The following is a 72089-nucleotide window of genomic DNA, read 5'->3' on the forward strand; positions in this document are numbered from 1 at the left end:
TTTTTAAAAATGTGTAGCACTTATTTCCTTTAAATGTCTTTCTAAATATTGAAAAACAGCAGGCATAATGTCTTCCTCCAAACTTTAGGGGATTCCTTCAATTTTTTGTAATTAAGATGATAATGTCTAGTGATATGGGGTAGAAACTTTTCATTAGGTTAAGAAGTATCCTTCTGGTTTTAATATATTTACAGATTTTTCTTTTTAAAAATCATAAATTCATTGACATTCTGTTCAGCATCTATTGGGATGATTGTATATTTTTCCACTTTAAGTTACTGAGATTTAGATTTCTTAATATTAAGCAATTCTTGCATTTAGGGAGTAAATCCCATTTGGTGTGTTATTCCCTTGATAAACCACTGGGTTAGATATTTTAGTATTTAGCTTAGAATATTTGTATCTATATTCATAAGTGAGATTGGTCTGTGGAACTTTTTTGAGTCAACTTTGTTAGATTTTGTTACTAGCATTATCTCAGCTTTACAAAATAAACTGAAATGCTATCAGTCTTTACCTCTAGAGGTCCAGAGCATGAGTGTTATTTACTTTTTGAAAGTCACTGAAGAACTCGCTTGTAGAATAGTCTGGGTTCAGCCCTTTTGTACGGGCTAGTCTCTTTGTTCCATTTTCATTTTCTTCCAAGGTTATAAGCATATTCAATTTTCTACTTGTTTCAATTTTCTGTATCCCAGAAAACTGGCCATTTCAACCATATTTTTAAAAGGTACCTGTATTGGATGTTGTATTTTCTTCAAAATTAAAAAAATTCTCATCAGTTATCTGTATTTTCTTCTTTTCTTCTAACATTTTCTCATGCTAAGGTAGTCTTGCTCAAGTTAATGTTTTTTTCAAAAAACAAAAACAGAGGGGCTTCCCTGGTGGCACAGTGGTTAAGAATATGCCTGCCAATGCAGGGGACACGGGTTCGAGCTCTGGTCCTGGAAGATCCCACATGCTGCGGAGCAACTAAGCCCGTGTGCCACAACTACTGAGCCCACGAGCCACAACTACTGAAGCCTGCGTGCCTAGAGCCCATGCTCCACAACAAGAGAAGCCACTGCAATGAGAAGCCCGCGCACCGCAACGAAGAGTAGCCCCCACTCGCCGCAACTAGAGAAAGCCTGCGCGCAGCAACGAAGACCCAACGCAGCCAAAAATAAATAAATGAATAAATAAATTTATATTTAAAAAAAACCAAAAACAGAACTTTTATTAATTATTTATAATTTGTTTTTGTCTATTCAGTATGTTTTCTGCTTTTAAATATATATTAAATTTTTATATACACAGGTGCCTAGTTCTGGATATATACTCCTTTCCATTGAACTGTCCACCTTTGTGCCAGTATAAAAGGATCTAATTATTATAACTTTACAATATGTTTTAATATATGGCAGGTCTAGTATAAAAACTTTTATTCTTTTGGATGAACTCTGGTATCACCCTGACAACTTCCTCACAGTCCTCACCCCCGTTCCCTGGGGATGCTGATTCAATATGCCATTTGAGGAAACTGCTCATCCTCTGAGCTGGGGGTTCCGCTGGGCCCACAGTGTCTTGATAATAAACCTAGTATAACTTTCATGACGTAATTCTAAGAATTTACATTAGGAGTTTTGATAATAAAATGCAAAATTAATTTTCATGGCTTTACAACTGTACCAGACAAAACTTTGCTTATATTTTTATGTCAAATGACTTATGAAGAGCTAACATCAAATAGGTCTGGACACTTTGGCGAATCTATAATCTAGAGAATAATCAATGGTTTTTTGTGAGGGGAGGCTGGGTCCAAGATTATTTACAACTGCATTCTTTAGGCATAGGAAAACTTAAACTCTGAGAGACTGAAATAGAACCAAGACACCAGTATAACCTTCTATAGGCCCAGTGCTTCTGTTTCTTTCGTTCTTTCTAGACACTTATAAGAGCACTAATCTAGAAGTGAGCATATATGAGTCGGGTTTTGACTCTGGCTTAGCAAAGTTGGGCAAAACGTTTAACTTCTGAGACTCAGGTCTTCATTCCTACAACATGGGAATGATAACAACTGTTCTGGGCAAGTCATTGGTTTTTAACATAAAATGTATGTGTAGGTATCATGTAAACTGTCCCATGCCATACAAATGTGAATTAACATATTTTCTGTCTCTTGTCTCTTTTACCTTCTTTAATCATCAAGGCATTCTGCCCTATCGTCTCCATTAAACTTTTCAGCCAACTCTGATTTTTCTTGACCTATCATGAGTCCCAAACAGCTACGCATTTGCCTATATTAGTTATCGTTGCTCATTTACTTTTTGGTGACTCCACTAGCCTTTTTGCGAGATCCTTGCCCCTCTTCTCAAGTAGTTCAGCTCTTAAGAATGGGGAAAACTCCCACCACGTTAATTTCTTATGGCCACCGAGGTCTACTCAAGACATGAAATAGTGATTAAGAAATAAAGATGAACATTGATAAAGATATGATATTAGTTTTATATCTGTTAAACTTTCATTTGACTTTTAAAATAAAATGGTTTATGAAAGCTTTGAATTACTAAGCTGTAGGATGCTCCCGAGATCAGAAGTAGTAACATAGAAGTCTGGGCACTAGATACCGTATTAAATCAAAATCCCAATGGAATTTGAGGGTTGGGGAGGTTAGACAGGGAGAACTTACAAAAATTTGACAGTGACTATCAGGTTCATTTGGAAAAACAATTAGGTGACAATGGATATTTTTAAAAAAGAAAAACAAATCAGAGGCCTTGCCTGGCCAAAATTTAAAGCTCATTATTAAGCTTTGTAATCACTTTCATCCTTTGTGCCTTAGGTATTCGGTTTCCTCATGCATAAGGTAATTTCATAAAAGTTTTAGGAAAGAAAAAAACAATTACACGCACATACACACAGACTGTGCTTGTTTATTACTGTTATGAGAATGATACATGGCCGTAGGAGAAATTTGCAAAAGTGCAGGAAAATCACTAAGGAAAACTAATCGTTTGTAATACAAGCAAATTAATATTTTGCTGCCTATCCTTTCAACTTTTCATGTATAGTTTCTATATATATATATTTTAATAAATTTATTTATTTATTATTTTTTTTGGCTGCATTGGGTCTTCATTGCTGTGCGCGGGATTTTTCTAGTTGCGGCGAGCGGGGGTTGCTTTTCTCTGCGGTGCGCAGGCTTCTCATTGCGGTGGCTTCTCTTGTTACTGAGCACTGGCTCTAGGCGTGTGGGCTTCAGTAGTTGTGGTGCCCGGCCTCAGCAGTTGTGGCTGGCGGGCTCTAGAGCGCAGGCTCAGTAGTTGTGGCGCACGGGCTTAGTTGCTCTACGGCATGTGGGATCTTCCCGGACCAGGGCACGAACCCGTGTCCCCGGCATTGGCAGGCAGATTCTTAACCACTGCGCCACCAGGGAAGCCCCTATATATTTTTTCTTTATAAATTTTTATATAAAATTTTAAACATTAACCTTATATCTATGTAATACATGTGACTTGCTTTTTTCACTTACTCGATCATGAACATTTTCTCATGATTACAGGGACTCTACTGGATGTGGGTTTTTTTTTTTTCTTTTCTTTATTTTGGCTTAAAAGATGAACATTTATTTTTGTTCTTAAAAAGAAAAAGCAAATTTTCAGTTTATGCCAGTAGGTGTCATCCGTTCACACAAAGCGCAACGCAGGAAACCTAATGTAATGACTTAACCTCTGTAATTTCTATCAAGTTCCAGTGTTGTGTTCTAGCTTATCTGAGTCCCTTGGGTGAAGAGCATTTAGGTTCTTAATAGAAATTGGAGAAGATGCTACCTTTGCCCTTAAGGTGCTTGCAAAGAAAGAAAGAAGAAAAAAGAAAAAAGAACAGTTTTGAAATAAAATGAATTTCATAAGCTTATACTTATCATTTTATATCCTAAAAATACATCAATTACTTGGAAGAGGTTGTTACAATCTTACTCTGAGTTAGCCATCCAAATAAGGTCAATTATGCTATTGTCTTTTTTTTCTGAAAGAGGGTCACCAATCCAGATTTTGTGTATAAAAATTCAAGATAAGTCAAAATATAATGATATATTTTAAAAATATCAAAAAACTGTGAAAAAGTTATGACATTTAAAAATTATAATGACTATACTTTTTGGTATCATGTAACAGTTCTTAAGAAATTTTATATCCATTACCTTTTGGTCCTCGCAAGAATCCTCCAAGGTTCTAAATGAGTAAACTTTTGTTCAGAGAGGTTAGGCATCTTGCTCACGGCCACACGGCTGGTAAATGATGAATCCAGGTCTAGAACAAGGATCTTCTAACTTTGTATGCATATGTATATAGTGCCAAATGAGCGTTATCCTTTAAAGCAGAGGTTAGACCAAACTGGATCTTCAGATATGTTCTGTTTGCCTCCCAGAGTACTCGTTCAGACTGTATTTTAAAGTTTTTGAATAAGTTGCAAAATTTAAAAATTGGGACCTTTCCCACAAAGACTAGACTTTCATATATATTTGGAAAAAAGCAGAAGATATGGTTACATTGGAGTTGTATTCCCTTGTAGCAATGTACAGCTGGATCTGAATGGCTGCTTCTCCTGTGTGCTCTCCAACTTGCCCCACTTTCCACCACTCCCTATTGCCTTATACCAGGTCCACTTCATTCGTTTCTTTCATCTGCCTGGCCCCCTGTTTGCATATGAGTTTGCAAGTCTTTTGTGTTTCAGTCTTCCGGGAAAGGTTATGTACTCCTTTCAACAATTGTATTATAGTTCAAAATATTTTTTGGATAGCTTTCAGAATCAGGTTAAGAGTCACACAAGAACACACTGTGAGAACGCCATGTGAGGACAGGGACAGAGACAGGAGTGATGCAGCTGCAAGCCAAGAAACACCAAGGATGGCAGGCAACCACCAGAAGCTAGGAAGAGGCAAAGAAGTGTTCTACTCAGAGTCTCAGAAGGAACGTGGCCTTGCTGACACCATGATTTTGGACTTCTAGCCTCTGGAACTGTGAGCCAATAAATTTCTATTGTGTCAAGCCACTCAAAAAAAAAAAGAAAAAAAAGTCACACAAGAAAAATGGTGCTTGTATGTTAGCCCATTTAATTTCTTAATTAATGGTGGCATTATCTGCTTGATGACTTAGGTGGAGTATATAGAATGAAGAAAGCAGGAGATGAAGCTCAAATTCTGGGGAGTGTCAATATCAACATTTAGGAGGAGAGAGGAATTAGAAGAACTGGCTAAGAAGAAAGGGGTCTGAGAGATGGAGGTTAAAAAGGAGAGAGCAATGATCTGACCAATCACTCTGATGCAGACCACAGAGGTGCTTTGATGAAATGTTTGAAATTAGGAGGATAAAGGTTCCCTTCTGAGAGTTAGACCTTATTCAACACAGAATAGATCACAGTAGAGGCAGCAAAATAACCTAAAGGAGCAGAATGGCTCTTAGTTCTGATAATTCCATCAGGACTGAGTGGTACTGTTTTCAAGATAAAGTAAGTGTAACATCAACACAAAGTAAGCATAGCATCAAACGATTCAGAGGAGTCAAGGAAGGGAAGGATGGAGAGTGTTGGTTGGAGTTGGCAATGTGGAGGTCATGGTGAGCTTAGGGAAAGCAGTTCCAATGAAATGATAGCAACAGAAACCAACATACAGTGGGTTGAGGAACATCTAGGAAGCAGTGAAGGGTAGAGACTGAGTGTGGTCTTCTCTTTACTAAGACAGGAGAGGGAAGTTGATGGCAGGGTTGCAGGGTCTGAAGAAATGTGTTTGTATGTGTTAATGATCGACGAGCTTCTGGCATCTTTCTAAATGGAAGGGAAAGAGTTATTGAAAGGCAGGAGTAAAAGGTGGGACTGAGGGAACCAGAACCCTGGAGATTCTGGAGGGAATGGGATCCAGAGAGGTGCTTTGTGATGTTTGGAGCAATGGCACCATCATTAGAATGGAGGCCTTGCTGCCAAAGTGACCAAGTTGAGGTATTTTTGTTAAAAATATCAGTTATATCACTTTATAGTCACATCTTACCCTATGATTTTTTTCACCATTAATGGAAACGTGCAATTAGTTTTCTGGGCTTTAAGGATGGATTAATAACTTTTAAATGAGAAAATATTATTTGGCTGTTAAAATGGAATGTTCTTTTGTTTGATGATTAGGGATGGACAAATGATCAGATAAGAGATAAATCAGTATGATTAGTGATTATATTATTGAATTAATTTCAATGTGAAATACAAACAAATTTGACTATCTTCTGCCCTCAGATTACCATTCAAAGAGCAAAGTGTTAATTGGTGATGGTTCCTGAGGTAACATGGTTCCTTCAAAAGTCAAGGATTCTTCCAACACTCACTCATTCAACCGATACTTATGGAGCATCTACTCTGCTCCAGGCACTGTGTGGGGCAGTGAAGACACGGCTGCAGACAAGGCATCTTCAGTCCTTTTCCTAATGCTCCTCACATTCCAGTAGGGATGCAAACAGGCCATCGCAGTAGCATGATGAGCTTTAGGATGGGGGATACAGAGGGACTTTATGCGGATGAGGAAAAGGCACCCAATGGACTCTAGCTATGGAGTAAATGGATCAGGAAAGGCTTCTTCGATGAATTGATGGGCATGTAAGCAAAGACCCGAAGACGGGTAGAATTTCTGCAGAAGAAGGGAGGCTGGGGTGGTGAGGAGGGGAAGTGAGGACAAGAGGGGGGCTCCTGGTGGTTGGAGGAATAGTTAGCTGGGGAACTTGGAGAACGCCTCTTCATTCAATACGGCTGAAGCACTGGGTGCAGGAGAAGAAGGGACACACGAGGCAGGAGACGGGGCTCACGGGAACCCTCTTGTAAAGGGTCTTGTAAAGAGTCTGGGTGCCTTATCTATCTGGCAGGAGGCCGGGGGAGGGGGCGAAGCAGGGGAGCAGATGTATTGGATTTACATTTTACAAAGATGACTTACTCTGGTTGTGGTGTGGAGACAGATTGAAACCGGGCAAGAGTGGGACAGAGACAGCAGGAGTAAGATGCTGGAGACAAGAGAGGAAGAAAAACGACCCGGCAGAGAGCGAGGAAGTAGAATAATAGGGCTCCTTGGTGAACTGGTGGAGCCCAGAGGGCTGACACGCAGGTTCCTGGCTGACTGGATGATGGTGTCACCCAACAACTGGGGACATAGGAGGAGAAATCATTTTGTTTAGGAAGAACCCTTCTCTTCCAATGCTTTTCTGTTTCAGATGGGCAAGCCAAGTTCAGGTGAAGCAGAGATACTCTGGGGGTCCTTTTAGCCTCATTGTTTAGACTCAGTGGCCTTGGTGTGTGGGCTCTCCTACACCTGCGATTATTGGTTTCAACAAGTTTCAAGCAAAGCAGAAGAAAGATATTCACCTGTGGAACTTCAAACATGCAAGCACTTAGCCTCCCCAACTCCCGGTGCCTGCAAAGCAAGTAATAATAAACACAGCACCTTTAATGTAGCAGAATTTCCATTCCCACCCTCGCCCTAGGCATCTGCACACACAAATCAAAACCCTCTTAAGTCACGGAATGAAAAACTGAAAAAAGTAAAAGCAAACAAAAAGGGCTTCCTGTGGGGTGAATGGAAATTTCTGCCTAGTTTGTTTTCCAGGCACATGAAGAGTAGTTCTGAATAATCAAAACCACAAGTAATTGTATTCTGAACCGAGATTTTTGAGACAAGGAAGAAAGGGAAGGATCCCTTAGAGGGGTCTTTGACATAAGGCTCCGTCTACATAGACACAGGGCCTGCTCTACTTCAACATCAATTTCAACCAAATGTCTTACAAACAGAGAGGTCGGTCAGTTGGGAAAAAGCAAACAGATTCCTATCAAACAAAAACACGCATATCCAATTGAACTAAAGTGAACTCAACCATATTTTGTGTAACTTTTCTCCCCTGAGATAGAAACATTGCACCTAAATTTTATTAGTAAATCTCTTTTGCATTCAGATATTTGGGAACTTCATCTAGGACCTAAGTGCCCTTCTTCCACCAAAAGCTGAGGCCAAAAAATCATGTCACCAGTAATTTCTGGCCAGATAAATGAAGACTAGCCTGTGAGTATATTGTGGTAATTAAGAGCATGGAATTCACAGAGTTTCATTGTCTGCGTTTGACCTGGCTCCATCAGTTACCGGCTGTGTGATCCTGGGCTACTTATTTAATCTCTCTAAATCTTAGTTTCCTCATCTGGGAAATGGGAATAATGACGAGATTTACTTCAGAGAGTAGTTGTGAGATCTGAATGAGACAATTCATGTGAAGCACAGTACCTGGCACATAGTACATACTCAATAAATATTCATTATTAGATTCCCTCCCCCACTTTCCTCTGCGTAACTGCAGCTCAGCTCTAGAATTTGTAGCAGCTTTTATCAAATGAAGTAAAATCTCTCTATTCTCAGTTCCAGAGCTAGGCCACAACTAGGTTAGAAAAAGTCAATTATTCTCCACTGCCTGTTTGCTGGGAAAGGACTGCAGTAAAATGTCAGTGAGACTCTTGATGCTGTCAGGGCAGAGTAGAAGGGAAAGGAAAGAAATACGGGTAGCAGGTTCCCAGGGGACCTCGTGACCCAGTCTGTACCGCTCAGGTTCTACACTTCAAATGGTTTCTTTCACATCCACTATGGAGGCCCAGGAGCCCTAAAAAAGTTACCGGGGAAGCCTCAGCAGCTTGGAAATCACTGCAGGATCAGCCTCCTACCTTACCTTTGGAACCCCTTGACTCTCCAGTATCTTTAATTGCTTTTTTATAGACCATCCTGGATTCTGTTTCAGAGCCTGGACATTTTGGACTGACACCCTGGTTGCCCTGCCCAGCTGATTCCAGCTTCTCACCTAGATGTCAGCTCTGCAGGCTGAGAATCTATCCTGCCCTGTTACTCCCCAGAAACCTAACCTGGATCCAGCATTCTGGAAGCCAGTTCAGACCTCTGAGTGGTAGGCTCAGCAGGCCTTGGCATGACTGGTTTCACCTGCTTGGTTAAGAGTGAGGATTCTGGAGCCACACACTCCAAATCCAAACACTGCCACTTACTAACTAAGTGACTCGGGCCAGGTAATTTACCACTCTGTGCCTCAGTTTTCCTCATCTGTACAATGGGGAGACTAGCAGTCCCCATTCATAGGATGGTTAAGAGGAGTAAACGAATTAATACATGTATAAGACATTATATAAACATATACAAATAATCCACCTACATAAATGTGAAACAATATAAATATAATATTAGCTATATTCACATATTTTATACATATTAAATATATTATATATTATTTTACACTTAACTTTATGTATGCTTTGCATTAACATGTATTATTTCATGTAAAACATTTATATACATACAAACATAATTATTTTTATTATTATTACTGTTGTTTTTGTCTACTCTATCACCCTGCGTGGATAGAGAGACCATGGGTAGGCTCTTCAGCTTTCTTGCTTTCATCTGAGGCTATAGGTGTAGAATCCCTGATTTCTACAGACTCTGCTGTACTATGTAAGGCAAGGTTTAAGTTAGATTAAAACCAACTCTAACACTTGGAAAATTACCATCTACAATGAATGCCATGTAAATATTCTTTCTTAGATTCCTATGTTGCTCTTCTTTCAGTATCATCATTTCAAGTTCTGTTGTAATTTCATTTATTTCTTGTCCTATTTCAAAGGCTTTCTCTCTCTGGAGCAAATAGCATAAGATAGAAATGTGTCCAAATACATGCTATTTATCATGTGGTTAATTTTAGACCATGTTATCCCCAAAACTATTGATTCAGAGGAATAGGGTGGTTCTGAAAAGAATAGGCATTGTCTCTTTCACTTCTTTTCATGGAACTGAAATGAGGGTAAAGTTTTCCTCTGTCTTCAAAGTCATTAATAATCCATGGATTAAGCTTAACCCCCATGAGCAATAATGCCATATAGCCACTGACATCAATTAAGAGACACCTCCCTGCCTTGATGGTAAGTGTGACACTACATCAACCCCCAAAAAACCCACTTCCTTTCCAGCAAACAGAAAACAGCAGAGGACATGAATTCACTGGCAGCTTTAAACACTGAAGGAGAAAATTGTGTTTGTTTCTGGCAAACATGAAGTCAGATCTCTGGTATTTCTTTCTATTCTTCTTCCAAGTTGAAGTTCTAACAGGTAAGTGACCTACTGAATATTTATTATTAAGTTATATTCAAGTGAACATTAAGAAAAATCAATTGGAAAAGGTTTTTTTTGTTTGTTTTCAGAAAGTAAGAACGATTACAGAAGAGCCCAAGTCCATGGCTAAGGGTGTTTATGTCACTGTTTTAAGATGAAGAAAAATGTCTCATCGGATCATTAAAACTTTAAATTACCTGCTTGAAGTTACTTTTTAGTGGATAAAGTAGAAGAGTGGCTTACTGTTCTCAGAGAAAGATGAAAGGCAAAATGACTTGTGTCAAGAGAATGAAAATTAAGTAGTCCTGGCATTTGGGCTGGGGATTCTTTCTGGAGGAGAAAATAAGATGGAAGGGCTTTGAAAAGAAGGATTTTGATTTTAATCTTATCTGGGTGGTCTTTTGTCAGAACCTCCCTGGCTGCCACAGAGTTTTTTCGACACTAATGTCAAGGTCCTTCTAAAAGGCTAAGGAGTAGTGGATGATGTAAAAATACTCCCTAGCCTCTGTAGACATTAAAAAAATCGTTCTGAAGTCCTCAATTCTTTCTCTTACATGATATATATCACACTCTACTTGAATACTTTAAATAATGTTACCTACAATGAAATTAATATGTATTTCTGCTGCTTCCTACTTGGTACATTTTCTATTATTTTTATTTCATCTTTAAGTCTGAGCCTCATGTTCTTGAGGCTGAGAAAAAGCAAAGTGAAATTATATTACATTGGGAAGTTCTACTAACACTAGAAGTGCAGACAGAACTTTTAGTAGGTATAACTTTATTTAGAAATAAGTTTTGCTGTGGTACCAAAAACAGACTTTATTTTTCTCTCCAAAGAATTAAAAAACAAAAGTGTATTGGTCAAATATTTGATCTTGTGGTGGCTCAAGGTGGCTCCAATGCTCTTAAATAAAGAGGAAAGAGGAATGAGGAATTAGAGTCTACTTAAGGTCCCAAGGGCAGTTTGGGGCCACTTGCTTGTTTAACTATGGCTTTTATACAACCCAATGAAATCCTTTAGCTGCATGAGCAACAAAGGAATAGCTTTGGAATTGATATTCATTCATTCATTCACTCATCCATTCATTCAGCACCAAGCACTTGCCATGCAGGAGGTACTGTGCCAGCTGCTGTGTGTACAATGATGAGCAAAATCAGGTCAGCTCCTGCTCTCATGAAGCTAACTGAATGGCTGGGAGAGAGACACTAATCAAATAATCCCATGAATGAATGACAATTACAGGCAGAACTCAGTTCTATCAGAGGATGTAACAAAGAAACCTGCATAGACTGGTGGGTGTGGAGGTGCGGTTGGGGGGTGGGTTCATCCAAGTCTTTCTTGTGGAAGTGGCACTTGAGCTGAGCCTTGGAGGACAAATAGGAATAAATGGGGAGAATGGTGGGATGGTGGGTGAGAACATTCCATATCATGAAAAGAGTAAGTGCAAAGGACCTGTGGCAGGAAGGAATGAAGTAAGTCAGGAAGCTGGAAGAAAGTGGATGTGCCTGAGTACAGAGAGGAAAGGGGTTGGGGATGGTGCAAGATAAGGCAGGAAAGGAAAGCAGAGACCAGACCATTCAGACCATATGCACCACATGTGTGAAGGATTGTGGATTTTCTTCCAAGAACATTGGTTCAAGTCATTGAAGGGTTTGTACTGCTAAAAAGCATCCAATATGCCAAACCCATTTAGGCACTTATGGTGGTGATATTATGGTCAGGAGATTTGAATTAGCAATGGTGTTACCACTGTGGAAGGATCGATCCAGCCTAGGTGGAATTATTTCTAGTTGGCAAATTAAGCTGATGAATAAATTGTACTTCTGGAATGATATTTATCTTGGATTCTGATGGAATAAAACCAACGTTCCCCTTCATCAACAGAAAACCATGCCATGTGCAAGCTGTTATCCTATTTGACAGGTGGCAAAATTGGGGCACAAATGGCTAGATGGAGATAGTAAACTGCCGAACAATCTTCATATTCAAAATATCACCACAGTGCATGTATCCAGCAACTACCATTTTAAAGGCTCTAAATGCAAAGTAAAGAACCAGACTGAAGTCAACTAAGCTCTTGCAGATCCTTTCCTTTGGCATATTTTTAATCCTCCCAACTATGTAGGCTTTCTCATCCCACGAAGAGGTAGGCATTCTTACTTTCAGTTAATCTTTGAAGAATCTCAGACCAGGAAAAGCTAAGTGTTTGGTTACCTAGTAATTAGTGGCAGAACCAAGATTAGAATTCAAATATGTCTGATTCCAATATCCACATTCTTTCCACACCATGTTGAAGTAGTGGAGATATAACATGAATCTCAAAGGAGAGAAATTCTCATCAGTTTTGTTATTTGGTTGGTGAGTTAAGAGGAAAGAAATCTTGGTGATTCTCAGTCTTCTATTGATCTCAGTGTAAAACTTAACAAAGTCATTTTCTTTTAATGATTCTGGAACAATAGGAGGCTCTTAATTGTAAAAGGATCTGAGAAAACTGGGACCCTCTGTCTGCATTTAGAAGACACTCTTTCTAGACATTATGGGCAATGGAGACCACGCGGGTGACCTGATGAATTCTGGTTTTGGAAAGACCACTTTAAAAGCAGTGGAGTGGGAATGACCAAGGTTGGGTGATGTTTAATAAACGTGCATGTCTAATGATATGTTCAGGGTGGAAGCTGGAAGGGTAACCCTCAGGCTCATTTTGAGCCTTGATTTTGTCACCCAGGCACTGAAGCAGTGATTCCTGAACTCCATCACCTCCAAAAAACCAGCCCCTTGGCGCTTCCAGCACCTGCTCCTCCCCGGAGCTCAGGGAGAGTCCTGCGGAGCTGAGTTGACATTTAACCCCCTCCCAGCACCTCCTTCCAGTGTTCTTGCTGAATTAAAAATATCCACATTGTCCATCTTTTCTTTCAATAGATGAATTCAGGGCATTCTCACTCAGCACAAGAAGCCTATATTGATTTCACTCCTTCAATATTATGTTTATTTCTATTTTCCTTGGTTGTGGTATTCTCTTTTATTTTTGTTGGTATGAGGAAGTTTCTTTTAACTCCCCTCTTTCCCTCTGTAATTTGGAAGGTTGACTACACGTCCTAGTTGACTAATTCATTATCATGTTCAGAGCAGCTTAATTGAATATCTATTTATTATTGTAGTAAAGTAAATAATGACAGTAGCCTTGCTTGACGTGTTTACCCCACCTCCCATCCCCCGCAGTGACGTGAGAACTTTGGAATGTTCTCTTTTCACTCTCTTGCTTTCCCCTTAGTGAACCCCTGCCCCACACATGGGTTTTGTTGAAATAACTGAAAACTTGTAGTTGCAGATCATTGCTGTTTCCTCTGACAGTATTTCTCTTCTGGTTCAAGAATTCTTTACACTCACTTCACGTTTTTCCAGTGGCAGCATCATTCTTGCCATCTGCTCCTGTCTTGTCATCTTTGTTCTGATCCAATGATCAGAAGACTTCCATTATTTTCTTCAGATACCTCAAACTCTGAATTCCAGCATGGGTAAAGATGTCTTCCTTTACTCTGATGGGTGACTAATCTCTTTTCTGGGAGTAGGATTCTTGGACTGCACTCTTTTAATAGTCTCTGGATATTCATTCACTGTATGCTGGCTTCTAGGGTTGCAGGTGAGTAGTTCCATGTTAGTCTGCCTCCCATTACTTTGCAAGTAGATTAAAAAGTATCTCTAGAATCTTGTTATTCATTTCAATAATGGAATTCAGGAATTCCACTAGGATATGCCTAATTCTGTGAGTGTTTTCATTAACATTGCTTGGGACGGAGTGAGCCTTTTCAATCTGCAGACTTCAGGTTTTTGGGGTTTTTTTAAATTTCGGGGATATTTTCTCCCAGTAGTTGTTTAGTCATATCTTTTTCTTTGTCTTTTTTCCTTCTTTTTAGACATGCCTATTATTTTCATGTAAGATCTCGAGATCCTTGTTTTTTCATCATTAGTGAGCAAAATGAATTTCATAACTTGCCATGGCTGTTAACAACTCCCTTAGATGAAATGGAATATTATAGTTTTTAAATTGCTAGCAGCATATTTCCATTTCTTGGTAGAAACAAAATGTAGGTGTGTAAGGAGGACCTCAATTCTCATCTGACCTTTGCTCACTGTGTATCCATAGACTTGTTTGACGTAAAAAAAAATTGGCCTCAGTATTCACAGTTGTAAACTGAGCAAAACCCACAGCTTATGCTGTCTCCCTATCCTAAGAATATAAATTTTATACATAAAAAGATGTACTGGGCTTTGCAAATTCAAAGCCCAGTATATATATACACATATATATACATATATATACACATACATATATACATATGTATGTGTATATATACACACACACACACACATATATATACCAATCATTTGTAGCCTTCAATACCCAAAGAAAAGACCACGTTTACTCCATAAATGGCATCTCTGTGTTACTGCTCTTCTAATAAATTGAGTCTATTAAATGACACGTTTTGGTCATTCTAAGTAAAATAAGAATGTGGTGTTCAATACCTTTTGAGGAAAATTCAGAATTATACTTTGGAAAGTGGAACTTAAATATGTAGAAAACATGTAACACAAATGAAAGCTGTTGGTCAACAAGCAATTTTTTCCATTAGTTTGGCCTGTATGGTCGATTGAAACAGACTGAAATTTGCGAGTTTAAAGAGAGAGTCAGAAATTGAGATATGAATCTCCTCTGACTCTTGTATAACATACCGATGGCTGCATCTACTTTGCATGAGGAAAAGCTAAGAAGAAGCAGTTTGTCTTTAAAGGAAGGTGATGGACTCAAGAATTTTGGGCTCAAGAATTTTGAGTCAGTCAACCACTAGTTCTGATAGAGTCTTTTGTTTTTCTGAGTGTGTTGCCATAGACATGGCACTTCCAACAAGCAACAAAGAATCACTTAAATGGAACTTTTTTGAATATGAGAAATCAAACTTTTATAGCCAACATTTATACTCTCCTAGGGCTTAGCACGAAAAAAAATTCATTCATGAAAAAAACAAGAAACAAAACCTCTACTGCCCTCACAATTCAAGTTCTGCTCGTTTTGTACTATCTAAGACTGAAGCAAAATCTCCTAGTAGTTCCTGTTTGCTCTTATTTAACTATCATAGAGTTTCTTGTAGATGTGAATACATCTTTTTACATTTCTACAGGCAGATAAGTTACAGAATACTCATCAAGAATTTAGATCCCATCAGAGCAAGGACCCAGACTTTGTTGCAGGTTTAAGTACACAGGGCAGTTCAACACACAATGATCCATGAATGAGGCTGTCTAGGGAAACAGGTATGTTAAACAATGTAATTTCACATCAAATAAATAATTTTATATATGTTTTTTGGTGCCTAATAACCTTTTCAGTCGTAGAATACATATGTGACACCAATGTAAATACTACTTGAAGTATTTGGGACAATTATACACCCAATACATCTTGAAGGAAAAGAAATACTTGAAAATAACTTCCAAATCTAGCTTAATGTTAAAAGCTTCTTTTTCTTTTTCTTCTCTTTTCTTAGCAAGTCTCTTTAGCTTCTGTGCTTCAGCTTCTATAAAATTAAGGGGTTGGACTAGATTATTGGACTAAGCGGCTCCTTAGAAATGTGGACTCTGATATCAAATTGTCTAGGTTCAAATCATGGCTCCACCACATTTTGCCTCTATGACCTGGGGCCAGTTACTCAAGCCTCAGTTTCCTCATCTGTAAAATAGGAATAAAAATAGAAAATCTGACGTCAAATGTTGTTATGAACATCAAATGATATATTGCATGTAATGAATTTGAAACCTTAATACATGGGAAACATGCAATGCTTGTAAGTTGCAATTATTATTATTATTTGGAAGTTTTTGAAAGCTTAGATGTTTATATAACTCCAGAACTATTGGGCTTCAGACAATTGGTTGGGCATCATTCAGTGTGAGACTTTGCCTTTGGACTTGGAAACAAGCATTCTCCATTATCCAGTAGATTGGATCCCCTGCTCTGTTTTTCTTGCTCACCTCCTCACCTCATTGCAGGACATTTACCAGCCATGCTCAGCTTCCATATTCTTCTATTCATTCATTCATTTATTATTATTGAGCATCTAATGTATTCCAGGTCCTAGGATTATTTAAGTGACCATGATACAGTCTTTATCCTTGTGAAGTTTATGTTTAAAAGAGGAAGACAGACAAAAATAATTACGATCTAAGCTTATACACATTATAAATATATTGGTATAAACAAGGCTTTATTGAAATCATTGAGATAGGAGTCTTTGTCTGGGGGTCTCAGGGACAAAGCGGTTCTTTAAAGTGGTTCTTAAAGAATGAATGAGGATTTCTAAGCAGATAAAGGGGTAATGGGATATTCTAGTCTATGGGGATAGAAGTAACAATGTGAAAGTAATGGCCAAAAAGTATGGTGTAACTTGAAGCTATATGGTCCCTGAGATTGTGAAAGGATTTTGTGTCATTCCAAGAAAATTGATTTATTTTTTTACCTCATAAGCAACAAGGTAGTGGATATTTTCAAACTGGGGAGTGAAATGTTTTTTAGAAACACAATTTTGCAAGCAGCATGGAGAATGGATTTGGAGGGAGAGACTGCTGTTGAGAAGGCCAGTCAAGAAGATGCTTCCACAGATGAAGGAAGATGTGAAAAAGTCCTAGTTTGGCAATGGGAATGGGGAAAAACCATCCATGAGCTAGAGCCAACTGGACTTGGTGACCAATTGGATCAGGACAGTCGGAGAGAGGGAGTAAAGAGGAAGACTCTGAGGTCCTGATGCCTTAAAGGACAGGACTTGGGTTTGGTGAGTGGATGCTGAGTTCAGTTTGGAAATGTTACTCTTGATATGTCAGGGGACACATCCAGATAGAGACGTTGAAAGGAAACTGGAAATAAGGGACTAAGCCAAGGGGAGGAGTGGGCTGGAGATGAAGGTGTGGGTTACTGGAGTAGAGAGTAGAGTTTATTCTAATTACTTTGTAAATACCGCTACAGAGTTTTATAACACCTTTGGGATTTTTCCATTTTCACAAAGAAAATCAGTTTTTACGAGGAGAAAATCAATCTTTCATTAAAAAAATTATGCATTTTAGAGCATCAAAGGTTGTTTTATCCCCTCTACAGAGTTCCTTGGAGAATAAAAAATTCACACATTGTGTGTGTGTGTGTGTCAGCGTGCGTGTGCACGTGCAGGTGTGCTCATAGTCTTTTGCCTTTTTAACTTTCTCCTTACTTTTTTTCTTCATGTTTTTCTGACTTCCTTTTTTGCAAATGTTAAGAGTTGGGATTGGGCTTATTTTGCCTACCCTTGCTACCGATTTCAATCACTACTTTAGATTATGGATGCCTTTGAATAATAACGTAAATATAGAAATTATGCATATATAAAAATGTGCTAATCCGGATTCCAAAAGTTTTAGCTAGTAGATGCATAAGAAATGACAGTGGTTTTATGACAGGTAAAAAAAAAGTGGTAGAAAGCATATGTTTTAAATGACAGAATTTCTTAGGAAAAGATCAAATGTAACAAAACCCTAATATAAACATGGCAATTTTTAGAACTTCATTTCTTACGTCACATTCATGTGCTGTGCTAAGCTAAAGCTTATCATTGTTGGATTACAGAAAATATTTTTAATAAGCACTATCAATAATTGCAAACTCAGGAACTCTTATCTTTCAATCACTCAGACCTTTGTGGAGGTTTGTGGTTAGAAGTCTGAGTTAAGGAGAATAAAGTGAAATTGCTGATTGGTCTCAAATCCCCTGCACTGTGTGGGTTTTCTAAGTGTTTTTGCTAAAAGATTTTCAACCAGGCATAATACAACTGCTTATAAAGAGTCCTGGCAGGATGGGTTCTATCAAGACAATCTTGCACTGAAGAAATGAAATAGTTTAGATGTAAAAGAATCAATTTGTAAATAAACTTCTGAATCATAATGCGATTCTCAGCTGAATGACCCTTTTCTTCAGAGATTTTTTTCTTAATAGCCCCCCAAAAAGAAGATGCAAATGCTTTTATCTTTTAAAAATTTTGAAGATCTAAAGAAATCATCTGATATAAACATTCTGATTTTACTCTTGAAACCTTAGTCTGCTGATATCAACAGTAATGTTATAAAAATCATAGCAGCAGTTAACAGGTTTGAACCTCTATTGGAAAGATTGCACCCTTTAGACATGGTAGTCAATGTGATTAAGACATAGCACCTATTTTCTAGAGTGCTTATAATCTAGGAGCACCAACAAGAAGTAAACAGATATGGTAGCAAAACGAAAATGAAGTCTGAATATTCAGATTTTTAGACTCATCACCAGGATTCAAGAGAACATATTCCTGTTTGTGTTTTTAGCAATGCATTAAATGCTAAATTTTATAGCATGGTGTTTCTATTGCAAATCACTAACATGCTCCGGTTATGAAACATCTGGATGTATTACAACAATCATTGGTTCAGAGGCACCTGTCCTGGACATCCATTGGGCAAATTTAATGATTCTGCACTTTAGAGGATACAAATAATAACCAGGTTGAAACCTGTCTTCCCTTCTATAGACAAAAGAGCCAAGAGAATAGTCAACCATCTAAACAAGTCTTTATGAACCTGGTAGATATTTATAATAGTTAAAGAACGTGCTTCTTTAAAGCTCAGCCAGATAATATTCATTAGAACCTGACATCCCAGTTGAGGAGGTGTCTTTTGTACTTGATTGTATATTTGCACGTACTTGTCTGCAGAAGAAAGGCAACATGCCGTAGCTAACCCTGGGATCGTGTCCCAGCTATGACCTATGTAATCCTGGGAAAGATACTCAGTTTTCTGGCCCCAGTTTAGCTTGATAAATTTAAGTGTACAATTTAAAATGAAAGGCTTAACTGAATCATTTCTAAGAGCCCTTTTGATTCTTATATTCTATAGTCTACGCTTTATCTCCCCAGATTTATAACATCACTGAGATCTACATATCTATTCATCCATCCATCCATCCAATACATATTTATTGTGACTTACTACTTACCAGGTGCTGCTGTAGATACTTGGGATGCATCTGTGAATAAAATCAACAAGGTCCCTCATTTTAAAGCTTATGTTATAGTGGGGTAGCCAGACAGTAAACAAGAAAACAAAGCAGACAGCAACCTCAGGTAATATGCTAGAAAATGACTTGTGGTGTGTTTTGGATTGAGCGGTCAATGGTTGCTGGAGAAGTAAGAAGCAGCCACATGAAAATCAGAGATAACATTCCAGGCAAAGAAACAACAAATTCAAAGCCCTGGGGACCAACTTCTTGTGTTTGAGGAATAGAAAGAAGAACAGTGTGACTGCAGTGTGGTGAGTGACTGGTATAAAATGGTGTTAGCGAGACAGGGTAGATCATGCAAGTCATGGAAAGTAGCGTAAGGAGTTAGATTTTCTTTTAAATGAGATGGGAAGGCCCTGGATGCTTTATAAGCAGGGCAAGTATACTATCTGATTATGTATGTAAGAAGATTATTCTGGCTTCCCTGAGGAGAGTGGATGGTGAATGGGTGCGAGTGAGAGCAGAAAGTTAGGAAGCTCTTGTCATCCCAGAGAGAGAGAATGCTGGTTTGGACCAATTGCAGCTTAGATAGAGAAATGGGTAGATTCTACCGGACATAGAACAGAGGTGCAGGAAATTAGACTTTCTTCCTGTAGAAGGATTTCAACAGTGATCCTCTAAGACTCAGTCTATAGTGACCACTTTGTAGCTTCATGTGGTTGCCTGCTTCCATTATACTTCCTTTGGTTGTTGCTAGTGGCATTTCAACCTCAGATTGTACCTCAAATCTTTCATCTGCCCAAGAAGTTGTGTGACCTCGGACAAATAATCTAATCTGTCTGGGTCATCAGTTGTCTGTATGTGGAAAAATTGGACTTGCTGTATGATTTGTATGTTTGCTAGGCTTGACTGTGTATGACACTGTGCAGAAGTTGAATCATGTTACAGAAAACACAAGTGTGAAGGTAGGGGTGTTTACAGGATGTCTGAAAAATGTACAGACTGTATATGAGAGCTTATGGGGATTGGAAATGGAGATGGTTATGGTAGGGAGAGTGAGGAACATATCAAAGATAGTGTGAGAGAATATTTTGGAGGATAATTTTATATTAAAAAGTGGTATGTGTGGGCTTCCCTGGTGGCGCAGTGGTTGTGTATCTGTCTGCCAATGCAGGGGACACGGGTTCGAGCCCTGGTCTGGGAAGATCCCACATGCCGCGGAGCAACTAGGCCCGTGAGCCACAACTACTGAGCCTGCGCGTCTGGAGCCTGTGCTCCACAACAAGAGAGGCCGCGGTAGTGAGAGGCCCGCGCACCGCGATGAAGAGTGGCCCCCGCTTGCCGCAACTAGAGAAAGCCCTCGCACAGAAACGAAGACCCAACACAGCCATAAATAAATAAATAAATAAATAAATAAATTAAAAAATATATATATCATCAAAGACTAAGGATTTTGTGATTAGGTATTTGAGCATATCTGTTCTACAGGTGCCAAAGTAATTATGAAGCAATTGATTAAATCCCCTATCTGATTCCTTTAGTTGAAAACATTCAAATAGCAGACCAAGAGTTGCCAAATCGTTTTCCAGATGGAAAGTTTAAGCATCGGGTATGTGGACACTTAAGTCAGGCTTCTTGTCACCACATTTAATAATAAAAAGGTGACCTAGGTAGTTTTTAGATTAAAAATGATAAAACAAATAACTAAGAGTGTCCAGTAGAAATGACACTTTGGGATCTCCAGTTACTCCTCTGATGTCAATGGCACTGTCACTCAAGAAAAACTTAGGTAGTTTTCCTCGTCATACCTAAATGTTTTTATGGGCCAGGAAGATTGTCTCATTAATTTTCATTTCTCCTGACTTCATGGAACAGCCCAGTAAGATGCTGGGACAGAAAGAGTATTATGGAAACATGGTTTCTCCTCTGGAGAACCCAACAGCAAACTAGTATCTCTCTTGGTTGTTCATGGTCTCATCTAGATATGTTCTCATCCTCAATCCATAGAGAGTAAGTGTTGGAAAGAACTTTAAGATGTCTTGGTCTCACTTCCTTATTTCACAGCTGAAGAGACTAAAGTCTAGAGAGGTATCCTTGTCACAGAGACTTGCTAATGGCAAAGCCAGAATTTTCCTCTGGTTTCCTTGGGAACCACTGCATTGCACTTCTATCACCCTGCATCGCCAACCATTATATTTCATCTTGCATTGGGTTATAGGTCATAGTGTGGGCCCAAAAGGAGAAAAAGCTGCTGACAAAATCATCTTCCGAAGTAGAAGACAATGCATCTACATCTGTGTGTGCACAAGGTGGCCGCAGACACTTTTGTTCCAAGATCTCTTTGTGGTTTACACGCTGCTATTCTAAAGTCCTTGGGAAATTTGCTCTGAACATTTCTAAAGGAACTGTGAACCAGCTCACTGATTTTATCTTCTGCAATAGACAGTAAAGACATAAGCATCAAAGCAATAGTAGTGCAACATAATTTACTTTCAGACAAATAAGTCCCCATGCAAATCATCTTTCACTTTAATCTAATGTAGGTTGCACCTATTCTCATGTGATGAGTTTTTCCCCTTTGCCTTTTGCTTATATTTACCCTCAGTTCTTTAAATGAAACAAGCATTGTTTTTCTTCTTTATACTTGAAAACTATTTTATTCTAGAGCAAAACATCTATTCACAAAAGTGAAAAAATATAAATGTACAATTTAACGAATAGTTACAAAACATACTACCTTACTCCTACAATTATCACAGGTCAAGAGGTAAAACATTGTCAGCCCACAGAAGCCTCTCCACCCTTTGTTTTCCTTACCGATTCCAGTTCCTCTTCCCCTTTATACAGAAGCATCATACTGAATTTTGAGATATTCATTTGGTTTATATATTCTGTTTCTATTCTTTTAGTCATTATGCAAGAAATCACAACATGCATACTTCATTTATCAAAGTCTCAAGTTGCATACACCGTTTCTAGCCTCCTAGACAATGTGTTTTAGGTTGACAGTTTCTTTCAGTACTCTAAAGATATAAGATGTAATTCCACTGTATCATGACTTTTACTGTTGATGTTGAGATACCACCTGTCTGTCTAACAGTTGCTTCTTAGAAGGTAGTCAGTCTCTTTTCCCTGGCTGTTTTTAGGGTTTTTATTATGATTTGTCTAGATGTGCATATTTAAAAAAAAATCTGCTTGTGATTTGTTAGGATTCTTGAATCTGTGGATTTTGATTGCATTCTGAATAGTTTTTCTAGCCGAATTTTCCAGTTCAACAACTCTCTTTAACCATCTAATATGCTCTTAACATATCTGCTGAGTTTCTAATCTCAGTGTGGTTTTTTGCCAATTCTAGTTGGTTCTTTTTCAAATTAGTTGACTTTTTTTCTTTGTTTCCTGTGATCTATAGATATTATTACAAGTTTGTCTTTTATTTCCTTAAACACAGAAGGCTCAATTGTTTTATTTTGGGGATCTGATAATTTAAATATATAATTGTGTATTTGGTTTTGGAGTCTGTTGTTTCTGTTGTTGTCTTGTTTCCTTGCATGTCTGATTATTTTTTATGGTATGCTTGTCATTATAATTATTATTTGTAGATACGAGTTGAAGCCTAGGATGTAAACCTTTTCTTTCTGTAATAGTTTGCATTTTTACTTTCAAAAGCTTAGGGGTAATGATAATCCAAAATCACCTTAGACAAAGTTCAATTATTGAGATTTTCTGGACCACTGAAGTGATTTGAAGGTGGGCTATAATCTGCATGAAGGCTGGTTTACTTCTGGTTTAACCTGTATTCCAAGGCTGTAGCCCTTTGGGATTTTGAGGAGCTTATTGAGGAGAATGTCTTTTACTAGATTTCTCACTTTCAGACTCTGGGAGTTGAGACCTGAAAACAGAAGTTTGAATCTGGGAGAGCAGCACATGCTCTCGAAGTAAAAGCAACTTCTAACCTTCGCTTATCTCTCTGGATTCTGGTTCTTCAAGTTTAATCTAGTAATTTCTTCTTTTTTTCAGCTCTTTAATCCTTTACATTAATATTTTTAGACATTTCATTCAGCATGTTTGGTTGTTTTGGTGTGGGAATTAGTTTGAATAATCTGGACTGCCATACTGAAAACTAGAACGCTTGTGTATATTTTCGCAATCAAATCCCCAAGTTGAAAATCTATTCCCTAGCAATATGAGAGATATAAATGAAAGCCTACAGGTATTAAGAAAAATAAGTAACTATGGTGAATTTTAAATAAAATGAACGCACTGGTGTAAGCAGAACTGTGACAAGTGAAGCCAGGAGGGTAATGCTAGTCCAGTTATAAAGTGGAACAGTTCTTTCCGAAAGCAACATGGTGGTATCGAGTGTTTTCAGAGTCTTTAAATATTTTGCCCACATGTCAAAATATTTACATAAAATCAAAATGCTGAAAATAACCCCAACAGTCAACATTAGTAGAATGCTTTAACAAATTATGATAGATTAACATTATGCCCTTTTATATAGCCATTAAAAAGGGTAAGTATGATGACTATGTAAAAAATGGAATGTTTATGATATAACATTAACTACCAATAGAAGAACAAAAGGAATAGGTTTGCTATATAATATAAGTATATGTCTGGAAGATAAAGAGCAAAAATGCACAAATAGTATTTCTATTTCACTGGAAAAGGAGGAGTAGGTAATTTTTTTCCTTAAAAATTCTTTGTACTTGTTACATAGTTTTCTCAAGAATAAAAACAGGGATTTCAAAATTTAAGTTAAAAACTGTCATGCTAATAATTTTTCCCAAACAATTTCAGCATGAAACTTTGTCATATTAAAAAAAGAAGAAGAAAAAAGGAAGGGAAAGAGTTGTTTGAACTTATAACTGAATAACTCAGAATCTGCAACCAGGCCAAATCCATTACAGTTTCCTTCTTCTGTGATCCCCATGTAGCTTGCAAAAACAACCTTGGTTTCCTATAAGCTAAAATTTATTTTAAAAAATGAAAAAGTAAACAAAACTCTGGGTCTTTACCTTTATCATCAGACTTTGATTCAGTTCTCAATGGTTGAGGTTCAGAGAAGACATGTTTCTATCATTTGAAAATGAAATGTTCTTTCACTCTCTAGCGGGAGGGTATAGTGTAAATATATACTCTTATATAACCATTCATTTTTCGTTTAAGCTGTTTTGTGCTTTAAAAAGTTTTTTTCCTAAACTATGTCTTTCCCCAAATCTCTCATTGTTTGACTAAAGTGCTAATGCTCCTTCAAGTTCAATTTTCAAAGTCACTTTCTCCAAGTGGCATTATCTGATTCTCCAGTCAAAATGTGACCCCATCTACCTTTACTTGACTCCATTCCTAGCATGAATTATGGTGCATGACTTCATATTTATCTATCATCTGTCTCCAGTATGAAATCTGCCCAAAGGCAGGAACCATTTCTCTTTGATTCATACTATGTAAATATGTTATTTAATATATTACATATTATATATTCATATATGATAAACAAGTCTCTGGTTAGGTTTTTTCCCAAGACACAGTTTTACCTTCATGTTCTATTTTTTGGTTGTGAAGTTCCTTCATTTTGTTGCAATAAAGGTGACTTTATGAAGAGAAGAGATGACTTTTGTGCTCAAATATAATGATTAGGTCAACAGAATCATAAAATGTCACATTTGTTTTTTTTTTTTTTTTTTATCCAGGAGAATTCAATGCTTCTGCCACGTCTGAGATGTTTATATTTCACAACGGAGGTGTACAAATTTTATGCAAATACCCTGATACTGTCCAACAATTTAAAATGCAGTTGTTGAAAGGGAATAATATACTCTGTGATCTCATTAAAACAAAGGGAAGCGGAGACACGGTGTCCATCACGAATCTGAACGTCTGTCAATTTCAGTTATCCAATAACAGTGTCTCCTTTTTTCTGTATAACTTGGACAGTTCTCATGCCAGCTATTACATCTGCAAACTATCAATTTTTGATCCTCCTCCTTTTCAAGTAGATATTCTAAGCAAAGAATATTTGAATATTTACGGTAAGACATTGTTTTAATCTTCTAGACTTAAGAGTATATAGACATTTTAACAATTTTTCTCACTAATGAAAACAGTTAAACAAATGAGTATCTCTTGTGTTGGAGTTCATTTCGGTGCAATTGATGGCAATAATTTATGATGAAATATATCAATACAAGGATGTTTATTAATAATAAAAATAATTATATTAATCAGCAATATGAAATTTAATCATATAGACTGCTGAGTTAGAAATAGGTTATGTTGTCTCTAAAACACACATGCCATTGAAAATCAGGAAAAAAATTAGGAGAAATATCCAAACCCATGGCTTAATGGCTGTTGCTTCTATTCACCTAAAGTTTAAGGTTTGGGTTTTGTGCTGGGAATTGTGGAATTAAGTGAGATGATTGAAAACAATAGTTTTATACCTTTACTTTTCCTACTTATTCTTTTGCAAAAACATAGACAGCGAAGTCTTTTCTATTAACCACATTTGTAGAAATATACGTGCATAGAGTCTTCGGTTTTAGTTTCTGGATCCTTGCTATCATACTGAGATGATGTTATTTATTTACTGTTTACTGGATTTCATGATTGTAATGAAGGCAAGCTTTATGGCAAGCTGTTTAATTTAAACAGCTCTTTTAAATTTGTTAAGTGAACTTGTGATTCAGCACTGAAAGAGGAGATTTGATTCTGAGAGTTTTTCCTTAACCTTAATTTTTTTCCAACCCAGAATCACAGCTTTGTTGCCAGCTGAAGTTCTGGTTACCCATCGGATGTGCGGCTTTTGTTGTAGCGTGCATTTTTGGATGTGTCCTTACATGTTGGCTTACAAAAAAGGTGAGCAACGTTGATCTTTTCTTGCGCTGGCTTTACTGAGGAATACGAGCAGTTATTTACTCATCAAAGTATGTATTGCTCTTGCCAGAGTAATTTGATCAACAGGTAGATGATTTCCTTTCCTCAAGATATGCCTACTAATTAAACTACTAACTTGGAACAGAAGCTTATTTACTTTATAGCCACTTCATTCCAAAAGGAATTCAGTGGCTTACAAAGAGCTATGTCATTATTATTATTCAAAAAAGATAAGGAAATTGGGGCCACGGAAAGACAAAAAGGCAGGAGGAGGGTTATAAGATAAAAATAGATGCTTCCGACTTTTAAAAACTATTACATGTGGGCTGCAAATTTGATTCTAAGTTTCCAAAGTCAGGGCAGATGAAACAATTAGTTATAAATTTTTCTCAACCAGTCAATTAAAAAACAATCAGTGAGAAAGTCTCGTAGGGCACCATCAGTAGTTGAGAAGGAAATTGCCAGCTTCTTTACATGGTAAGTTATTAGGACTCCTTGCTTTTAAAGAAAACCACTGAAAAGCTAGGCAGAAAGATAAAAGAATAACAACAACGATAACAACAAAAATCTCTCTGTGCCGGGGGATATTCTTTTTAGTCCATCACAAAACGGGTTCTCAATCAAAGAATCTATACCATTTTGCATATTATGCAAGGGTGTTAGCATCCTCAAGTATATCCACAGTGTGATCTTTGGCCATACAGTGAGTATATCTGTGTCAGAAGGGAATTTGAAAGGAGAGATAAAGAAGGTAGAGAGGAAGATAAGCCCCGTGGTCTAAGTCTACTGGGGAAGGAACAGTAAAGGCATAAATGAGAAAAGACGTTGAGCAGAAACAGTTTTTATTTAAAGCCTTTTTCATATTGTTCTCCTACTTAGCCTAAAGTCAGGAGCCCAAGTCACATTATCACACTTTGTCATATACTGCTTCAACAACGAATAGAAAACAGTAACAAACACACAAACACATCCCCCACAGGAATGGAGGTGGGGAAGAGCAGATGACAAACCACGTTTCTGACTTTTCTTGCAGAAGTGTCCTTCCAGCGTGCATGACCCTAATAGTGAATACATGTTCATGGCAGCAGTGAACACTGCTAAAAAGCCTGGACCCACAGGTACAGTGACACGAGGGGGCTTGGGAAGGGAAGAGCGTTCTTTACATGAAGCCTAGAATTTTAATTTTTTATTTTAAAGGAAGGGAAAATGTCTCTAAGATTGAATTTTAGTATTTTCTGTAAAGAGCCAAATTTTCATTTTAACTGAATTGATGCTCTCTCCGGTTCATTGAAAACAACATGTCTGTAAACCACTATTAAAAATAAATGAAAAGTTCATAAACCCCTATGGTATCAAGGCAATCTTCCAATCGATATTTTAAAAATTGGGGTGATTCTAAGTCTTCCTTGTTAAAAAGTTCATTAAGTCATACGATGAGATTTATTGAATATCAATTTAGTGTAAATTACTGAGTGAGGCACTGTGGGAGATACACAGATATGAAGGTTTTCGACTGAGATTTGGAAGAAAGATCTGGGCTGGAGTTCCCAAGGGGAAGAAGGAGAAATTGGTGAAGATATTGTTATTTCAACGTAAAAAATGTGCATGGTTAGAGAAATTGGATGGCTGCGGAAGTCAGTTAGGTGGGACTTTGACCTTTTTCATTCAGACTGAGTGTTGTCAACTGCAATGTTCTTAAGTTGAGGACCATCCCAGAAAGTCTGAAATATCCATTCTTGGAAATCTTAAGCCTTTGAGGTTGCAGTGATGGAAGGTGTATAATGAGACAGAAGCCACTGCATTTTTGCCACCACTCAGTGGTAAAGGACTTGTATAAAAGGGATGCACAAAACACCTGTAATCATGGAATTAAAGGATGGGAAGGGGCTAAATCGCCTTCAGTCCTCATTTTTTTTAGATGAAAGAAATTGATGTTTCTTCTGGTGTTCAATGATTCTTTGGTTCTCCAGAGAGTTGATAACCATAGCTTTGACACTAGCAAAGAGCTTGTGTTTCATTATTTTGCTATTGGAAAAAAAAATCTTTTCTCTCAATCTCTGTGCTTGTAATAATGTGTCTATCTTAATTTGGGTCCCTGAAAGCAGACCCTGAGACAGACACTTGGGTGCAAGTAGTTTATTTGGAAGGAAGAAGGGGTGAGGGAACAGGGAGAGGGAGACAGGAAAGGCAGAAACGCAGATGAAGGTTGCATTACTAAGATCTCAGCTAGAGGCCACAGGACTTCTGAGAAGTATACAGATGTCTCCCAGAATTGTTCTTCTGAAGGATGGCAAATGGGGCATTTATCCATTGGCTCCCATCCCCACTGGCTTGGGGTTGCCTGCAGGATGCATTAATCTCCCTTGTTCCTGAGCCGTGCTCTGTGCATGCCATGAGGCTGCTCTTAAGCCTTCAGAGAAAGCCCTGAGGCAGAAAAGCAGAGAAGTGCAGGGTGGGGCTATTTTGCTAGAATAGTCAGCATGCTCAGAAGTGGTGCAGCTGAAATCAGAGGGGGGTAGTTTCATGCCCCATCTACCAAGCCTAGCATGTATCTTGCAATTACATGTAAACAAATAGTAACTGAAAATGGCCAGAGTGTAAGCTTCTTGAGGGTAGGCAGGGTCTTTCTTCTGTATTCCGAAAGCATTACACATATACAATTCCAGGCAGAGCATGACTCAGCACCTCTGTCAAATATTTGTTATTATACGAATAACACCGTGCTGAGTAATGTGTATTGGGTAGAGGGAGGGAAGACCTAAGACAGTCCTTGTCTTCAGTTTATAATGTCACTGGGAGAGGTAATATGTTTGCATGGAGGGTGGAGTCACGTGATAGTGTTAAAAGTACTCAATTAATTGCAAAGTGGTAGAGTTCAGACAATGTTTGTAACAGGAGCCAAGAGTGGGCTGGGTAAAACTCCATGGAAAACGTGGAATTGGTGCTCAGTCTTGAAGCATAAAGAAGAGTTTGGACGGGGTATGTGTTTGCCTGTGTGTGTGTGTGTGTGTGTGTGTGTGTGTGTGTGTTTACAAGAGGCAGAGGAAAGGGGAAGCCTTGCTAAAGGGGATTGGCACATGGAGAGTTTTTAAAGAACTTATGCTAAATTTTTGTTACAGATGTGACCCGTAATTTGGAACTCTCTGGCACCCAGGCATGAGCCACACTGGCCAGTTCCCTCCAACTTGAAGAGCAAGATTCTCTATTTCCTGGACCACAGAGAGTCTGACTTGATTTGACTACATACATCTTTTGCTGATGTTTTGTTCAGTCTGGACCAGTGACTATATCAGTCAATAGGGATTTTAACAGACTGCCTTAGTACTGTAGAGTTCTCTCAAAACAAATACCCTCTCGCAACTAGCTTTATAGAAAGCCCAGCTTGTGTGTGCTCAACAAACAGACCTCACTGGGATGGAAACCCTGTCTTCAGATCTGCTTCTAAGCAATGCATCAGCCAGGAAAACAAACACATCTATAAAAATGTTTTAAAGATGTCAAGGGTATGGAATCTGCAAAGCAAATGGGCAGCTGAGGGCCAGAGTCTGTCTGCATTTCACTAACAGACTACCTCTTCTTTCTGTAGGGAGGAGCATTCCTTTTATAATCAGGCAGTAGAGGGAGATGCTTCAAAACTGCAGTTATTTTATTTCTGAGGTGTGGATATGTAAGGATAGCCTACTAATACAGTGCAGTACAGTACTCTTCTCCAACTTCTGAACCCCCGTTGACCACTGCACAAGCAATTTAGGTGCCTTCTTCTGCCCTCAATTTTCATTTTAAAAATACTTCCACATAAGTACTTGACAGACATACTGAGTTGGGAACTATGTCTACATTTTTTCCTTCTGCTGCTCAGTTTCATATATATAGCTGCAGCCTAGTGAATATAACTTGCCTATATTCTCCCTAAATAAGCATATTTTTTGCTCCAGAAAGATATTTTCCCAAATTCAGTTCAAATGGTTTACTTTGCTGACTCGTTGACACCAGTAGTAGGAAACATTGCCCAGAATCAAAAGTGACTTCATTTTTTGATATTCTTTTCTACCATTATCTGTGTTTTCATGGTGCTATTAATTACAAGCTAGGCTATTTTGGGAGATCATGCTAAAACTGTAAACAAACAAAGGAATCCATCTTTCACTGTCAAGCATTGTCCTGGGAGATAGAACCCATGATCTATTCAGCATGAAACCTGCAGTTCCTAGAGGTCACTGCCAAACTATAGCCGTGCTGCATCTGGGCTTTATAGGTTGAAACAGCCCCCATCAGCCTGGAGCAGCCATCCAGACCTGGGTGGAATTCCCAGAATTGAGAAACTCCGCTTAGCCAGGACAAACAGGTGCACTTGCCCCCAAAGGCTGAAGTCACCCTGGGGACCAGAGTGGGTTTGCCTGCATTTTCCTCCAGGATCTGTGAAGAAGCACAGATGTGTCAAGGAACATCTGTATGATTCCGTCTCCCAGAAACCATTCAGCCTGGAAACCGACCCTGGCCCTTCAAGGCAGTCTTCCTTTGAATTTGGTTTAGCTGGAAAGATTCTTAAGTACACGTAACATGTGATTATTCTTAGCTGAAATATTTTCTCCACTTCCTGTCTGCATGCCCAAGGCTTCTGAAGCAGCCAATGTGTATGCAACAATATTTTCAACTTAGGTAAAAAAGGGATTATTTAGCAGTTTTAAAACTTGTAGTTGTCTGCTTATAGTTTACTTTAAAAGTGAGACCTGATATGTCATTATGCATACTTATTTTAAGCATGTGTGATGCTGGATATGTACAGTACAGTACTGAATGTGTAATTTGAATCAAGTACGGTGTTTCGCTGACTTGGGCGACCTGGCTGGCTTTGCAGAGGTGTTCTCTGAGTTGTTTGCAGTTTTCTGCGTGGGGTGTCAAGTGGGGAGGACCACTCTCATGTGGTCTGCTTTTCCTGATTGCCCAAGTTGTGCCCTGAAGCATCCTCACCCTTAGCCCTGGACATTTCAAAGTGAATTATTAAAGAATACAATTTCTGTGAAATAAAAACTGGTTTTAAGAAGAGCTAATTATGAAATAGATTTTTGTAGTAGTAGGAAACTAAAGAATAAACATTTGATAGTCAGCTGAAAATATCTGTTTTCTTGGGGGAGGGAAATGATTACTGTAGCCAGCACCTGCAAATTTGACCTTGTTCTTAAAGATTGTTACACTGCTTGGAACGATTCCTCTTTTCATTTTTTTTTTTTTTTTAATTTGAGACAACTACAAACATAAAAAAGTTGGAAGGCCAGCAAAAGGACTGTTATTTTTCTAAGTTTCTGACCTAATGCCCTATCACCTCTGACTAGTACATATTTCTTATAAACAATACACTCGCCTCCATAAGCACAATATAATCATCAACATCAGAAAATTAACATGGAGACATTGCTGCCCCTAATTCTCAGACTTCATTCAAGTTTTTCCAGGTGTCCTTATAATGTATTTTATGTGAAAGATTCCATCCAGAATCTCCCTTTGCATTGAGTTATCACATCTCTGTTGTGAACGTCAGTCTGTACAGTTCCTCAGCCTAGGCTTTTATGGCCTTGGCTCTTTTGAAGATTACAAGCAGTTATTTTGCAGAAGGTCCCTTGGTTTGTGTCAGTCTGATGTTTCTCCATAATTAAAATCAGGTTATTGATCTTTAGCCAAAATAACACAAAAACGATGCTACTTTCTTTTAATTACATCTTATCAGGTGGCTCAAAATCTCAACTTGTTATGTTACTGATAACATTCATTTTGATCACTTGACTAAGTTAGCATCTGTCAAGCTTCTCCTCTGTAAAGTAACTCTATTCCTCTGTATAGGGAGGTACTTGGAAATTTTGTGAGTCATCTGTTCCTCATCAAAGTGTCAGTTTATTCATTTGTCCATATATATATATATTTATATATATATATATATATATATATATATATATATAAATATATGTATGTATGATTTCCTATTCTATTCAAAGGGCAAACATTTATTATTATTCTAGGCTATTTTTGGAGATCATGCTAAAATTGTGAACAAAGAAATCCATCTTTCACTGTCAAGCATTGTCCTGGGAGTTAGAGTCCATGATCCATTTTGATGCTTAAATTGTCCCATCCTTGGCCAGCAGGAGCCTATTGAAACTGGCTCTGGTGTCCTTTGACCAGGACCCCATCATTCTTTCAGCACTTCCTTGCTTTCTGGCAGAACAAGATCCTCCAGGCTCAGCTCGTGTTTTTCCCCGTCCCAGTGCTGGAATCAGTTGTTTTCCGAAGGGGTCCTGGTTTCTTTGAGTGAACAATGGTTTTTAGAAGCCAAGATTTAAGCATTAGTAAATACTCATTCCTATTGCGATTTCCCTGCTCCAGGATCCTCAGTGGACAGAACTGGGACGCACACATCCACACACACACAAATTTAGAGGTAAATGTGTGTGCATATGTGTATGTGTGTGGATATAAATATACATGTATATATAATATGTATATTTAAGTATAGATGTAAATGTGTGTATGTATATACATATATATGCATACATATACACGTTTACAATTGTATTTATTTCTGTACCTATATCTATCTGGATATGTTGAAATCCATGAGTTCACACCTATGCCTTTAATTCTAATACAACACTACAGAGTTCATTCTAGATTTATTCCTTTCTATTATTTGTTCCTCTTATGACGTTGAGAAACCTGCCTCTTATTATCCTTAGTGTGTTCACTTATTTGATCAATGCCTCAGTATGAAACCAATCTCCCATCTTGGTGGCATCCCCTCCCCCCCATGATAGCTTCCTCTTTCTGCCTGGGCTCTGACTCCCCACTCTGGGTGCTCCCACCCCATGTATGCCCTTTCTACCCTGTTTGGGCTCTAACAGCCCAGGCTGGGTGGTTTCATTCATCCTCAGCTGGGGGCCACAGTGGCTCCCTTGGCCTGGGATGCCTAACCTTATGGCTTGTGTTTTATACGGATTCCCAGAGTTTGCCCTTCGTGTTAAGTTCTGATTGCCTAGAGTGATTACTGGTTCGATACCCTTTATTGCCAGCTCTTCCTTCCCTGTCTCACTTCCTTATATCTCCAGGAACTCCAGTTCAGACACCCTTTGTTCCTTCCAGGGCTAGGGGAAAGCCTGGTTTCCCACTGTTGCTCGTCGCTGGCGCGTCATCCTCCCTTGTTTGCTCCTTGAATCTGTCTACACCTTGGGAACAATCCCTTCATTACCCCCTTCACTTAACCTCTAAGTTGCTACCTATTTCTCCTCCTGCTCCCTCCCCCTTGTGTCCAGCGCCCTGGGACACAGAGTCCTCCTAGGATCTGACCTCCTTGCTTAAGAGTGTCATCTTGAACTCTGATGAATACAATTCTCCATCTTGTTACATGTTTTTCTTTGTTAAATTCACATTCTTTATGAGACGGGACCACTTCTTTGTGTGACCCAAGTCCTCTTCCCATTTCCAGCCTACTCCATTTAAAAAATTTTCTCTTGTACTGGGTGGATAAGATTTCTCTTTGTGCCATGGAAGATAGGCTGTGCTCAGCCTACTTGCTTGTCAACTTTTGTTCTATGAAAATGAGGAACTGGGAAATTTGGAATTTTCTAAGAGGGTGACCTCATCAGTATCAACATTTAATACCCCTTCCAGGGTCTATGTTCTCAGTAAGAAGACAATGGAGAATTCACCAAGTCTTTCCTACATAAAGGCAAGCTACCCTTGGATGTCTTTCACTATATGCCACCTTTTATTTCTCTCTTGTTGGTTAGTATTTATGATTCAATGTATGAATCTAAGCTATTCTCCACCTTGCCATATAGTCCACCTAAAGGCAGTGAGACTGTCTATCATCAAAGCTAGAAATAACCCTTAAAAGCGACGCTTGCGGACTCTCACTTTGTCTTCCAGGTCTATTCATTCTTGTCTCATTTCAGGGACTGCTCTAACCATGACTAAAAATCATCCTTTGTCCCCAAGTCTCCTTAGCATAGTGCTTCCTATGAATTTTTTCATTTTCAAGAAGCTAATAGCTATGGTCAGGGAGATTCTCCAGGAACCTGGTCTCTGCAGGTAGAGCTGGACAAAAGCCTTCAACCAAACCAGGATGTCTGCCACTGACCTCTCTCTTTAAGAAAGGGTATTCAAGGACTTCCCTGGTGGTCCAGTGACTAAGACTCCACACTCCCAATGCAGGGGCCTGGGTTCGATCCCTGGTCAGGGAACTAGATCCCACATACCGCAACTAAGAGTCTGCATGCTGCAACTAAAGATCCCGCATGCTGCAATGAAGATCCCACGTGCCGCAACTAAGACAGGGCGCAGCCAAATAAATAAATAAATAAATAAATATTTTTAAAAAAAAGAAAGAAAGAAAGAAAGGGTCTCCATTGAGGCTGGGTTAAAAACGAATCTCATTTCGTATCGAGGAGTTTTTAATTTTCATGTAAATGAAGAATATAATGGCATCTAAGTATGGTTCTTTGACAAAAACACTGAATCCTATTTGTGACCTCTCCTCAGTATGGTCTCCCTCTGCTATGTCCTTTTGGCTTTATGGTCATAGTCCAAAATGACTGCAGCGTGTCTAATGGACACGACACTCTTTTCCATTATTATCCCTTAAGTTTGGAAGTCATAGTGAAATGTTCTCTTGAGCTAGGCTAGGAAGATGACAAATTCAAAATGCAGCTGAGGGCTTCCCTGGTGGCCCAGTGGTTGAGAATCTGCCTGCCAATGCAGGGGACATGGGTTCGAGCCCTGGTCTGGGAAGATCCCACATGCCGTGGAGCAACTGGGCCCGTGAGCCACAACTACTGAGCCTGCGCGTCTGGAGCCTGTGCTCCACAACAAGAGAGGCCGCGATACTGAGAGGCCCGCGCACTGCGATGAAGAGTGGCCCCCGCCCGCCGCAACTGGAGAAAGCCCTTGCACAGAAACGAAGATCCAACACAGCCATAAATAAATAAATTAAAAAAAAAAATGCAGCTGAATACCCCCCATTTTAAGTCCAAAACATCAGATAAGTTCTCCTAAAATCCACAGTATAGAATCCAGATATCTCTGAGCTTACTCAGAATTAATTGAAAAAATGACATTCCATCATAAATAAATGTTAACTGAAAATATATCTCTTCCCAGTCTTTTGAGAACATGCCCAAATGCGGATGGGTTTCATTCACAAAGCACAGCAAAAGTTCATTAAAAATACCCTTATCCTTAGCATCAGTGCCTCTTACATGCCTGGAGGCGGCTCTGGAAGCAGCAGCCCCTCCTTTTCTTCTCCTAAAGCCCTCTCCAAGCAGCCTGCACATCTCTTCCATCTCCTCCCCACATTTTCCATGCACAGCACCTGAAAAAATAGCTCTTTCTTTCTTCCTAGTTCACATTGTCCCTGTATTGGTTTCCTGGGGCTGCTGTAACAAATCCCAATGAACTTGGTGGCTTAAAACAACACAGATTTATTCCCTTACAGTTCTGGAGGCCAGAAGTCCAAAGTCAGTTTTGCTGGCCTAAAGTCAAGGTATGGACCAAGGCTGGTCCTTTGGAGGCTCCAGGGAAGAATCCATTTTCTTGCTTTTCCAAAGCTTCTGGCGGCTGCCAGTGTTCTTTGGTTCGTCATCACTCCAATCTCTGCTTCTGTAGTTACATTGTTGTGGAATCTCCTTTTGCCTTTCTCTTATAAGGACACTTGTGATTACACTGAGGGCCCACCTGGATAATCCAGGATACTTTCCCATCTCAAGATCCTTACCTAATGGCATCTGCAAATGTCTGCAAAGTCCCTTTTGCCACGTAAAGTCCATCACAGATTCCAGGGCTTAGGACTGGGATACCTTTCATAGCCCATTATTCAGCCTACCGTAGTCCCCTAACCATCAGGGTGTTGGTGGTGGGGAACCCCTTATGAAACTTTCCTTCCACTCCCAACTTGGGTCTCTATATTTAGGATGCCTCACCCCTTTCTCTAATTCTCTCTTTCTAAAACTCCAAGCCCTTCTTTGACAAAGCTCCAGTTACTGCCTCCTTTAGATTCTTTCCCTATCCAGTGGACCATGTTCCAAGCCTAAGTCCTAGAGTTGTGATTAGTTTTAGGCTTCAGCCCACTGGATGGCTGAGGCTCATTACCCTTAGCAGAACAGGTGTTGAGATGGAAGGAAGACGGGCCAGTATGGGTTTCATTCCAGTGGGCAATGGTGAACGCAGTTTTGTCAATTCCAGTTTCCTTTCCATTACATTCACCAAAAGGAGCTGCTGACCTACTGGTTTGTTTGCTAGTTGGTCCATTATAGTAAGCACATCCCCAAAGAACAAACTATACTTGGGAGTCAGTGCAGTTTAAACTCAGGTTAAGAAAAGACGCAATTGCCTCAGTGAGCCAGGACTCTGTCCTGTCCTTTGTGTCACTGCGTCCCAATTACTGTGAAATAAAGTTTTTTTCTTGCGTCCTCTGGCAGGGCCTGCCAGAATCCTAAAAGAAGTTGACATTAGTTTTTAATGTCTGTTCACTTTATTAATGTGGGAAGTGGGCTAGACTTAATTAAATTGTTTTGGGTCAGAATTTCCCCTCTAATGGAAATCAGGGTAGGGATCTTCTACTGATATTTCCTCCACCCCATGGTATATATTAAATGCTGTGCGGTCTGAATTTATTTCCTAGCAACAGTCAAGAAAAACGGCGATTTCTGGGAAGCACTCCTCTTTTAACATAAAGAAACCCAAGTGAATGAACATGAGAAATATGGGAACCATTGACTGCCTTCCAGCTGAAGCTTGAATTCAGTTTAACGTTTACCAAACAGTGCTTTGAAAGTAAATCCTATTGGTATGTGAAGAGCAAGGAGTGATTTAAAAATAACCAAAATGCCTCTCCACCTTTCTCTTCCCTGCCTAATCCCACTCTGTCATCTTAAAGGAACTTTATGTTAAATTCTGGATTTTAAGCAAAATGTTACAGAAATCCAATTGTCCAGATTTTTTAAATGTCTACAATATTCAATTTTATGTGTGTGAAGGCAAGGTCTGAGGTATCAAATCTGATCGCAAGAAAAGGTATTTATAAAGCTCAACAGAACAACCACAGAATTAAACATAAATGTTCACATAGCTCTTCTTGACCCAAGTCTTTACCACTAAACTACAATACAATAAAGGGGCACCTGTGGATGAAGCAGGGACTCCAAGGATTAAGGGCAGAACAATGTTGTTTTACATCCTCCTCAGGGGCAGACCCGGGCTAGGCTGCATCACTGTGCTTCGGTCACTGTACATTTTCCGTAATAAATTGTGGAAGATTTCCCCAAAAAACAACAACAACAACAAAAAAAGAACAACCACAGAATCTCCACAGGCTCTGCAACCACAGTCCAACTTTGTAGATGGGCTAAAGAAGTAAAATGATTTCTCACGGTTACATTCCTAGTGAGTATTAGGAAAAGACTAGAAATTGCACCTCTTATTTTTGACACCATTGCTTATCTGTTTTCCCACCTGCTTTATCTTACACAACCCAATTTCATAGACTCTATATCCTCTCCCTATACATTAATTCACTCCTCTTATCTCCCATCTTCTCCGCCCCTGGAGGGACACTGAAGAAGACAAGGAAGGAGGATGTGTGGGCAGCCCGTGGAGAGCCTCTATGGGGGCCATTTTGGCAATTCCAGTTTCCTTTTCATTCTTCTCCCTCTTCACCAAGACTTGTCCCCACCTCCAAGCCCTTTGCCTGCCCTCCAGGGCCAGTGTTCTCCCAATGTCCCACTCTGCCCTTGACCCAAGAGACACTGGTGTAACCCTCTTCTTCATCCAAGATACTTCTCCTTCTAACCACACATGAGAAGTCTGGCCAAAAACTGTTCTTGAATGAAGAGGTCAGTGAAAATCAGGGCTAGATCCCTGACTTCTGGGACCATATCTCCAGGGCACCAGAAATATAACACTCAAAAGGGAAATGGAAATAAGACCTTGTGACTGAATCTTCAACACCTCTCTCCAAGGAAAAAGGGAGTATGTTCTTGGATTTTTCCTCAGATGTGATATTAACCTCTTATGAGAAATTTCTCCCAGGTGGGCTTAAGTTCATAGTCATGAACTTTAGATAACTGGCGTCAGCTGACTGACATCCTGGCAAGACTAAAATTGAGAACTTCTCCTCTCTGGCTGCCCTTCAATACCACTGATTCACTGCCATGATCTTTGGCCACATAAATGTGAGTCTAGACTAAATATTGTGTTCATGGAACAGTTTTGTCTGAGATGAGCTCTCTAGGGGCTAGGTTTTGTCTTGTTTTAAATTTCACGAGTGCAGTGCTGCTGCAGCAATAATCTTAGTGTGACTTTGGGTTCTTTAAACGTGGGGGAACAACAAAAACGATGCTCAGGGCTTCCCTGGTGGTGCAGTGGTTGAGAGTCTGCCTGCCAATGCAGGGGACACGGGTTCGAGCCCTGGTCTGGGAAGATCCCACATGCCGCGGAGCAACTAGGCCCGTGAGCCACAATTACTGAGCCTGCGCGTCTGGAGCCTGTGCTCCACAACAAGAGAGGCCGCGATAGTGAGAGGCCCGCACACCGCGATGAAGAGTGGCCCCCGCTTGCCACAACTAGAGAAAGCCCTCGCACAGAAACGAAGACCCAACACAGCCATAAATAAATAAATTAATTAATTAAAAAAAACAAACAACAACAACAAAAAACAATGCTCATTTCAGTGATAAATATCGCAGGCAGTAGTGGCTGAAAGAACCTAGACTCCATCAGATATTTGAGCTTAAATCCTTTAGCTGAGCCCAAGTAGAATAAGAACTTGGGGAGGAAGAATTAAGGATGTTAATTCTTTTGTACGTTAAATTATTTGGACCTTAATTTGTAAGAGAATTTAATCTTTGGACTTCAGTTTCTTCTGGGAATTTCACAATGGGAGGGAGTTTCTATGCAAAGTTCAGGCATCGTTATGCTGTTGGAAATTTATGAGTGAAATATGTTGGTGTAGCATTTTAATTGTATTACCTAACCTCTGGTGAGTTGTAGTGGGCAGTGTAGTTGGGCATCATTTGGGATGTGAAATAGAAGAGGAAGCAAAGTCTCAGCCTTGGATACTGTGTAGATTTGGAGTTAATCTAATTAATATACTGTCTGGGAGCATTTTTATGTTTCCACAGGAGGATACCAAAGGAGCAATAGGTGGTGTTGAGGAAGCAACCCATGAAGGTGGAAACAAGACTGCCTTGATCAACAGCTGGCCTCCTCCCTTTCGGAGGATAGTCACTCTTTTGGTTGATATAATTCATGATGAATCCCAAAGGATGAGAGAAAAATAACATGGGAAATATTGGGGGGAACTAACTCATCCTCCTTTCTCAATCTACTCTGGTTTCAAATTTTATATGGGAGTCCTTAACTAACACCCTCATTTTTACCCATCTTCTTTCCTACTCCATCCTTTCTGGTGGTAGGAGACATCCATTGGTCCACATTGATCCATTTGATGGAGCTGATCTATCACACAGTTCCAAGCACTGTGGTGTTAACTTCTATTATGTCCTCTCCATCCTGGATCAGTGCGAGACAGAGATCCTGGATGTTGTTTTATTTTGCAAACAACAAAACAAAGATATTGTTTTATTTTGCAAAGTTTTCCCCTTGAGTTGGCTTTCTTAAGGTCTAACTGGGGTATGAATGGGAGGTAGTATAGTAGAGAGTATCAGTACACCATTTTTTTGGCATAAATAAACCACATACTCCACTGTAGATTTCATAGTAATGTCTAACATTTTGACTTCCTTTTTCCTGACTTCAGTTGAGAGTGTTTCTCAATTGGTTTTTAACTCAGGTGTGGAGTAGAGGTGTTATTTTTTTTTGGGATTCTGTTAAACCAGAGGTGTCAGTGCAAAAATCACAAAGAGAGTAAAGAGTAGAATTTGTTAGAGACAAGTCAGTGATCTGACTATGCATGAAAGTGGTGGGAAACAAGCCAGGAAATGTAGTTTGGGGTCAAACATGGGTATGGCTTTAGATTTATTCTTATTTTTTCGCAAAAAGGGGGCGCATTGGAGGTGTTTGAGCAGGGCAGAAACATTTCCGAGATGAATTTTCCAGAGAATAATCTGCATGTAAATAGACTGAAGACAGATGAAAGAAGATGACCAAGAGGAGAGGTAATGGCCAAGGAAACAGGGGCGAGAAGGAAGAATAATATCATAGAAGTGTAGCTTGACAGATGATTCTCTATTGAGGGTGAAAGAAGTGTAGTTGTCAAAATAATACAGTTGTTCAGCTTTGGAAGTTTAGAGCAGGAGTTGGCAACCTTTTTCTGTAAAGGACAAGATTCATATTTTAGGCTCCACAGGCCATACAGCCTTCATGGCAATTTTCAACTCAGCCATTGTAGCATGAAAGCAACCACACACAATACATAAATGAACAAACAAGGCTGTATTCCAGTAAAATTGTATTTACTAAAACATGCAGCCTGCAGGCTGTGGTTTGTTGATCCCTGGCTTAGAATGTTATGGCACCAGTGCTGGGATTAAGCTATCACCTCTGAGCTGTAAACTTACCCTCTTGGGATGCTGGCGCTGGGACTCTGCAAACCACTTTTCTGTTTTGCCTGCTACTCCCTGTGAGGTCTGGAGCGGGGAGAAGGGACACACTCCTTCCTGTTTTGCTTGCTGTTCCCATAAAGGTCATTACAATGGTTCTTTACCCTGGAAGCTGCAGTGGGTCCTGATTTCCAGTTTCTTCCCACACTCCTAGAACCAGCCTCAGAGATATGAGCACCCACTGCCTGGCACCCCCTCCACAGGGACGGGGTGAGTCTTGGCAACATGAGCATCTTCTTCTGAGCTCCTGAGGCATCAGTGCCAGCCAGGCAGAGACCTCTTCTCAGATCCAAGGTTCTAGGTTCTAATAACCCTAACTTCTTCCCTCTGTTCCAACAGCCCTACGAGTAGTAGCTGCTTCCTGGAATTACTATCTTTGAGTTACCTCAGAATATTCCCTTTTACTTTGCCTTTTCAATCCTCCAAAATCTATTTAAGTTACTTCCTGTATTAAATTTTCTCTATTGGAATAATTGGTGTGATTTCTGTTTCCCTCACTGAACTCGGATCCACACAGTACTATATTCTGTATAGAATAAGGATATACATGGGGTATAGATAGGGAATACGAGAAGTGCAGTCTTGAAGGAGTATACATTAAGTCTACTTATAGAAATGATGAGTTTGGAGTACTCACAAGTGAATCACTTCTAGATTTCTAGCAAATGGATATTGAAGAAAAACAGGGATATATTATTCACATGAAGGTGCTGTTTATATGAGTAGAGAGCAACAATTAGGAAAGTATAGCTAGAGTATAGCTAGAGTAGAAAAGATAGAAATGGGAACCATCTTCATTTTTGAGAGAAATGACGAAGAGGAAGAAAAGGCAAGACAAAGAAAGAATTGTGTTAGAGGCAGAAGGAAAACTTGCAGAATACAAGAAGTCAAGAGGGAGTTTTAAGAAGAAGGTGGTCAATATGAACAAATCCTGTAAATATCAAGGGAGATTACCGAAGACTTCCCAAAAAGTAGTTTCCAAAGAATAGCAAAGTTAGAACGGGAAGGGTTGGTAAGAGAAATGAAACCAATAAGAACTATTTTTTCTTTCTTTTTTAAGTGAAGCCATTTGATGGTGAAAGGAAGATGGGTGATTATATAGAGATCTACAAGCCTAAATCAAATTTTATTTATTTATAAGGAAAACTTTTGGCAGAAATCTCATCAACGGTGACAGACAATGGGATATGCATAGGGTAAAGGAATAACACATGTAACACATGAGTGGAGAAAAGTGGGTGAGGAGGGATGGGATAGAGAACCCAACTGATACAAAGGAAGGGTACTTCTTCCTCTGAGATCCAGACAAATTTCATGTGGGGAGGAGAGAAGCTGAACTTGTTTTGAAAACAAACTGTCCTAATTCCTTGTTCCTGTGTTAAACAAGAGTGGGATCAGACATATTTTCCTATTCCTATGCTAATTAGTGCTGAGACCAAGCGATAACAATGGCTGCCTTTTAGGGAATGTGTGCTCATGTATGATGACACTGTGGACCACCCAGTCTGGATCCCTCTTTAAGGAAAGACTGTTCCCCTGGCTGCTGGAGAATGCTGCTGGCTGAATGTCTTTACCTGTCATTCCTTTCCAAGATTGCCTCAGCTGCAATTGACCATTAATTACTTGGTCAAAACTGCCTTAACCATAACGTCCTTCCAGGGGTAGGCTATGTACAGTGACATGGCCCAATGAGAGACATTTCTGATGAGTCATTTAAAATGCATAGAGCTCCCTATGGGGGATTGGCTGAGATTGTGGAGCCTGCATCACAGCTTGACTTCTCCTCCTGGCCATTCTGCCTCCCCTCCCCCACCCCCCATTGCACAGGTGTTGACCTCAAGGGCACACCCTAATGACCATCCGAAATACTAAACTGCCCCAGAATCTGCTTCATGGAGAACCCAACCTATAATGTCAGCTCTATAGCTTACTTCTAACAGCTTGCTCATCAAGACCTGTTTTCACAACCTTGCATACTGTGCCTACTAAATCAACTTATTTTGCCATAAACTCTGCCCAATCCCAACCAGTTTCCTGCCTTGGAAGACCTACCTTAAAGTCATCTAGTCTAGGCCCTAAAACACTATTGATAACCTGTCTCAGTTTTCTATTTTGAGACTGTCAAAGTGGTGTCCTCCCTTACTTCAATACATTTAGTAGATTTAGCTTTGTTTGATTAACAGGTTTTTCTGGTGATCTTCTAGAGAACTGATAGTTGAGAGTTTTCATCAAATATCATTATTCTTCCCAAGTTTTAGACAGTCTGGTAGCTTCAGAGGAGAAGGAAAAGTTTGGAAAATATTGATATATCTTGGTCAATTTAATAAGGAATCAACTCTGAAAACTTTGTTTTCTGTCTTGTCTTGGGATGTTGCAAGGAAGGGTGATCTCCTAGGGGTTGACAGGAGTTCTACAAACTTGGTTTCAGATAACATGGCGTAGGACAGTCCGAGTTGGTAGCTACTATCTTCACCTTATAATCAGTGTTCCCAGAAGCCTAGACCCCAGCTTGGGCTCCGGTGGAAGTGGAATCCCTGATTTCTGTTTTGATTCGGCAGTCATGTGCTTCCTGGGGTTTGAGATGGTCCTCTGATTCTGAGCACTCTCACCTCTCCTTCCCTCCCAGGCTTCTCATCACACCTCCTTCATTCTCTGCTGCTTGTAGGTTTAACAAGGAAAGCATGTAGCCACAGAAAGCTTTTCTCTCTTCCTTGTGTAAAACCTATACTAGGAATTTGGGAGCACATAGACAAATACATTAATTTCCCTTGAAATAATGCTAGAGGTATTACAAGAGCAATTAATACATAAGATGAACTTTGATGTGCTCAAGTATGATATGATCTTGAGAACATGTAATCTATTCTCCTGCCTTCTACTCTATTCTTAAAATATTCGAGGTGGATGTTTCCCATATAGTTATTTTTCATCAGTTCTCACTAGAATGTATTTGTTGACATTTAAACTCATTTCTTTCTGCCATTAATGAAAATAGCTTATTCAGTAACTATTACTGAACGCCTGCTAGGACAAGTCCACCAACCCTCTCATGATACCATGTTATATCCTTGAAGGTGGTTAGTAAACCTTTTCTCCACTTTCTCTTCTTTGGCCAAATGGACCTAATTTTTCCTTCCTCTGATTTCCAAAAGACAACTTCAGTTTCCTTTTTTGAATGCATTATTGGTAAACGCAGGGCCAGGGCATTAATTAAGTCAAGGTCAACCCATAGAAGAGCCTTAACTCAAATTACCAGCCTCTGGGTTTTGAACTTTTGAAGTTTAGGCTTATTTGAAGTCATCTGGGTTTTCCCCTCCTTTTATTATCTTCATTATCAACAGCAATCTCTGGTGCCTGGAGACACTGAATATTACAATTTCAAGCGCCCCACCCAACTCACTTGTAAAGCACCTTGAACCACGGCTGGCTGTTGGGGCCATTTGGGGGCCATATTTACTTAAAGGCATAGCAAAGTTCAGATCCCGTCGTGCTCAGAGAGGAAATGAGACTGAGTTCTGGTGCTTATGATCTACAAACGTTGCCACCGCCACAAAGAACAAAACAGAAGCTCTTGCTAAGCACTTTTTCCAAGTATAATTTGCTTTTCTAAAGAAGTGGTACCTAGTGTTGCTGTAGAATGAAGTCACATAAGGATCTTTAAAAAAGACAAACCTGAATTCAAAAATGACCCTTAAAAAGTAGGTGAGGACACCTTTTTTAATTACATGCTTGAAAGAAAGTTTAGAATGTAATTATACAATTTTCACCAATAATTTGTCTAAAATTAGTCAATTTTCTCTTCTCATGATTATCGTGAGCTTTTTGGCTTTCACACCTCACACCTCTTCATTTTCTCACAGTTATCACTAGCTTTGAATTTTTCAGTTTCTTTATATTACCACTTTCATTGTCGCCAACTTCTTTGTACTCATGGGGGAGGAAGCTCAGAGTGTACTATAGGTGAGCCTGGATTGAAGGGGTTTTTGCAGATGAAGCCACCGTATCCCACCCCAATTATACCCAATCCCATTTAGTTTTAACCTTCGCACATAATTTTTCTTATTACTCAAAGCGTGTTGCCTTTTATCTGTGCATTTATCTTCAGAGTGACTGAGTAGTCATTTCACTGCCCGTCAAATACACTCAAGGTCTCCTTTTCCTCATTTACAAAATAGTTTCTGAAGTTTCTTCTATTGCTATAATTTTACTATTCTAGCATTTTAGAATCTTTGGCTCCATCCCCAGCGCTTGAATTTCAGCATTTCTTAAAATCCTTTTGTGGTGATAATTTTGGAAGTTATCAGAGTCTATCAGTTCACTGCTGAAAATGTGTACTTCAGCTCTTGGTTTTCATCAGGTGGGTGAGATGACCATGCTTGTATGTAAAGCATCATAAATTACATTGGCAAGATGCATTCCTTTTTTTTGGTAAGGCCTTGTACTTCTTAAAGCTGCATAGTCGGGCATTCTGCAATTTACTTCTCTAATTTCTGGGAAACTGAAAGCTCCGAAGCTTTCAGAAATCACCCAAGTCACAAGATATTTTCTACTTCCATCTTCTACCCTTTGACAACTTGTTTAGGGAAGAGGTAGTTTGTTTTTCTTCAACCTGGAAGTGCCAATTTTCCCATTTTTAGTATTTTTATATTGTAACTTTTTTTCCCCTTGAAAGTTAGATGGAGAGAAAAGGATTGCCCCTATTAGAATGGGTGGAAATGAATGACTTTGCAAACTAAAGCAAGCAGTTCTATTTGTGGCAATTCTATGTGGGTAATATGTTTGAATTAGCAACCACTTAATTCTTAGGTTTGCAGAATATGAATATATGTGGTAAAAGTTTCTTTTAAGTGATTTTAAAGAAAAAAACTAAAAATGTTATAGATGGCAATTTAAATGCTTCCTGGACTTAAATAGCAATTACAAGTGAGCAATTTCAAAAACAGAAACAGTTGGATGAAATTTCTCACAAAACATGGTACAGATTTTATACAGAGTATTTCCATGTAATCACTGTCTTTTGTTACCAGCTGTCAGTCTTTTAAGAATTTATAGTGGTTTTAAGTAAAGCTATAGTGGAAAAAAAACCAAAGCAACAGTCTTATTTTTTAGTAAATTCAAAAACTTAGTCCAAGAGACAAAGAACATTTTAATCTCTGAGTCCGTCAGAGCCAAGAGAGGTCAAGGCTGGGAATGGGGAAGATGAGAATTTCTGAGCCATGTATCTGCCCAGGTTGGCAAATGCACATTTGAAGACTCAGGTGAGATTACTCAGCACTGCATAGGAAGACCCACAGGTTACATCCCAGGGCATGAGGAAGTCAGGAATACCTAGGCAGATGAGAAATCAACCAGGATCTGGAAAGAATGCCTATTCCTCAAGAGTTAACAAGCAGGGTGGGTAAGTGTAGACAAACAGGTTGTTTCTGACAGCTCTAGAGTCTAGAGGAAAAGGTAGCCAGAAGTTGTTAAAGCTGATGTAAATATAAACATAGCAAATAGTATGAAGATGTGTTCACATGAGGGCACCAACTAAATCTGAGGACAAGGAAGTCACTCACCCTGCTGTGCTTCTGACTTGGGACTTTAAAATTTCTCTGCCCAACTTCTGACATGACTATGTTTATTTAGTACAAAATATATAGAGGGCAGAGTGAATGCAAAACATATCAGGCTCAGGAAGAGCTCGCTGAGCCTGAACATTCGTAGTTATTAACTCATCACTCTTTCTGTCTTCCCTGCCTCCTTACTGCTCCTTCCTTTTTGGCACTCTTTTTTTCTCTTTCACTGGCTCCTTTTTCCATTTCTTTTATTTCCAAGTTTTCTTTCTTGATATTCAATGCATTCCCCCAAATTAATCTATTTTCCCCAAAGAGGATGACTGTATTTCCATGTACTTGGATACTTTTCTTTGAATTCTCTCTATCATTTTATACATTATATATAAATTATTCAGTAGTGGGAGGGAATATAAAGATGAGTATGACAGCCCCTGAAACATTCATTTACTCGTTTATCCAATAACCATTTATTGAGTGCTTAACAAGTGTTAGACATTGTTCAAGACATTGAAAATAGAGAAATAAGTAATATGAATTTCTTGTCCTCAAGGACTCAACGTCTAGGAGAGAAGGAAGACACATAAACACATAAAGACCCCCAGAGACTGAAGTGAATAACTCTGAGGGGCTATCAGATGTGTAGGATTGTTTGAGAAGCACTTTGTGGCCTAACACGACTCCTGTCTTTGTATTAATTTCCTATCATTTGCTAAATTTTAGACTATATTTCACTTTGCTATATAGTATGTATCTCCGTATGTGATGTTATATCCTCTTATTTTTTTTTTATCATGGTGTGTGTTATAAATAAATAAAATTAATGGAAGTATATATTTAAGGGAGGTGGTTTTTGAGGTAGGCATTGAAACATGGAGTTCAATGTTCTCAACAGTGAGAAGGAGAAAAGCAGCAGAAAACACAGTATGTCCCAATGCGTAAGGGGATGAAAATCTTGGGGTGTTCAGATAAAGGTAGGTAGGTTTTTGTGGGATCATAGAGCACCTGGAGTGGCAGGAGTGGCAAGGAACTTCTGGAAGGAAAAGAACTTCTGGTCATACTAAGGAGATTGGACTTTATCCCGTAGTCAGTGAGGAAACACTGGTGGTTTTTAAGGAGAGGAGTGACATGTAATGGCAGAGTGAAAAAGATGGATTGGAGTGAGGGAGGCAAAAAATTAGAAGATGCAGTGAGGGCCTGGACTAAGGCAAGAGTGGCAGTGGTGTAAATGACATAACCAATTTGAGCAATATTGAAGAATCAGAGTGACATGACTTCAAGACTATTTGTGTACAGCCAGTGGGGGAGGGAGAAGAGGCAGGCTTTCATCTGGATGGTAGATCATTTCCTCATTCTCACAGACATTGAATACATGGTCATTGGAAGTAACTTAGAATCTTTTGGGGGCAAAAAGTCACCAGCACATGAGAAGTGAGTTAGCAATAATTTACCTTCCCTCACATATTACAGATTGCCATGGATTCCATTCCCTTGTTTGATACCCTGTGAATGATGTCACAAGGCAATGCATGATTGAGTGCCAAGCATGTGTTCCTGACAGTGAGGGCTGTGTGGTAGAAATGGTATGACATAAAGAATTCTGGACTATCCAACAAGAAGATATAATATTTGTAAATATTTAGGTACCCAACATAGGAAAACCTTCATATATAAAGCAAATATTAGCAGACCTAAGGGGAGAAATAAACACCCATATGATAATAGTAGGGGACTATTAATGGACAGATCATCCAGACAGAAAATCTATGAGGAAACATTGGACTTAAGTGACACATTAAACCAGATGACCTTAACAGACATTTACAGAACATTCCATCCAAAAGCAACAGAATATACTTCTTCTCAAGTGCACATGGAACATTCTCCAGATACATCATATGTTAGGCCACAAAACAAATCTTAATAAATTTAAGAAGATTAAAAATCATATCAAGCATTCTTTTCCTACCAGAATGGTATAAAACTAGAAATCAATTACCAGAAGAAAACTAGAAAATTCACAAATATGTGGAAATTAAACAACATGCTACCAAAAAAACCAATGGGTCAAAGAAAAATCAAAAGAGCAATAAAAAAAAAGCTTGAGACAAATAAAAATGGAAATACAACATAACAAAATGTATGGGACATAGCAAAAGTAGTTCTAAGAGGGAAGTTCACAGCGATAAATGTGTATATTAAGAAACAAGAAAGATCTCAAATAAACACTATTTTACACCTCAAGGAACTAGAAAAAGAACAAACTAAGGCCAAAGTTAGTAGAAGGAAGGAAGTAACAAAGATCAGAGCAGAAATGAATGAAACAGAGGCTAAAGGACAGTAGAAAAGATCAATAAAACTAAGAGCTGGGTTTTTGAAAAGATTTTTTAAAAAACAGACAAACTTTTAGCTAGACTTACCAAGAAAAAAAGAGACAGGACTCAAAAATATAAAATCAGAAATGAAAGAGGAGACATTAAACTGATACCACAGAAATACAAAAGATCCTGAGACTGCTACGAACAATTATACACCAACAAATTTGACAATCTAGAAGAAATGGATAAATTCATAGAAACGTAAAACCTACCAAGACTAAATGGATTAGAAGAGTTAATATTCTTAAAATGTCTATACTATTCAAAGCAGTCTACAGATTCAATGTAAGCCCTATCAAAATTTCAATGGCATTTTTCACAGAAATAGAACAATCCTAAAATTTGTATGAACTACAAAAGACCCTGAATAGTCAAAACAATCTTGAGAAGAACAAAGTGGGCAACATCACACTTCCTGACTTAAAACTATATTACACAGGCCTTCCCTGGTGGCTCAGTGGTTAAGAATCAGCCTGCCAATGCAGGGGATATGGGTTCGAGCCCTGGTCCGGGAAGATCCCACATGCCACAGAGCAACTAAGCCCGTGTACCACAACTACTGAGCCTGCCCTCTAGAGCCTGCGAGCCACAACTACTGAGCCTGCATGCCACAACTACTGAAGCTCGCACGCCGAGAGCCCGTGCTCCGCAACAGAAGACACTGCAATGAGAAGGCTGCGCACCGCAATGAAGAGTAGCCCCTGCTTGCTGCAATGAAGACTCAATGCAGCCAAAAATAAAAATATAAATTAAATAAATAAATAAATAATAAATAAAACTATATTACACAGCTATGGTAACCAAAACATGAGGTGTTGACATAAAAACAGACACACAGATCAGTGGAACAGAATACAGAGCCCAGAAATAGACACATGCATATACGGTCAATTAATTTATGACAGTGGAGCCAAGAATATACAATGGAGTCTCTTCAATAAATGGTGCTGGGAAAACTGGATAGCCACATGCAAAAGAATGAAACTGGACCACTCTCTTATACCACACACAAAAACTAACTCAAAATGGATTAAAGGAGGAACCTCAAGATGGCGGAAGAGTAAGACGTGGAGATCACCTTCCTCCCCACAAATACATCAGAAATACATCTACATGTGGAACAACTCCTACAGAACACCTACTGGCAGAAGACCTCAGAGCTCCCAAAAGGCAAGAAACTCCCCACGTACTTGGGTAGGGTAAAAGAAAAAAGAAAAAACAGAGACAAAGAATAGGGACGGGACCTGCACCAGTGGGAGGGAGCTGTGAAGGAGGAAAGGTTTCCACACACTAGGAAGCCCCTTCGCGGGCGGAGACTGCGGGTGGTGGAGCGGGGGAGGTTCGGAGCCACGGAGGAGAGCGCAGCCACAGGGGTGCGGAGGGCAAAGCTGAGAGATTCCCACACAGAGGATCGGCGCCGACCAGCACTCACCAGCCCGAGAGGCTTGTCTGCTCACCCGCCGGGGCGGGCGGGGGCTGGGAGCTGAGGCTCGGGCTTCGGAGGTCGGATCGCAGGGAGAGGACTGGGGTTGGCGGCGTGAACACAGCCTGAAGGGGGCTAGTGCACCACAGCTAGCCGGGAGGGAGTCCGGGAAAAAGTCTGCAGCTGCCGAACAGGCAAGAGACTTTTTCTTACCTCTTTGTTTCCTGGTGCGCGAGGAGAGGGGATTAAGAGCGTCGCTTAAACGAGCTCCAGAGACGGGCGCGAGCCACGGCTATCAGCGCGGACCCCAGAGACGGGCATGAGACGCTAAGGCTGCTGCTGCCGCCACCAAGAAGCCTGTGTGCAAGCACAGGTCACTCTCCACACCGCCCCTCCCGGGAGCCTGTGCAGCCCGCCACTGCCAGGGTCCGCGATCCAGGGACAACTTCCCCAGGAGAGCGCACGGCGCGCCTCGGGCTGGTGCAACGTCACGCCGGCCTCTGCCGCCGCAGGCTCGGCCCGCCTCCTCCGTACCCCTCCCTCCCCCCGGCCTGACTGAGCCAGAGCCCCCGAAGCAGCTGCGCCTTTAACCCCGTCCTGTCTGAGCGAAGAACAGACACCCTCAGGCGACCTACACGCAGAGGCGGGTCCAAATCCAAAGCTGAACCCCGGGGAACTGTGCGAACAAAGAAGAGAAAGGGAGATCTCTCCCAGCAGCCTCAGGAGCAGCGGATTAAATCTCCACAATCAACTTGATGTACCTGCATCTGTGGAATACCTGAATAGACAACGAATCATCCCAAATTCAGGAGGTGGACTTTGGGAGCAATGATATATATATATTTCCAACTTTTTCTCTTTTTGTGAGTGTGTATGTGTATGCTTCTGTGTGTGATTTTGTCTGTATAGCTTTGCTTTTACCATTTGTCCTAGGGTTTGTCTGTCCATCTGTTTTTTTTGTTTGTTTGTTTTTAGTATAGTTTTTAGCACTTGTTATCATTGGTGGATTTTTCTTTTGGTTTGGTTGCTCTCTTCTTTCTTTCTTTCTTTTTTTATTACTTAAAAAATTTTTTTTAATAATTATTTTTTATTTTAATAACTTTATTTTATTTTATCTTCTTTCTTTCTTTCTTTCTTTCTTTCTTTCTTTCTTTCTTTCTCTCTCTCTCTCTCTCTTTCTTTCTTTCTTTCTTTCTTTTCTCCCTTTTATTCTGAGCCATGTGGATGACAGGCTCTTGGTGCTCCAGCCAGGCATCAGGGCTGTGCCTCTGAGGTGGGAGAGCCAAGTTCAGGACAGTGGTCCACAAGAGACCTCCCAGCTCCACATAATATCAAACAGTGAAAATCTCCCAGAGATCTCCATCTCAACTCCAAGACCCAGCTCCACTCAATGACCAGCAAGCTACAGTGCTGGACACCCTATGCCAAACAACTAGCAAGACAGGAACACAACCCCATCCATTAGCAGAGAGGCTGCCTAAAATCATAATAAGGTCACAGACACCCCAAAACACACCACTATACGTGGACCTGCCAACCAGAAAGACAAGATCCAGCCTCATCCACTAGAACACAGACACTAGTCCCCTCCACCAGCAAGCCTACACAACCCACTGAACCAACCTTAGCCACTGGGGACAGACACCAAAAACAACGGGAACTACGAACCTGCAGCCTGTGAAAAGGAGACCCCAAACACAGTAAGCTAAGCAAAATGAGAAGACAGAGAAACACACAGCAGATGAAGGAGCAAGGCAAAACCCCACCAGACCTAACAAATGAAGAAGAAATAGGCAGTCTACCTGAAAGAGAATTCAGAATAATGATAGTAAAGATGATCCAAAATCTTGGAAATAGAAAGGAGAAAATACAAGAAATGTTTAACAAGGACCTAGAAGAACTAAAGAGCAAACAAACAGTGATGAACAACACAATAAATGAAATTAAAAATTCTCTAGAAAGGATCAATAGCAGAATAACTGAGGCAGAAGAACGGATAAGTGACCTGGAAGATAAAATAGTGGAAATAACTACTGCAGAGCAGAATAAAGGAAAAAGAATGAAAAGAATTGAGGACAGTCTCAGAGACCTCTGGGACAACACTAAATGCACCAACATTCGAATTATAGGGGTCCCAGAAGAAGAAGAGAAAAAGAAAGGGACTGAGAAAATATTTGAAGAGATTATAGTTGAAAATTTCCCTAATATGGGAAAGGAAATAGTTAATCAAGTCCAGGAAGCACAGAGAGTCCCATACAGGATAAATCCAAGGAGAAACATGCCAGGACACATATTAATCAAACTATCAAAAATTAAATACAAAGAAAAAATATTAAAAACAGCAAGGGAAAAACAACAAATAACACACAAGGGAATCCCCATAAGGTTAACAGCTGATCTTTCAGCAGAAACTCTGCAAACCAGAAGGGAGTGGCAGGACATATTTAAAGTGATGAAGGAGAAAAACCTACAACCAAGATTACTCTACCCAGCAAGGATCTCATTCAGATTTGACGGAGAAATTAAAACCTTTACAGACAAGCAAAAGCTAAGAGAATTCAGCACCACCAAACCAGCTTTACAACAAATGCTAAAGGAACTCCTCTAGGCAGGAAACACAAGAGAAGGAAAAGACCTACAATAACAAACCCAAAACAATTAAGAAAATGATAATAGGAACATACATATCAATAATTACCTTAAATGTAAATGGATTAACTGCTCAAACCAAAAGACATAGACTGGCTGAATGGATACAAAAACAAGACCCTTATATATGCTGTCTACAAGAGACCCACTTCAGACCTAGGGACACATACAGACTGAAAGTGATGGGATGGAAAAAGATACACCATGCAAATGGAAATCAAAAGAAAACTGGAGTAGCAATTCTCCTATCAGACAAAATAGACTTTAAAACAAAGACTATTACAAGAGACAAAGAAGGACACTACATAATGATCAAGGGATCGATCCAAGAAGAAGATGTAACAACTGTAAATATTTATGCACCCAACGTAGGAGCACCTCAATACATAAGGCAAATACTAACAGCCATAAAAGGGGAAATCGACAGTAACACAATAATAATAGGGGACTTTAACACCCCACTTTCACCAATGGACAGATCATCCAAAATGAAAATAAATACGGAAACACAAGCTTTAAATGATACATTAAACAAGATGGACTTAATTGGTATTTATAGGACATTCCATCCAAAAACAACAGAATACACATCCTTCTCAAGTGCTCATGGAATATTCTCCAGGATAGATCATATCTTGGGTCACAAATCAAGGCTTGGTAAATTTAAGAAAATTGAAATCGCATCAAGTATCTTTTCCGACCACAACACTATGAGACTAGATATCAATTACAGGAAAAAGTCTGTAAAAAATACAAACACATGGAGGCTAAACAATATACTACTTAATAACCAAGAGATTACTGAGGAAATCAAAAAATACCTAGAAACAAATGACAATGAAAACACGATGACCCAAAACCTATAGGATGCAGCAAAAGCAGTTCTAAGAGGGAAGTTTATAGCAATACAATCCTACCTTAAGAAACAAGAAACATCTCAAATCAACAACCTAACCTTACACCTAAAGCAATTAGAGAAAGAAGAATAAAAAACCCCCAAAGTTAGCAGAAGGAAAGAAATCATAAAGATCAGATCAGAAATAAATGAAAAAGAATGAAGGAAACGATAGCAAAGATCAATAAAACTAAAAGCTGGTTCTTTGAGAAGATAAACAAAATTGATAAACCATTAGCCAGACTCATCAAGAAAAAAAGGAAGAAGACTCAAATCAATAGAATTAGAAATGAAAAAGGAGAAGTAACAACTGACACTGCAGAAATACAAAGGATCATGAGAGATTACTACAAGCAACTGTATGCCAATAAAATGGACAACCTGGAAGAAATGGACAAATTCTTAGAAATACACAACCTTCCGAGACTGAACCAGGAAGAAATAGAAAATACGAACAGACCAATCACAAGCACTGAAATTAAAACTGTGATTAAAAATCTTCCAACAAAAAAAAAGCCCAGGACCAGATGGCTTCACAGGCGAATTCTATCAAACATTTAGAGAAGAGCTAACACCTATCCTTCTCAAACTCTTCCAAAATATAGCAGAGGGAGGAACACTCCCAAACTCATTCTACGAGGCCACCATCACCCTGATACCAAAACCAGACAAAGATGTCACAAAGAAAGAAAACTACAGGCCAATATCACTGATGAACATAGATGCAAAAATCCTCAACAAAATACTAGCAAACAGAATCCAACAGCACATTAAAAGGATCATACACCATGATCAAGTGGAGTTTACCCCAGGAATGCAAGGATTCTTCAATATACGCAAATCAATCAATGTGATACACCATATTAACAAACTGAAGGAGAAAAACCATATGATCGTCTCAATAGATGCAGAAAAAGCTTTTGAAAAAATTCAACACCATTTATGATAAAAACCCTCCAGAAAGTAGGAATAGAGGGAACTTTCCTGAACATAGTAAAGGCCATATATGACAAACCCATAGCCAACATGGTCCTCAATGGTGAAAAACTGAAACCATTTCCACTAAGATCAGGAACAAGACAAGGTTGCCCACTCTCACCACTATTATTCAACATAGTTTTGGAAGTTTTAGCCACAGCAGTCAGAGAAGAAAAAGAAAGAAAAGGAATCCAAATGGGAAAAGAAGAAGTAAAGCTGTCACTGTTTGCAGATGACATGATACTATGCATAGAGAATCCTAAAGATGCTACCAGAAAACTATCAGAGGTGATCAATGAATTTGGTAAAGTAGCAGGATACAAACTTAATGCACAGAAATCTCTTGCATTCCTATACACTAATGATGAAAAATCTGAAAGTGAAATTAAGAAAACACTCCCATTTACCATTGCAACAAAAAGAATAAAATATCTAGGAATAAACCTACCTAAGGAGACAAAAGACCTGTATGCAGAAAATTATAAGACACTGATGAAAGAAATGAAAGATGATACAAATAGATGGAGAGATATACCACGTTCTTGGATTGGAAGAGTCAACATTGTGAAAATGACTCTACTACCCAAAGCAATCTACAGATTCAATGCAATCCCTATCAAACTGCCACTGGCATTTTTCACAGAACTAGAACAAAAATTTCACAATTTGTATGGAAACACAAAAGACCCCGAATAGCCAAAGCAATCTTGAGAAAGAGAAACGGAGCTGGAGGAATCAGGCTCCCTGACTTCAGACTATACCAGAAACCTACAGTAATCAAGACAGTATGGTACTGGCACTAAAACAGAAATATAGATCAATGGAACAGGATAGAAAGCCCAGAGATAAACCCACTCACATATGGTCACCTTATCTTTGATAAAAGAGGCAAGAATATACAGTGGAGAAAAGACAGCCTCTTCAGTAAGTGGTGCTGGGAAAACTGGAAAGCTACATGTAAAAGAATGAAATTAGAACACTCCTTAACACCATACACAAAAATAAACCCAAAATGGATTAAAGCCCTAAATGTAAGGCCAGACACTATCAAACTCTTAGAGGAAAACATAGGCAGAACACTCTATGACATAAATCACAGCAGGATCCTTTTTGACCCACCTCCTAGAGAAATGGAAATAAAAACAAAAGTTAACAAATGGGACCTAATGAAACTTAAAAGCTTTTGCACAACAAAGGAAACCATAAACAAGATGAAAAGACAACTCTCAGAATGGGAGAAAATGTTTGCAAATGAAGCAACTGACAAAGGATTAATCTCCAGAACATACAAGCAACTCATGCAGCTCAATATCAAAAAAACAAACAACACAATCCAAAAAATGGACAGAAGACCTAAATAGACATTTCTCCAAAGAAGATATACAGATTGCCAACATACACATGAAAGAATGCTCAACATCATTAATCATTAGAGAAATGCAAATCAAAACTACAATGAGGTATCACCTCACACCAGTCAGAATGGCCATCATCAAAAAATCTACAAACAATAAATGCTGGAGAGGGTGTGGAGAAAAGGGAACCCTCTTACACTGTTGGTGGGAATGTAAATTGATACAGCCACTATGGAGAACGGTATGGAAGTTCCTTAAAAAACTAAAAATAGAACTACCATATGACCCAGCAATCCCACTACTGGGCATATACCCTGAGAAAAACATAATTCAAAAAGGGTCATGTACCAAAATGTTCATTGCAGCTCTATTTACAATAGCCAGGACATGGAACAACCTAAGTGTCCATCAACAGAGGAATGGATAAAGAAGATGTGGTACATATATACAATGGAATATTACTCAGCCATAAAAAGAAACGAAATTGAGTTATTTATAGTGAGGTGGATGGACCTAGAGTCTGTCATACAGAGTGAAGTAAGTCAGAAAGAGAAAAACAAATACCGTATGCTAACACATATATATGGAATGTAAAAAAAAAAAAATGGTCATGAAGAACCTAGGGGCAGGATGGGAATAAAGACACAGACCTACTAGAGAATGGACTTGAGGATATGGAGAGGGGGAAGGGTAAGCTGGGGCAAAGTGAGAGAGTGGCATGGACATATATACACTACCAAACGTAAAATAGATAGCTAGTGGGAAGCAGCCGCATAGCACAGGGAGATCAGCTCGGTGCTTTGTGACCACCTAGAGAGGTGGGATAGGGAGGGTAGGAGGGAGGGAGATGCAAGGGGGAAGAGATGTGGGGACATATGTATATGTATAACGGATTCACTTTGTTATAAAGCAGAAACTAACACACCATTGTAAAGCAATTATACTCCAATAAAGATGTTAAAAAAAAATGGATTAAAGACTTGAACATAAAACCTGAAGCCAGAAAACTCCTAGAAAAAAACATAGAGGGTAAGCTCCTTGACATAGGTCTTAACAATGATGTATTTTTGGATTTGATACCAAAAGCAAAGGCAATAAAAGCAAAAGCAAACAAGTGGAACCATATCAAGCTAAAAATTGTCTGTCTAGCAAAGGAAACCATCAACAAAATGAAAAGGCAACAAACAGAATGGGAGAAAATATTTGCAAATCATATATCTGGTAAGGGGTTAATATCCAAAATATATAAAGAAGTCATACAACACAATAGAAAAACAAACAAACAAACAACCAGATTAAAAATGGGCAGAGAATCTGAATAAATATTTTACCAAAGAAGATGTATGAACAGCCAACAGGTACATAAACATTTCCCAACATCAATAATCACCACGGAAGTGCAAATCAAAACCACAATGAGATATCACCTCACACCTGCAATCACCTGCCTTCTCTAGAGCCTAGTTGGTTCAAAGGAAGGTTCTGGGAGAGTGGACCTGGAAAAGAGGATTCCACGTGCCCCTCTTCCTACTCCCAACATAACCTGTGAGACTCCCTCATTCAAGGTCTAACCCTTCCACAGGTCAAGCTCAAGGCCAGATCAAGGTCCAGCTCTCCTTTGGAATCACATGAGCATGAAGGTCACCTGCTGGATTGCAACCCCATCTTCCCACTTCCTTTCACCAACCACTTCCCCTTCAAAAAAAAAAAAGAATTCTGGCCTCACATTCTGGGGTGGCTCTGACAGTAAGTAGAGGTATGAATTTTACTCTGTTTGGACTTGTTTTCTTCTCTTTACAGTTTGCTTCAGGTGGGGCAGAGTGAGGAGTACTCTAGATGACATTTAAGTTTTCTCAGATCTGTCACCTTATGAGTAAATGTTCATCTTTCTTCCCCAAGCTAGTTTCCCTTTCTGACTAGACTGTTATTTCCTGGAAGGCAGGGACTTCTGTGTTCATCTCTGGATCCCAGTGACCTGCCACAGGGTCTGACATAGAGAGTGCAGAATATTATTGAACAAATGACTAAATGTGTGACCTTCATATTTTACTAATGATACTATGCCCCATTCTCCCTGCCTCCTGGGATTAAAACCTTCCAGTGCTCTGTGCCTTCCTTCTCCTTGCATAACATCCTCACTCCCCTTGCCTATTCTATCAGGACACAATTCTTCCCTTTAGGTGTCTTTCAGAGCTGGCTTCCCTTTCCGTCGGCTGCTAGACAGTCACCTGAATCTCTGCACTTCACCTTAAACTGAGATGATTTTAACATTGTATTCGCTCTCTGTTGTAGTCTCTCCCCGCAAACCCACCCCATCTACCACCACCACATTAAACTTCCATAGTTTTGTGGCTTAAAACCTCAAATGTCTACAATATACAATTTACACAATGCTTGTCTTAATCTGACTCTAACCCACATTGGCGTGAATACTCTACTTAACCCATTACTCACGGCTTTCTAAACACACACCTTCCTATCTCAGGATGTTGCTTAATACTGTTTGTCCTACCCGTATGCTCTTCCCCCTCACTATCTACCTAAGTGCACTTCATCCTTCAAGGCCTATCTCATTACTCCTCCATCAATCTGAAGTCTTTCCAGGTTGTATTCTAGCTCACAGTATTCTGTCCCTCACTCACCTGACAAATAATAGCACCACATTCTTTATTAGGATATTGCTAATGCTGTTGTCTTGTCACATGATCATGTCTTGTCATCTCAAGTATCCTGTAAGCTTCTTAAAGGTGGGGAATATGTCTTATGAATCATCGTATTCTCTGTTATCTAATGACAACAACAACAACAATATTAAGAGCCAATACTAGTTGATTACTTATGTGTGCTAGGTATATACCAAATGCTTTATATTCATTTTCTTTCTTATTACTCAAGACCACCCAATATCATGGGTGCTATTCTTCAGATGGGGAAACTGAAGCTTAGAAATATTAAGTAGTTCGTATTAGGTCAGCTATAAAATGACAGCATTTTGCTTGGTTTTTACATATAATAGGCTCCTCCAAAAGTTAATTAATTCAACTTTTCTTTTTCGTCTTTCCTCCAAGTGGCTGAAGCAGAAATGATGAGAAGGCGGAGTTTTGGGGTGGGCTCTGGAACAGCCTTGAGGAGACTTAGGGGGAGTTAGTAATAGAACAGTAGGCCTGCCAGTGTGGAGTAAAAGATTGTAAGATGAGGAAAACATGTTTCAGAATCCAGTTAGACCCATATCTGGGAGAGTAACAAAATGTGAACATACCCTGGGTCAATAATCTATGGAAAAGGAAAAAGTTTGGAACAAGCATTACCGCAAGCTTCCATGTTTGTTTAGCTAGGACATTTGGGTAACATGGAAAGATTTTAGCTAGATATTGAGCAGTAAGCATGCTAGTTAAAATTAAGACAATATTTTGTAGTGGGAAAACTGTGACAGCAAGTAATAGGATTCAGTTACAAGTAGCGGTTTGCATTTGAGAGTGTAATGTGTTTAGGGCCAAAGAGGGAGTTCAGATTTCATTCTAGGCTCATTCTCACCCTTGGGAACTGTAAAGCGGGAAAAATAAACTTTTACTTTCCATCCAAAATACTTCCCTGGAGTCTCCCAGAGCTTCTTAGGGCGGGACAACCATAATAGAGATTGACATGATTACTGCCTTCAGGACTACAGCCCAGCAAGGCTCAGTCTGGCATTGCAATAACTGACACCCAGGTTGCAACTCATGAAAAGGAGTTGTAACCCTAGGCAGCCAGGTGATCAACCCATCTCCTTGCTCTGGAAGAGGAGGAAGCAATGGAACACTATAACTTTTGGTCAGTTCCCTGGGAGGGATCTCTCAAAGTCTAAAACCAAAAAGCCCTGACCTGGAAAGGATGGCAATTGACATTGATCAAGCACTTAGACTACACAAAAGTGCAATGTTTTGTACTTTATACACGTTATCTCATTTAATGGTCACAGCTCCATGAGGAAATGCTTGGGTAGGTTAAGTTACACAAGTTCCCATAGCCGAGAAGTGACAGAGTAGAGATTCACATCTAGATGTTTTCATTCTGAAGTACACGCATATTATCTTTTGTTCACCAAGAAAAATACCTGCTCCTTGGGCTCTAACCCCAACTCTGCTACTAACTGGCTGTGTGGCCTTGAGAGCCTCTTAAAAGAGGATGCTGACCAAGGTTGCTTCCAACACTATGAGTCTCTCATATTATCTAATAAAAGAATGAGGAAAAATCCAAATGCTAGGTAGAAATGGTGTGTTCAATCCCATTGTGGTCACCTCACCTAAATTTTTATACCATTAAGATGAGATAATAGTACAAAAGAATCAAAAGAGGGGATTCATAGGAAGCCCAAAACTTGGAGCAGTAAGACAGATAATTAGCATGGTGATAAACACATAAGGGCCAGCAGACTTTAAACTACCTATTTTCTCCTAATCTGGCCTGTCTTCCCACATGAGCTAGGACAAGCGTGAGATCTTTTGGTCCTCTTACTTTTGTTTTATAAATGGGTGGTATATTCCCAAACCAACTGGCCTGAGAGCTCAAAAAGGATACAGAAGACGCACAATGCTATGTGTCTCCTAAAACATACAGTATTGGTTGTCTTCACATGAGGGCTGCCTAGATTGTGTGGAAATCATTATCTACTAGGGAGCTAATAAAACTACAAAAGGAGAGGATATTCAATGGACACAGAAGTTATCTTTCTTAAGTTTGAATTAGTTTTATCTTAAGATAATACAACAAGGAATGAAGTGCTGATATATGCTACAAGATGGATGAATCTTGGAAACATTGAAAATGAGGTGATCTGTGTAAAAGGTTTAGCACTCACTGACACATGGAAGGTCTCAGTCAATGGTGTCTATGCCAGTAGAATTCTATCATTACTGTTACTTTTTCTAAAAGTGAGAATGTATATGAAAGAACCTTTCTCACAGTGTCTAGCCCATGGCAGACTCAATAAAATTTTAGTACCCTTTCCACTAGTGAGAATTGTTTTCTTTTCCTTTTCATTAGAAAAATATAACAAGTAAAAACCATTTATACTAGCAAAGCAAGAATTCAAAATTCACTTCCCTCTCCTCCATTCACCCAACTGAAATGGTTTATTAAAATAAACCAAAGGGCTCAGTTTCAAGAGAGAATTTTGCTCTTTCCAAGAAGTCACTGAGAACACATTTTATCCCCTTGTCCTGGAGTGGCCTCAGTTCTGGGATTTTATCCAGAGCTGAAGGCAAATGGGGTTCATGTACTGGTTATGAAGTTACACAAGTCATCTGTTTGCTTCACCTGGAAATTTATGTTGTTTTTCTTTAGAAGGTGTTCTGTTATGGACCACATGGTTTCTGAGTTAGTCAAACTCTAGTTTCTTAATCATTCAGAAAACTCTCAATTCAACCAAAGGTAATCATGTATGAAGCCTCCTCCCCGTTCATCAGTAAAATACCAAAAAAGCCACCAGCTTTTGTTGATTTTACTGTAGATAAAAATCCTGCCACTTAATGGAAGAAATCTACAAAAGACTTCATCTGACAATCATGATAGTGAAGACTTTTGCTTTTCCAGTTTAGATTTCAGAATTTTCTTACATTTATATTCCTAACCCAGACATCATGTATTAAGTTTAGATGAGAGACCTGCTTTCATAAATTTTTATACAAGAGTTCAGACAAGTTAGATGAAAACATGTGACATATTTAAATACACAGGTATAAAATGTAAAATAAACATGTGTACAGGGTAGGGTATGGGGACTAACTGCCATATCAACGTTTATTTGTTATTGCTGCCAGAACTCTGATTTCAGTAGCCATAGGCCTTTGAGGTCTTGGAGGTAATTTGAAAGCAAGCAAGCAAAGACTGGTGTGACTTGCAGAATCTTTGAAGATTTTATTGATTTCTAGATATTTGGCTAGATAGCTGGGCACAAGGGTCATGGAGAACTCCACCCTAGCTCTAAGCAGACAAAATGAAAAGAGACAAATCCTTTTCCTCATCTTACACACCAGCCTTCACCCATCACTAGGCTGTTGGTTCTGTGAAATCCTCCTTTTCACTTGTGATTTCTTGGCATCTTGTGTCATTCAGCCTGTTTCTTCCCCTGTGTCTAGCCTTAAAAGATTGAAGACCTCAGATAAGGAAACATGCATCTTTATTTTCCCCTATGTACATCCTTCCCCTTCCTACTCCTTACTAACAGGATTGTGATTAGCAGCACTCAGAGACATCAGTTTCTAGAATCCAGCAGCCAAAGGTGGGGGGGGGGGGAAACCCACAGAGAAGTTGTTTTGTAAACAGAGCCACTGAGTCATTTCACTTCCAGGAAAGCATCCTGCACAAAAGGTGTCAGGGAGGGAAAAGTTCTGAACATCTCCTAATTTTAAAAGGTGCTTACTTAGTTCATCCTAATTGAGACAACTTTAATCTCCCGAACACTATTGCTTCTTCTTCGTGACTTTGAACTTCCTATTCTTTCTTCCTATTCCCAATGACAATAACCTTGTTCAGAATCTTATCTTAGGACAATGCATAGCTAAGTGTCATAGACAAGGCACATGTGGAGTGACTGAATCTTCCAGAGAGGGGGAAATTGGTGACAAAAAGCTTTATAGAGGAGATAATTCTTGAACTGACTCTGAATGTGAGTCAGTGTTTGTCTGAGGTTTAAGAGAAGGACACTCTAGCTGGAGTGGAAGTGAGGGCTGACAGGGAGATATTAGAGATGAAGTTGTTATACTAGGCAATGACTCAAGATCTCACAGACCTTCCTTACATGTTGTACTAAGAAGCTTGGATTTTATCTTGGGAGCAATGGGGAACCACTGATGGACTGATCTAGTAACTCCTAATGATAATGTTATTCACAGAGGGAAAAACATGAGTGGGGAGGACATTTGAGGGGAAGAATAGCTCTGTTTGGGATCTCCTGAGGTCGGAGAGGCTGTGGAAATTCAGAAGGTGTTCAGCAGGCAATTAGGAGCTCAGGAGAAAGATCTACACCAGGGACTTAAACCTGAGAGTAAACAGCCTGCAAGTAGTTGACAAAGTGGTGGATTGACTGTGATTTCCTGGGAAGAACTGTAGCATGAGATGAGAAGATGACAACAAACAGGAACTTCAACAAGGGGGACCGGGAAGGGATGGTCAGAGTGGTGGGGTGAACCAGTGGGGAGCCACTGTACTAGAATCCAAGGGAGGAAAGAGCTTCAAGAAAAAAGTCATCAATCATTCCAAATGCTACCAAGAAATGGTCAAGTCATACGAGTCTTGAGCTCTGTTATTAATGACCTTGGCAAAAGCCATTTTGGAGGATGGGATTTCAGAGGGCTGGTGAGCATGTGCAGATTGGAAGAAGATTAGAAAGGCAAGACACTGATAAGCTGGTCCTCCTCTGAGCCTTCCATAGTGGAAGTGACTGGGAAGGTATGGGACATAAGACATGGGGATATTGAGTTTCTGGCATAAAGGTAGGAAAGAGCAGAGTGGAACAAAATTTCTGTTTGGGGGATCAGTGAGAGGAGCATTGTATATCTTCGCTTATGACATGTTCTAATCTCCCTTTGTGGGCAAGAAGGACCAAGTTATGCTGGATCCCCCGCTGAGGGCCAGTGTCTCAGGAGTCCAAGCTGGATTGGGGGGGTATGTGGAGGGCTGGCCTTTGTACTGTGAGCATGGAGCTAAGAATAATGCAAGACACTGTTGGCAAAGAGAGTTGCACTGGATTTTCTCTGAGGTCTCTTTCAGCTCTAAAATGTTATGATTCTGTGATTAATTTGCTAAATAAATTAATAGTGCAAACAGTATTTCAAGAGGAATATTTAAATTACTTATGAGAACAAACTTTTTAAGTACCCTCAAGCATCATAAAAACATCCAATCCCATAGAAATAATTGATACACCAATTATAAATATTTCTTAGCTATTCATTCAAGTGGATTTCCTAAGAACTATGCATGGCCACATTCTATTTACCTAGTTCAAGTTCTTGTTTGTATTTCAAAGCCATTGAACTGCATTTCTTTAAACAACATGTTTCAAGCCTGGCCAGTCCCCTCAATAGGGCTGAATTATTAAAATTTTATATTATGTGCAAGATGGGTTCTGGATAAACTGGTTCATCTCTGGAGAAATGCCCATCTTCTTCTTAATTTAGGACACAGCTGCTAGAATTGCAGACTTCATCATAAATGACCACAGAGAACTCAGACAACTCACAGAAACATTTCCTCTCAATTGGCATGGTCTTTGAGGACAAACCACACTCTAAAATGTTTGTGTGACAGGAAAATGTGGTGTCAAGATGATCAAAACAAGATAGAAAATGATATATTTTCACAAAATTTGCATATATTATTAAAAATAGCTGATAGTGAGCCTACAAAATGAGAACACAACACTTAAAGGAGATAGCATGATAAAAATGCAGGCAGATTAAATATGATTGTGATCAATAGACCCAAAATTAACAACAATGAATTTGTTTCTCTTCTTCAAATTTGGAAGTACATCAGCAATGCTCCTCTACTTCAGCAAAAGCAGGTGACCCCTCTGCTATTCATCTCAGTCTTTGGTTATTTTATACCTGGATGAAATGTGTGAGCTACTTAACCATTCCGAGTCTTCATTTCCTTAGCTGTAAAATGAAGAATATCAGGCAAGGTCCTGGCAGAAATCAGATGGCACATACAAACTGGCTGATTTAAGGAACATTTAATGAAAGGCTACTTCCAGAAGTGTGGGCAAGATTCAGGAAAAGCAACAAGTAATGAGACAATTTCCACAGTAGCAGGAGCAAGGACCCTGCAAGCAACTCTATGTAGAAGTTACCTGTCATGACCCATGACCTTAGGAGAGGGATGCAGTCAACCTGTAATAACCTGAGAGAGAAAGAGGGCTAGAGACCTTGCTGTACACCCACTGTCCACATTTCCTGCTGTTGCCTCTGACTGGCTGAACCTAACTAGAGTCCAGAGATCAAGGGAGCCAGCTGAGGCAGTCTCTATGAACCACCTTCCAGGGCAGAGAAGGGAGGAGAAGCAACAGGAGTGTCATAGGATGATATCCACCACGATGGATAGTAGAGGTACAACCTTATAAGGTTGTTGTAAAAATTAGGGAAGAATAGAGAATAAGTTGTTAGCACAGAATTTGACTCACAACAAGCACATGGCTTAATAAATACTAGTAGCTACTGTTATTTTTATTAACAGAGGCATTGAATTGTATCACTTTCAATAAGGTAGACTGTTTTCTACTACTACTACTATAACAAATTACCACAAACTTAGTGGCTTAAAACAATACAAATTTATTTTCTTAAAGTTATGGACATCAGAAGTCCAAAGCCAGTTTTATTGGGCTAAAATCAAATTTCCTTCTATAGGGCCTCAGGGGAAAATCCACCTTCTTGCCTTTTTCAGCTTCTGGTGGCTGCCAGCATTTCTTGGTTTGTGGTTCCTTCCTCCATCTTCAGAGTACATCATTACAATCTCTGCTTTCAACACCACATGGCCTTCTCTTTGACTCTGACCCCCTGACTCTCTCTTATAAGGACTTGTGATTTCCTTTAGGGACCACCTGGATAATCCAAGATAAACTCCCTACTTCAAGATCTTTATCTCAATCATAGCTGCAAAGTCGCTTTTATCATGTTAAGGTAACATATTCACAGGTTCTGGAGATTAGGACATGGATAGATTTGGGAGACCATCACTTGGTTGACCATAGATCCTAGATTTTTGGAGCTAAGTGGAATTCCCTTGCTATGTGACTAAATAGCTGCTCCCACATGACTCCCACGATAACCAATGTCATTGTCTTGTACTGGATTCCTCACAAAATGAGAGCCCAAGACAAAGTCTTATAGGCAGATAGTTTATTTTGGAAGTGGTCCCAGAGAGCATGAGTGATGGATTGAAGAAAGAGGAAAGAGGGGAAATCCAATTTAAGGATGCACTATTGGCTTGACCATCACTGTAGGCAGCTAGGACTTTATCCAGCCAGGACCTTCTGAAGAAGATGTAGAATGTATTCCAGAATGGTCTGCCCAAGACCGTAGGACTGGTGGGAGAAACTAACCCCATCAATCACTGGCCCAGAGTTGCCCTACAGGGCACTAAATCCCTTGCACTTCTAAGCTGCACATGCATGAGTCCAGGCAGGTTCCTCCAGGTGTCCCATGATACATCAGTCCCAGGGCTGGAAGCTAGAGATATGTGAGCAACTAAGGTATGGTTACACCAACTGGCTGCTGTCATAATGGCTGAAGAGTGGTCCCGAAGAACACAAGATGGGGCATAAAAGTTATCTAGTATTAGTCATCCAGGCTAATATTAGAGGCAGAATGACTCTGTGTTAAGATGGATAAAGGTGGCTTGCTGTGCAACAGTGAGATGCCAGGATTATTTTGCCCAAGTCCACTATTTTCTTAGAGGAAACATTAGGTCCATTACATGTGGTTACAAATAAAAGATCAGAAGTCTTTGGAACAGCCAAAAATGCAAGGTTCTTTTTGAACACCCACTCATGGTTTGCTTTATAGTCTGGTGGAGAAGACCAACATTAACATTAACAAAAGATAAAACATAAATAATTAAATATTATCAAGTGTTCTGATGCTATGTACCTAGTCTGAGAATCAGAGAAGGTTTTCTTGAAAAATTGTGATTAAGTTGGGACTTGAAGACTAAGTAGGAGCTATGTAAGTAAATAAAGGGAACAGCATTCTAGACAGAGGGCAGAGCCTGTGAGGCAGACCAGAACATAGCATACTCAAAGCTAAGGGAATCTAGCATGGCTGGAGTAAGCAGTAGGAGTGTCACAAGATAAAATTGAAAAAGTGGGTAGTGGTGGGGCAGAGAGAGATTATTCACGGTCTCAGAGTCCAATAAAGCTTTTGACCTTCCCCTTGGGAAGACATTGCAGTTTGGGGTTTTTTTTTTAATAAATAGGAGATTGGCAAGATCAAATTGAATGTTTACAAGGCTTCATGGCAGAGGAGATGGGATAGGAATGGATGCAGGGAGATGAATAGTGAGTCCTAGTGAGAGATAATGACTGACAAACCGAGGACACAAGTCACTGTGAGAGAAACTGAGTCAATCATGTGTGGATTTCAAGATACACTGGGGTGGAGGTGACCTGCCTCCATGAGGTAGTTTATGACTTCTGCAAAAGCTGAGGAGTCTCATTTCAGTTTATAGACGCTAGGTAGGTCAGCAAAGATGACGACGATCACGAAGAAGAAAGAGGAGGAGGAGGAGATGGAGGAGGAGGAGGGGAAAGAGGAGGAGGGGAAGAGAAGGAGGGGGAGGAGAAGAGAAGGAGGGGGAGGGGAAGAGGAAGAGGGGAGGAGGGGGTAAGTAAAGGAAGGGGGGAAGGATGGAAAGAAAAAGAAAGAGAAAAGAAAAGAAAAAAGAAAGAGAAAAGAAAAGAAAGAAAAAAGAGAGTGCAAAAGAAAGAAAGAAAGATTCATAGCATCACCTGAAACAGAGTTGAAGGAAGTTTGTGGATTAACATTCTTTTAGGCCAGGGTTTCTCCACCCTATTCTCACTGTTAACGCTTTGGTTTGGATAACTCTTTGCTGTGGGGAAGTCTGCCGTGTGTACTGTAGGATGTTTAACAGCATCCCTGAGCTCTCCACACTAGATGCCTGTAGCAACCTCCCTCCCTTCCAAGTTGTGACATCCAAAAATACCTCCAAATATAGCCAAATGTCCCCTGGGGGGACAAAACCACCACCATTTGAGAACTGCTGTACTAGACCTTATAAGTTTTTGGTGCCATTGGAAGGAATATGAATAATTTAAGAAGCCTAAACATATTATTTCTTTTGTTTTTAACCTCATTTTATGGGTAACTGAACCAACTGTTGGATTATCAGTTTTTAATCTTTGGAAATATTTAATTTACTTCCCAATTGTTTTGATTAACGATATTTTAGTTCACACAAGAGGAACGCTTTAATACAACTTGTCTGCTCTCTGAGCTGAAATGTTTCACGTGTGGAAAATAAGTCAAGCTGAAAAACAAGTTGAGTCAGTAGGTCCCCAGAGCCATGTGTGAGTAAACTCTTATGCAAAATCATTTGTTCTTTGCTGCTGAAAGAGAAACAATGCGAAGATTAAAAGGTTGGCACTGATGAAATAAAAATATTCATTTTTCTCATTTTCCATAGGCCAGAAAGATTTGAAAAGATTCTTCCATGATGCAGAGAAGTAATTTTTTCTTGCAAATCATCAAACCTCCCATTCTCCCTCTTTAAAGAGAATGATCTAGCCATAACTGAAATTTCTCTCATTGCGCTGTTGTATGTCTCCCTCCACTCCATTTTCAACACCTCAGCTGAAGGAATATTCTTTCCAATATGCAGATCCGATTGTGCTTTAAAGCTGGTTATTGGCTTGCCGTTGCTTTTGGGTTAAAGACCACAATCCTCATCAAGGCTCCCTAGTCACGTCTTAAGCCACGTATCCCTATGTTACATGTGCTTTGGCCACACCAGTCTTCTCTCAATTCTTTAGATATTCCTTGTTTCCCCCCATCACAGGGCTTTGCGCACATTTGGTCCTTTGCCCGGGAAACCCTTCCATAATGTCTTCAATCCAGCTAACTTATTCTCGCCCTTCAGATCTCAGCTCAAACAGCACTTCCTTAGAGAAATTTCTCTAACCAACTCTCACCAAACACACAAGTAAACCAACGTCTCTTTGTCTGATAGCCTAATAGCACCATATATCTTTTCTTCATAGCTCTAATTACATTTGTCACTTTATATTTATATGTGTGCTTATTTGATTAACGACTAAGTCTCCTCCACTTAGATGTCATCTCTGCAGAGCAGGAGCTGTATTTCTTTGTCTTACCATTGTTTGCCCAGCACCCAGCATAGTAGGTTCTCAATAACTATTTGTTAAATTAATAAATTCATTAGTCAATATTGTATTACAGGCCACCATGTACATCAGAGATCAGCAAACTCTTGCTACTGTCCTGTTACCTGTCTTTTATAAATAATGTTTTGTTGGCACACTGCCATGCCCATTCATTTACGATTTGCTATGGCTGATTTTACTCTACAGAGGCAGCATGGAGTAGTCGTGACAGAGAGCACGCTGCCAGTAAAACCTAAAATACTCTCTGGCCCTTTATAGAAAGATCGCCGACTTCTGATCTAAGTCATTTACGTCTTGTTTGGCTTCTTAGCCAGTGGCCGTACAATCTAATCCCAGGAAAATATGAAATAAAAGTAATGTGAATATATATCTTCACTGTCAAAATATTTAATGGTAGCCGTCCCTCAATGAGCGCGTCCTGTGTGTTTGCCAGTGAAATGAGCATGTTACTTACATTATCTCATGAAACCCAAACAGGGCCCCATTTTATTTTAAAAAGAAAGTATTCAACTTAACTCAGTTTCCCAGAATCATGAAGCTGATGCAGAGCCAAGTACGTCAACATCAGCTTTCTGTTTCTTTGATTTAGTCATTAACTGGATGCTGGGGACACTAGTGCATGGTGGAAATTCATATTTGAAATGTTTCAAGTGCTAAATGTCCTTGGACTGTCCAAAGAGCAGAAGTGAACGGGTTAAAATAGGACAGGATGTGTAGCAGTAAGATCCTTAGAAAGTCGTAAGAATTCATGATGGCTCTTATTTTAGGTGGGTTCGAGCATGGCACCATACGGCAGGGTCCTTGGTGGCAAAAAGGAAAAATTGACGAGGAAGGACCGAATTGGGAAATTGGTGGGGGAAGTAGCGGAGAGGGCATTGAAAGGATCCACAGGGCACTGACCGGTCCCACGAGTCTAAAGAGGTCAGATTTGGCAGTGAGAAAATGATAGGCTAGAAACTTGGGAAGCCAAGGGGAAGGATCAAAAACCAGGAACAGGGAAATTGAAAATGAAAGTAAGGAGGCAGAGTCCATACAGCATAGGATCAAGAGAGCCCTAGATTAAAAACCTGGGCAACGAAATATTGGGATCAAGGCAAAGTGTCTGAGAGACTAACTATGGAGTGCAGAAATGAGAACGTAGCTCGCTGGGAACTTGGCATTCTGAGGACCCCCGTGCCCAGAGACAGAGCCAGACTGTCAGAATGCAGGCACCCAATCTGATGGTAGAGGCAATTTTGTCTACCTGGCTACCTAGAGTGGGGAGAAAAGACAGTTCTTGGCAGGAATAAGAAGGGACTCCAGTTCAATACTTCAGCTGGCTTTGTTTGTCCCTTCAGGCCTGTTCTTCCTTCTTGTCTCCATATTTCTGACAAACGCCTCAACTGCGCAAGTTTGGTTTATTGCCGTCACAACTCGCCCTTCAGCAACCCTCAAGCCGAACCTCACCACCACTTGCCAACACAACCAGAATACCATGTGTCTTGCCCCATGTTTCCCAAATGTAGCCAAGTTCCCTATTCCCCTTTTCCCTTTCTCATACCATTGTCATTGTCTGAGATGGCTTTATCCACTCATATCACCTAGAAAAATACCCACTCATCTGACAAGGTCCAGCCCAAATGTCACATCTTCTCAGTAGCTTTTTCAGACCTCCCTACCTCTCAGGAAGAGCTAATTCCATCCTCTCTGTACCCACAGTGCTTCTTACATAGAACTTTCATAAAGGATTTATGACTCCCCAGTACTCTTAGGATAAGGACAAAACCTCTCTGCGTGGCTTTCGAGTTCTTGCGTAGGTCCCATCCCCTCTCACCAATCTTGCACCCAGCTGCCTCTTATTGCTCCCTGATGGGGCTATTTCTTCTGCTTAGAAGGCTCTTTTCACCTCTCTTTGCCTAGTCAATCCCGAGTTTGTTTTAGATCTCAGCTGGGGAGAGCCTCCCCTGAGTTCTGACTTGACCAGATGCCCCATGGCAGGTTCTCATAGCTCCTGGGTCTCACCTTCATGGTCCTGTAACAGAGGCAGTTCTATAATGGCTTCTGTGATTATTTGATTAGCTGCCACTCCCATATACCACATATATCAGGACTTGAAGAAATGTGTCTTTTGTTGCAGGCCTGTTATTTCCTGGTATTCAGTCCAGTGCCTGGCTCAGAATAAGCACTGAGTGCATAGTGGTCAACGAATACATCCATGTCATATTTGTCTGTTTGTGGTCTTCCCCTCTGCAGATAGAGAGCTCCTGGGAGAGAGGGCTGTAGCTCTCAGTCCTTTAGAACCTCAGTGTGTGTCACAGTACCTGCCACATGGTAGGTGCTCAGTTAATGTGTTTTGAATGACATCATATTTCACTTCAGTGTCATACATTGGTCTCAAGTTTGACCAGCAATTGTGGTTCTTTGATCTTAAAGGTGGCAAGAGACCATCCATGAAGAAAGCGTGTTACCATGGACATGTCTTTATTATACAAATTTCTTTCAGTCACCCCATGGCCACTATAGCCTACCCTCATTGACAGTGCTCTTCCACACCTGATGCCTTGGATATCCATGCAGAATTCTCAGTGGGTGGCTTTTTCTTCTTCTCTTGACCTTCAACTCTTAGGTTTTCTTTCCTGGTAATGATAATCCCATTTCTGCATCCCCTACTCTTACACACAAGTCTTCTGCTATACCACAGGGACCGTTGTTTGCTTTCTTCATTCTGCCAACTTAACTCTGCTCTCACTCTCCCACACAGGTTTTCTCCCAGAAGCAAGGTGACAGCATGAAGGGAGTACCAAAAAAGAAAAAAAGAGATTGTGTGCCTGCACTCCAAGTAACAGAATTCTGAAGGCAGGTGTAGGAGGAATAGTTTTTTTAAAAAAGAGGAAGGTGGGCAGCTTGTGATTTTATTTTTGGTCTAAAGCAAGAGGAAAGTAATGGATGCAATTAAACTTTCTGATACTTAAGTTGTAAAATGCTACATGAATGGTTTGCCCTCAGACCTCTCGTCCTAGTTCCGGAGGAGGGAGTGGGTCGAGATCAGAGATCTGCTCAGGGGAAACCAAGGCTGTGGCAGGAGGTGAAGGGCTCAGCAGAGGAGTTGGGGTTGGGGGGCACGTCCTGGGACACTCTTGGCTCCACCAGGGACTGAGTTGGTTTGATTCCTGCCGTTTTTGCAGTGCCTAGCCCAGCGTCTGGAACGTAGATATTTGGTGAATGAATGACACCGTCTAACAGATTGGAATTTCTTGCAATACTTTAGTTGAGGGACAAAAAACATTT

At 39.7% G+C, this 72089-nt stretch overlaps 1 protein-coding gene across 1 annotated transcript; it reads left to right on the plus strand.

Annotated features, from left to right (window-relative positions):
• Nucleotides 1-10098: 10098 nt before the first annotated feature.
• Nucleotides 10099-29245, plus strand: ICOS (inducible T cell costimulator). Its single transcript, XM_061191050.1, has 5 exons — nucleotides 10099-10156; nucleotides 24903-25241; nucleotides 25961-26067; nucleotides 27119-27203; nucleotides 29205-29245. Exons 1-5 carry the CDS (start codon nucleotides 10099-10101, stop codon nucleotides 29243-29245), a joined length of 630 nt encoding a protein of 209 aa, XP_061047033.1.
• Nucleotides 29246-72089: the final 42844 nt, after the last annotated feature.

Source organism: Eubalaena glacialis, chromosome 1, assembly GCF_028564815.1.
Source record: "Eubalaena glacialis isolate mEubGla1 chromosome 1, mEubGla1.1.hap2.+ XY, whole genome shotgun sequence".
In the NCBI taxonomy this organism is placed as follows: Eukaryota; Metazoa; Chordata; class Mammalia; order Artiodactyla; family Balaenidae; genus Eubalaena; species Eubalaena glacialis.

Excerpts from the sequence above, each read along its gene's own strand:
- ICOS (XM_061191050.1), top strand. The coding sequence starts at position 10,099 with ATGAAGTCAGATCTCTGGTATTTCTTTCTATTCTTCTTCCAAGTTGAA. Across the intron at positions 10,157-24,902 it reads CCAAGTTGAAGTTCTAACAG|GAGAATTCAATGCTTCTGCC; the intron begins GTAAGTGACCTA and ends TTTTTTATCCAG. Across the intron at positions 25,242-25,960 it reads AGAATATTTGAATATTTACG|AATCACAGCTTTGTTGCCAG; the intron begins GTAAGACATTGT and ends TTTCCAACCCAG.